The sequence below is a fragment of the Pinus tabuliformis genome, chromosome Q (assembly GCF_031772625.1).
Source record: "Pinus tabuliformis cultivar Carrire ecotype Pingquan chromosome Q, CPIR1, whole genome shotgun sequence".
In the NCBI taxonomy this organism is placed as follows: domain Eukaryota; kingdom Viridiplantae; phylum Streptophyta; class Pinopsida; order Pinales; family Pinaceae; genus Pinus; species Pinus tabuliformis.
This window is the reverse complement of record NC_142296.1, coordinates 404,324,984-404,397,072: the sequence shown is the minus strand read 5'-3', so window position 1 is coordinate 404,397,072 and position 72,089 is coordinate 404,324,984. Positions and strand designations below refer to the sequence as shown.

Genomic DNA, 72,089 nt, shown 5'->3' with positions numbered 1-72,089 from the left:
GAGAACTATGAGGTAATGTGTTTTAACCATTGTTCAAGACTCAAGTTTATCGAATTGAATGAAAATTAGGGAAGGTTGACCTAAATTCTTATCAACCAAGCTTATGCTTGGAAGTAAATTTTAAATAATGCAAACTAGATCTAAAATGCAAATTAGGAATGAGATATAAAACAAACGCTTCAATGAGATTAACATTTAGAGTGATATGCTTCAAAAGTGAAGTGTATTAAAATATGCCAATAGTAAATGCCACTTCCTTATATGATCAAATTAACAATTAGCACATTATGACCAATTTATTATATTGTGATAACATTAGCCTATGCCAATGACTAAAGAAGCAAGTGAAATTTACTTAATAGACCAATGTGAATTGGATCTACGATAAGATAGAAAAATTTCAATGGAGATACTAATTAGCAAATTAGATAAAATTATTGAAGTGCAAATTAAACTAAATAGCTAGTGAAATTACCAAATAGTTAGATCAAGGCAAAAGATAAGTGATTCAAAAGCTATTAGCCAATAAACACAAGATATGAGATCTAAATCTAATAATTAGATGCTATGAACTAATAAGTGCAAAATGAACAAGTTAACAATGAGATCTAATTATTAAGTTAGTAATTTAGTGATCAAATAGATACCCTCCTACCCAAACATGTGGTGGGATACTATGGGAATAAATCCCAAACTCCCTCTGGGAAAAACTTATTTTATTAAAATTACAAAGGTAACCTCTTAGACAAGAGAAAGGAATTTAAACCTCTATAGGAGGGTTTACAAATAGAGTTTTAGTACCCTTTTCTCAAGATATCAATGAGGGAGAAGTTTAATAATAATTTTACAAAAAATTAAAATGAGGAAATTCTCCCTCAAGACAGAAATCGAATTTCCTCAAAAGCCCTCTAATGTTTGCGGCTAATAGATAGAAGCCTCCAAATATTTAAAACTTTAAATTGTTGAGCTTTAAAAAAATTAAATCTTCAAATTCCCGAGCATTAGAAACACTTTTCTCTTTCGAGACAATTTCACTTAAATAAATTTTGATGTCTAAGAAGAGAAGCTTCTCATATGCTTGTGCCTAGGATAGAAAGGTTTTAAAGAATCAATACGGCTCCAAAATAAAATTCAATCTAAATTATTCCAAGCTTTAAAGAAAAATCTCTTCAGATCCGCTTGGAAACCCTAGCCATCCTCAAGACTGCGTAGAGAGTAAAAAAATAGAGGGGTTTTATTCACAAACCAAGGGAGATTTAGCTTGCAATAATTTTATCTCTTTAAACCTCAAGAATCAAGTTGCAAAAAAAAAAAAAAAAATCAACCTCGAAGCCCTTTTCCTTGCTTTCAGATCTGTGCAAACACAAAGGAGAACCAAATATACAGGTAAAAGAAATAAATTTTACATACAAGAAGGATTAGTAACATATACAAAAAATTATTTATAAAATTTACAAATTTGTTAACCCAAAGAGTATGTGTATAACTCAGCTCCTGGGTAACAAAATATAGCTCTAAATTAACCATATTATTCAACTAAATCATAATGATAAAAAGAAATAGATTGAGATAAATAATATTTTTGAGCTATAGCTAAAAACCCCTGCAAAAAATTAAGATTTTTTATTAATAAGCCTTTGGAAGAGATTAATGTGAGTTCTTCCAATCCTATGCTTGAGAGCTGGTTGGTTCAACCGAAAATGTCCTTAAATGCTCAAGATCTAGTTCACAAAAATAATTTCTACACACTTCCAAAAAATATATTGTTAGATCCAAATGGGATTGGATAGTACAATGAAAAGGAAGACTAGGGGTTCAACCAAAAACCCACTAACACTTCCAGATCACCCTCGCGCCATATTCTAAGCATAAATGTGGGATCTCGTGAAACAAATCAAACAACAACAAACTAAGGATTCCATAAGCCAAACCACCTCAACCCTCAACCAGTGATTCCACCTCACAGTCAGACATCACTAACCATCACCGGATCGATCTCTGCCCAAGTTGTCCAAGGCTCTAGAGCATTTGTTCCAACCAAGGCTTCCAGGGCTAGTAACTCAACCCACAATTGTTGCCATGCTCTAGAGTGTTTGTCCAACCAGGGCTTCCAGGACTATTAACTCAACCCACCAAGGGCTCTAGAGCATTTTTCCAACCAAGGCTTTCAAGACTAGTAACTCAACCCAAGTTGTTACAGGGCTTCCGGAGCGTTTGTCCAACCAAGGCTCTAGGAACTAGTAACTCAACCCACAACCATAAGGAGCACAAGAGCTAACTCGAAAACAAAAGGAAAGAAACCCACAACACCATAGTTATCCAGAAAATGGCAAGGCTAAGCAAAACCATCGTCAATCCAGGCAAACCTCCATGCCAATGACAAACGATGACCAATAAACCACATCCATGTGCCATGCATGCCAAAACTAGCAAGGAAATCAATACATGCAACTCGGTATGTGCAAGCAAAACTCGTTGTCGTTGTTGATCATAATGTCCTCTTACGATTTCCTGCTCTTCTTTTGCCTTCTTGCTCCAAATCCCAACTATGCCACACTCCTCCAAGAGTGCTCCAAGAAAACTCTAAGTGTGCAAGAGTATGAGAGAGAGAATAGAGAGAGAGATCCCAAAATTGATCTGACAAAAGCTAACACTGAAAAAAACTGTGAATTGATCCTCAAAAGCCTTTTAATCATTAAGGCCTCTATTTTCTTCAATTTTCCATTATTTTCCTTCATCTTCCTCCTCACATGCAACCTGTGACCTTTCACCTTCCTTTTCTCCTATTTTCCATCATTTTTCATAAATAAAATGCCAATAAATGCCTCATGCATTTCCAAAACCTTTGTCATTGCCTTTGTCAATTTCCATAGCCATTAATTAATCACAAGTGATCCCCATCACTATGTTTTTCCCAACATTCTACTTGGAATACATGTCCCATGACCTTGGTTATTATTTTTCCTTTATCAACTTTATTACATGGATTCTTGACTAGGGTTGTTACAAAACCCTCCCTATTGGGGGAACACCATCCTCGGTGTTCAATGATACCTACAACTAGGAAGACTGCTGAAAAGCAAAACATATTGCCCATGGAGATTTATAGCTTATATATATATATATATATAGCTTCATCAGGCCCAAAGTGCTTCCATTGCACTTTAACCTGCTTGATTCCTTAGTTATGGAGCATGAACATCTTCCTTTGCAAAATGCATTGACGTCTCGACTGGAATTCTCCTTCTGGATCCACTTGCAATATAGACCAATTAATCACATGGTCAACATCTTTAGCACACTTATTAAGCAATGACACATGGAAAACATCATGGACTTTCACTGTCGAAAGCAGTGCAAGTCGATAGACTACTGGTCCAATCCTCTCAAGAATCTTGAAAGGCCCACAAAACCGAGGTGCCAACTTGGCACATTATCCAATCCTCAAGGAGCTCTTCTTGGGCTCGATGCACAAGTACACATGTTCCCCAACCTATAAATCCTTAAACATATTGTTTTGATCTGCACTCTTCAATATATCTTGTGTCGCCTTTAGGTTCTTCTTGATTGCCTGCATTTCTTGTTCCATCTATGCCAACATGTTCGGTCCTATCAACACCTTGTTTGTTGGATCACTCCAACTAATGGGAGTGTTACAACTCCGCACATAGAGTGCCTCAAACGGACTCATCCTCAGTGCCTCATGATATTCATTGTTGTAAGCAAACTCTACTAGTGGAAGATACTCTTCCCACTTTCGTTGTTGATGCATGACGTACATTCTCTTAGGTCCTCCAAAATTTTGTTGACCCTCTCTGTCTGTCCACCTTCCTGCAGATGATAAGTTGTATTGAAGACCAACTTTGTACCCAAACCTACAAATAACTCTTTCCATAACCTAGAAGTGAACTTGGCATCCCTGTCTAACACAATCTTCTTCGGAACATCGTGCCACCTCACTATCTCTCTGATGAAAACTTGTGCTACATTAGTAGCTGAATAAGTAGACTTCACTAGAATGAAGTGAGCTACCTTTATCAACTTGTCAACCACAACCATGATGGAATCATGTTGTCTAGATGTCCTCAACAAACAAGTAATGAAATCCATGGAAATGACCTCCCATTTCCACTCTAGAATCATAATCAATTGTAGTAATCCACCTGGGTGCTTACATTCTACCTTTGCCTGTTGACAATCCAAGCATCTAGCCACAAACTCTACCACTTCCTTCTTCAAATTAGGCCAATAATAGGGTTTATTCACCACTGTCAATGTCTTCTAATATCCTGGCTGACTTGAATATGGCTTAGCATGAAATTCTCTCAAGATAAGCTTCTTGAGCTCATTGTTGTTCGACACATATATCTTGTCCTTAAATTTGACCAAACCCTCTGTACTGATGGTAGTCCATATCCCGATCACCTATACCCTGTTGTAACCTATGCATAAGCTCCCTATACCTGTCATCCTGTAGTCCTTCCTCTAATATCCGATCTTATAAATTTGTCCCATAAGAACTCATAATTGCAATGTGATTTACTTGTACTCTCATGATAAGAGCATCTGCAACCCTGTTCTCTTTACCTTTAATATACTTGATCTCAGAGTCAAACTCACTAATCGTGTCCAACCATCTGGCTTGTCTAGCATTCAGATTCGGTTGGTCAAATAGATATCTCAATCCACTGTGGTCACTCATCAATACAAACCTCCTACCAAGAAGGTAGTGCCTCCACATCTTCAATGCATGAACAATCGTTGCCAACTCAAGGTCATGCATAACATAATTATGCTTGTGCTCATTCAGTTTCCTTGATTCATAGCATACTACATGTGCTTCCTACATTAGAACTCCACCAAGTACTCTCTTGCAAGCATATGTACATATCACAAACTCTTTGTCTGGATTTGCAATCTTTAAAATTGGAGCATTTGTCAACAACTGCTTCAATTGCTCAAAATTGGTTGCATATTCCTCTATCCATTCAAATTTCTTACCTTTCCTCTGCAATGATGTAATGGGATAGGCAATCCAAGATAAGTTCTTGATGAACCTCCTATAATAACCTACTAACCCCATGAATGATCTTACCTCATCCACATTTCTAGGAGTTGCCCATTCCATGATAGCTCTTATCTTTTCTGGATCCACTGCTATGCCTTCCTTGGAAACCACATGTCCCAATTAATGTACCTTTGTCTGGAAGAGACTACATTTATTGAGCTTAGCATACAACTGATGCTCTTTCAACAATCTCAACATTGCTGCTAAGTGTTCAATATGCTCTTCCTGATGCTTAGAATATACCAATATATCATCAATGAATACAATAACAAACTTGTCCATATAAGGACGCAACACACTATTAATCAACATATAAAAGTAGCTAGTGCATTAGTCAAACCAAATGGAGCTACAACAAACTCATTGTTGGCATTATGTTGCATGTGTTGTACTTGATGGCAACCCACTCATAGAAGAACAACTCTTTTATATATAACTAGATGAATCTACAGAAGAGATATCAAATGTGACATAATACATGAGATGCAGGATAGCTCAAGGAATCAGATGATAGTTCTCAGTACGACAAGTTAGCGTTGCCATCAAGTCCAAAGGGGGAGATTGTTGGCATTATGGCACAGGTTTGGCTCGATGACATAAGTGTTGTCCTTGATGGCAACTCACTCAAATAGCAGATCACAAGTTCAGGCTCTCAAAATAGTAGAAAATGAGATACCCGCAGGTTCCCGTTCACAAAGCCGCGGACATACGCAGGTGCGCCGAACAAAAGGTGCGGACATATACGCAGGTGCTCCGAACAAAAAGTGCATACGTAAAGTACACGCACTTTCATGCAGAGAAAAACGTGCTCACGTGGGAAATCTTATGGTTGGTCCATGGTATTTAGTCCGGCTTTTTTGATCCTATGGTTTTGGTCCATGGTTTGGCATCTAAAGTATTGAACCCAAGTTTTGGGTCCCTAGTATTGGATCTCTATGGTTTTGGACCATGGTTTGAGTAAGGCTTAGACTATAAAAAGGAAAGGAGATCATTTGGCTTCAAGTGACGGATGGGTTGAATATCTTGAGAAGAGCAAGATCTGAAATACTGGTGATTGGTTGGGGAGTTATAGCTGGACCTGAATCAAGGAGAAACCTAAGCATTACAAGACGGATCTACTGATGGGTCGATATCTCTTTAGCACATGATCATATCTGTAAATTTGATAATCTGGGGTATAATTGAGTTCTGATAAATTATCTATACCCGCAGGTTTGACACAGCGCAGGCGCGGATACCTGCAGGCTCGACACAGCACAGGCGTAGATATACGTAGGTTTGGCACAGCGCAGGCGCGGATACCCGTAGGCTCGACACAACGCAGGCGCGGATATATGCAGGTTTGACACAGCGCAGGTGCGGATACCCGCAGGCTCGACACAGCGGAGGCGCGGATACCCGCAGGTTAAGGAAGTGAATACTGCGTACGTACGCAGGTTTCTATTGGTGAAGTTGCAGACTTTTCTTGAAATATGTTTTAGCTGCTTTTGTCTATTACTGCAGTGTTTAGGGTTCTGAATTGGTGTCTGGTTACTGGTACTGTGTTCTGAGAAGTTATTGATTCAGTATTTGTACAAGGAAGTTGGTCGATTACAAATCTATTTGATGTTTGATTGATATTCATGGATCCAGTTTGAAAATTTATGAAACGTGGTCCCTCAAAGGAAAGAGAAGGTTGTAGTCTTATGTAGGACGACACCTACAAGAGCAAAGGGGGTGGTAGCTCCCTTCTAGTAGCAGCTGGAAAATGAGTGAAGGTTGGAGCATTCAGTAGGTCGGCACCTACGTACTAGTAAATGGATCGGCTAGTACAAGAGCTAAGGGGGTTGTAGCTCCCATCCAGCAGAGTCTAGAGAACGAGAGAAGGTTGTAGCCTTCTGCAGATAGCAGCCTGTGTACTAGTATAAGACTACACCAGTACAAAACTATTGTAAAAAGAAGTTTCTTATTAAAAGAAGATTGAGATGACTTGCAGCAGGTGGTTTTCACCCACATTGGGTTTCCACCTTACATCTTGGTGTTCATGTGTGCTTCTTGTGTGTGATGATTTGTTCTATTTTACTGCTCTTGTTTACTGTTCATATGATTAGTCATGTTCAGATGCACTCATTAAGGATCAACTAAATGAATCATAAGTTTACTGGATATACGCTTGTTGCTTTATACACAGTTGCATATACATGCGGTTTGCCTTAACTGAAGTAACGTATATGAATCTTAATATGGAAAAGGAAAAGTTTTGTTGATTTGATAATACTGATTCACCCCCCCTCTCAGTATTATTTCCAACACTCATAATGCCCATACCTCGTCCGGAAATCAGTCTTGTAGATGTCTTCTTCCTTAATGCATGCTTTATGGTATCTTGATCTCAAATCAATATTCAAGAACACTGTTGCTCCCTTCAACTGATTAAACAAATCATCAATCCTCAACAATGGATACCTGTTCTTAAAGGTCATTTTGTTCAACTGCCTGTAATCAATGTATAACTTGAGAGTACCATCCTTCTTCTTCGCAAACAACATTTTTCCACCCCAAGGCGATACACTTGGCCTGATGTATCCTTTGTCAAACATTTTCTTCAATTGCAACTTTAATTCCACTAAATTTATTGTGCTCATCCTGTATGGAGCCTTTGATGTTGGTGTTGCCCTTGGTACCAACTCAATAGAAAAGGCCACTTCCCTGTGAGGTGGAAATTATAAAATATTTGTTGGGAACACATCCTAAAACTATTATAAAATTGATTACCTCCTCAAGACATCCACATCCTCAACTTCCTTACTTTTGTCACTAGAAATATGCACTACAAATAACACACACCCTTTTTTGCGACTATGCTTGGCCTGCATAGCTGTCACCATTCTAACTGATGTTGCCTTCTTCTTACCCTGCAAGATTTTTTGTTCCCCGTTGTCATCCAATCACTCAATAGCCTTGTCATAACAATCCACCTTGGTCCTATGAAGATACAACCAGTCCATACCCAACATCATATTGTATGATCCCAACGAAAGCACATTCAAATGCGTCGATGTAGACATACCATGCGCTGATGTAGACATACCATTCAACTCAAATGCATAAGATCTTACCCAGTGATGAACTCTCTTCTTAGTACCTGTAGCCAACTACACTAACCAAGACTCTGCATGCACTTCTTTATTCAAACCACACTTATCCACCAAGTCAGGATTAACATAACTATAATTAGGTCTAGGGTCAATCAAACTAGAAACAACTTGATCACAAAGACTATCGTCCATCTCGATAATAAACGCTTAGTGATTTGCCTGCCTGTTATCCAAAGCTACATAAATCTATGGAATACTTTGTCCAACATCCCCCACTATTTGTGCCTCCTTAGCATTGTAGATCTACGGGTTGCCACCCTAATGTTGTGGACAATCTCTTATGCGATGCTCTCCTCCATGAGTCCAACACTATAAGGGCTTCCTACCATCACCCTTGTTCTTCTCCTTAGACTGGAATCCCTATCCTCTATTAGATGCATTGAAATTCTTAGGCAGTGTTGCATTCTCTTTGTTACCTGTGCCTTGAGGTCTTATTCACTTCTTATCTCATTTTCCTTTATTCTTCTCTTCGGTCATAGATCCCATCTTCAGCTCATAGAACTCCTTTACCCTATCATCATAGTATCTCTCTGATAGATACTTCTTCCTGAAAAGTCTCTTAAACTCACTCCAAGTCAAATCCTCTTCATGAATACCTTTAACATTCTTTACATCTTCCCACTAGATGTCTGTGTTACCTTTAAGACTGAATGTAGCTATTTTGGCCTTCATGTTTTTTGAGTAATCGTGCAATCTGAAGAAATTATTCATCCCAAGCAACCATGCTTCTACATCCCATGAATTCTTCATTTCCGCATCAAATGTAGGTGGCTTTGCTTTCTTGAACTCATCCAACAAATATCTCCTGTCACTCCTCCTGTAAGGATGATAATGATGACGATCATGATACATGTTTGGAAAAAAACTAGAGTAAAGCCCATGTCCACTGCCTCGTCTATCAGGTGTATCCAAGAATCTGCCATCTCTAACCGTGTCATCCCTATCCAACCTGTGCCCACCATGTGACTTGATACCATATGCTCCATTCGTCTTATCCTCATGCCCATGACGAATTCTAAGCGGTCCTTGTCTCTGCAAGGCTGATAAGCTATGAAGAATCACTGCATTGACCTCTGATTGTTTCTCCTGTTCCCTGGCAAGTCTCTCTTGTGATTGAATGATTAAGTCATTATCATCTTTGCAACTCCTTATTTCTACCTTCAAACTTCTCAAAGTGTTTGCAATGTCAGGAGAATATCCCTCACCATGCTGCTCATTTGATTTATAGGGGGAATCTTATGAGATGTAGTCTACCATCTTGCTAGTCATCTTTGATCTTCTCTTCCTGCAAGGTATATCATGTTAGCTAAACCAAACTATAAACAAACCAATGTACCTCGATGTAGTTCAGGGGGGGATCTCTCACCTGCAAGATCAATCAGATTAGCACAATACATGTATAATCATAATCATCACAATATATATACATTATCTTAATCGTCATCTAGTTACCATGCATAATGCCACAATTATAACACTGAATAGGTACTATGCATAACAAACATATGGATGACACACATGCATGACAATACATACATTCATGACAACACATTTTAACAATAACATTATCATCTTCTGCATGACATCACAATGACAACAATGACCAATACCATGCATACATAACAAACACATATACCACAAGCATAATGAACATATATGCAACTGACATGTACGCATGACAACGCATTCATCCAAAGAGAAAGGAGAACCAAAAATCACCCAAGGAGAACAGAACCATGCTGTGATACTACTCTGTAAGACCATCCTCCCACATTTACCCAAGCTAACCGCCCAACCAGGGTAAACATGTGACGAAGAGTTACTATGATATGATTCAAATCCCCATATATAATTAAGGAAGTGGAACCGACAAGACAAGATCGATTTGACCTTCCGTATTAGCTACAAAACCTTAAGGAGCCAACCAACACCTTCATGTGTCCAACCCTTGAGAGAACTTGATGTTTTGCTGAACTAGACCCCCATTTGCTCCCATGACAAGGCATGTATGCGACTGAGACCCTCCAGTCGCTCCCACAACAAGGCATCCATGTGACTCTAGCCCTTTTCAGGCAGTTTTGGGCCAGCGACCCTGGATTCTGAGCCACTTTCGTTAAACACATCATGAACATGTCATAATAATAGATCTGAACATAGGGATCTCATACCTATCTGAGAATCATCAAGGAGGACTGATGTCTCCTTCTAATAGCTGCACTGTTATCTATCAGATCATTCATTCACTAACATTTCATATGCTAACCAAGACATGATGAGAGAAATACATCAATATTATCATAAAACATGCTCATAACCAACAAATAACCAGAGATATATCAATGATGAAACAACTATTAAAGCGACATATTGACAAGCACATTTACTCATGAAAGTACCAAAGGAAAAGGAGCTCTTATTAACATATGAAAATCCAACCAAGTTAGGTACTTCCACTTACCACCAGACCGTAGATTGGATTGAGCCAAATCTCTCTTTCATTCAATCACCCTCACGCCATATTCCAAGCATGAATGTGGGATCTCGTGATATAAATCAAACAACACCAAACCAGGGCTTCCAGAGGCCAAACCACCTCAACCTTCAACCAATTATTCCACCTCACGGTTAGACATCACTAACCATCACTAGATCGATCTCTACCCAAGCTTTCTAGGGCTCCAGAGCGTTTGTTCCAACCAAGGCTTCCATGACTAGTAACTCAACCCACAACTGCTAGCAGGCTCCTGAGCGTTTTTCCAGCCAAAGCTTCCAGGACTAGTAACTCAACACACCAAGGGCTCCAAAGTTTTTGTCCAACCAAGGCTTCCAAGACTAGTAACTCAACCCAAGTCGTTACAGGGCTTCTACAATGTTTGTCCAACCAAGGCTCCAGGAACTAGTAACTCAACCCACAACCATAAGGAACATGAGAACCAACCAGAAAACAAAAGGAAAGAAACCCGCAACACCATGGTTATCCAGGAAATGGCAAGGCTAGGAAAAAACACCGTCAATCCAGGGAAACCTTCATGCTAATGACATATCATGACCAAGAAACCACATGCATGTGCCATGCATGCCAAAACTAGCAAGGAAATCATACATACAACTCGGAAACTACAAGAAAAATCGATGTCGCTGCTGATCCTAATGTCCTCTTGCACTTTCATGCTCTTCTTTTGCCTTATTACTCCAAATCCCAAGTATGCCACACTCCTCCAAGAGTGCTCCAATAAAACTTTAAGTGCGCAAGAATATGAGAGAGAGAATAGAGAGAGAGCTCCCAAAATTGAACTGATAAAATCTAACACTAACAAAGGCTATGAACTAATCCTCATAAGCCTTTTTATCATCGAGACCTCTATTTTTTTCAATTTTCCATTATTTTCCTTCATTTTCCTCCTCACGTGCAACCTGTGACCTTTCACCTTCATTTTCTCCTATTTTCCATTATTTTTCATAAATAAAATGCCAATAAATACCTCATGCCTTTCCAAAACCTTTGCCATTGCCTTTGCCAATTTCCATAGCCATTAATTAATCACAAGTGATCCCCATCACTATGTTTTGCCCAACATTCAACTTGGAATACGTGTCCCATGATATTGGTTATTATTTTGCCTTTATTAACTTTATTACATTGATTCTTGACCAAGGTTGTTACAAATAACACCACAAAAATTTTACCCCCAAAGACTTCATTTATTATTCATAAAATATCCAATACATAGTCCAGTAGAGATTCCAGAGCCAAGAGTTCGATTACATGATCTTAGATGTTTCAATGAGGACCCAGGTTCAATTTATAAAAAATGAGAGTGTGGATCCTCTCCAAATGCAAACGGCTAGTTCCCTTGAGCAAATGGCTAGTTCCCTTGAGTAAACGGCTAGATCCAAGGCTTGATCCATGTTGAAATTTTTTGATCCCTTCATGAGTTGCGCAGATCTCTAGGAGGGAATTTGTTTGCCTTGAAGAACGAGTTGAATTGACCAAGAATTTGATGCTAGAGTGGTTTGGACCACTAAAATATTTTTCTTCATTTTTCTTCATTTTTCTCATCGAGAATCTCACATTCAAAATAATAATCTTGGACCATTCTTTTAAAAATTTGATTTTGCTGGGACATGGGTTTCTTTTCTTGACCATCACATTTTTCCTTGGGTCATTTCTTCTTGGTAAGTGGAATTCCCACACATCTTTGACTTAACTTTAAGATTTGGGAATTTCCATCTCGTTTTTTATCATTTTCACTTCGAGAGGATTTTTATTTTTCTCTCATTTTATTTTTTGGCTAATTATTTGCCAAAAATTAGACCATTGTGTTTTCAAGGGGTAAAGACATATTTTTCCACCCTCAAAGTGTCTCTAGATAGAAATTCGAGGTGTGTAGGCCTAATTTTGATTACTCATACCCCCTATAACTTCTATAGACATCACTTGTTGCATTTTACATCAAATATTACATAAAAATCTTGTTCAATGGGGGAATTTTGACAGTTAAAAACTGACCCCTAGACACAACCAAATTCTGCAAGATTTTAGAGATGATCTAGCATGACAATTTACATCGAATCTAGATACTAGGACTCACCTAAGACTTTACCATCAAGGCTCACTCCAACTTTGGGGGATATTTGGGAGAAAAACTTAACTAATTATTCAATGTTGAGAAACATAAATAATTAGCTAAGGAAAAAACTCCCTAGAGTGAAAACTCTCTAGCAAAATCCTAAGCTACCTAGGTGTGTTACATGACTCCATTTTCATCATACTATAATCATTTTTACATAATCCCCACAGGGCAATAGAATTCAACATACAATATGATGACTAGAAGCTGAATGATGATGATGAATTCTGAAATTTTGGTTGTTCTCACAATGCTGAGATGCTTTGAAACGTGCTTTGATCATGGAATGGTTGACCAAACTTCAAATGCAATTTGAGTGGTCAATATGCCTGAAGATATAAATGCTTGGTGTAGACAGAACAACCAGCATAGGAACATATTTGATTTACAAATATATTCTTTCACAAGCTTTCAGAGTATGTCTAATTATACATCATGAATATAACCATGGACAACATAGTCCAAATAGACATCATACTCATGAATGCACATAATATTATTCCAATCACGAGCATAACAGTGAGCCTCACTACTCAAGCATTCATTTATGTTAATAAACACATGAAGTATTGAACCACTCACATATAACAAGAATCAACACAATCCATAAGACAATATACAAAACCAATTTACACTTATTTTTGCATTTAAATATGGATGGAAACTGAAGGAGAGACTTCAAATCTCCACCCAACCATAGACCAGTTGCACTGTAATCTTTCTTGGAGTTGACCACCCCCAATCCAGATCCAAAGTTTAAGGGCATGCTTGTTCAGGGAAATTTACACCCAACATTTAGTCACATACCTAAGAGAAGGACTTTGTTTTCTTGGTGGTTTAACAATTTCACTAGCAGTAAACACCATAGTGGCTTACTCACTCCTTGAGTAAAAAACATAGGGCTACACCCAAGATTTAGATGGTCATTTCTCAATTCCAGGAGGATGAACCTATTATATAGGTAGTTTCCTAGTTTTTCTTTCTTAGCAAGCACTATAGGAGTTTGCAGTCCACTAAATAGGTGGTTTACAACTATTTAAGAAAGCATTGCATTGATTAGATTGCCCTATCAAGTGTTGTGTCAACCAATAACAAACACCAAGTAGTTCAAGCATCCAGAGCTTCCCTCTAACAATTCAAGCTTAGACTCATCGTCTAATGGCCTTAGTACAAGTTAGACATTCCAATCCTGCTAAGTTTTTTGACTTAGCTTCAATGACACCTTGTCTCTCTTTCTACAAGGTTTCCCTCGCATGCACTATGTTCAATGATATATATATATATATATTATTATTATTATTATTATTTTTTTTTTCTATTCTATAGGACATGTCTTTTTTGATACTCCTCTTATTCTTTTCTATTTTTTCCTTCTCGAGGCAACCGTTCCACTGTCTCGATCCCCTAGGATGGCATAGGGATGGGCGCCATCCCCCACCCATGCTATCCCATTCGAAGTTCTTCAATGATTGTCAGTGCTGGTTGGTCATCTACCAGGATGAGGTTAAGGAAATTCAATGTGGTTGTACGAGCTTGCTATGCCACGAGCAACTAACAAACATGCCACAAACACCCCAATAGGCACACTGTGACCCTCCCCTTAGAGCTTTGGATTCGTGTGTCCCTTCCTTCAGCCAATCTTTAGTTTATTTCAATGTAGATTTATATACTACATCTATAATTTACATGGTTGGGTTTACATACATGGGGTGTTATTAAAAACGGGTTGTTACATGGGAATCTTGATGGGGCTTAGATTAGAACAAAAGGCAATAGAGTTTATGAAGGATTCAAGAGAAGAGATTTTCTTGGGTACTACCCACTCCATCAAAGGGATTAGGGGAGGGTGCTTAGTCATGTTTATCCTCGAGAGATTAGGTAGAAAATCACATGGTTGGTTTTCATCATGTTTTTTTCATCCCATCTAAAGAGCCGGAAAAAAAATTGCTTAGAATTTTGAATAGGGATAGAGGTAGGAATCAAAATGATGCTTACTCATGGAATTTGAGTTATCTTATTCATAGTTGGGATGCTCAAGGTGCTCTTTTTTCTAGGCCACAAGGCCGTTGACTAGAGGAATCAATTAGGGAATGATCTTTTGGGGACTTGAGAGATTGTTGGCATTCTGAACCTTTTTCAAAGTAGACTAAGAATATCCTTCACCCTCCTTCTATTCTTTACGATCCTAGATTTTTCTTTTGTAAGGAGCAGACATTCCTTCATAAGGTGCCCATAAACGTGGCATTGACCACACTTAAATGTGATTCCTTCACAATGTAGATATTGATAGAAAATCATGGTCCCCTTCTTAATCATTATTGAGTTTTCCATACCCTCTGAAAACTCCATACAAACCATAATTATAGTCATTCCCATGTATCTAGTGTCCCTATAATAGTTGTCTACAACATAGAACTATCCCAAAGCACGTCCATTTTCCTTGAAATTTTTGTTAGACCACACAATCAACAAGAGGCCTAGGAGCATAACCCATATCTGAACAAAATCCACGTGGGTTGTTTTTTAATCAAATTCTACATGCCACTTCTTTAGAAAGAGGGCTTAAGGACCCCATTTCTAATGAGATTTGATAATTTTATTTCATTTTATTCAGAATGAAGTATCCATACCAACTACCCCTTGACCAAAACCATATGGCACAGAGAGTAGCCTAATAGTCTTACAAAATTCCCTTCTTCCAAAACTTTAGGGTTTCACTATTCATTTGCTTGCTCAAGAATCATCTCACAATGGTCAAGTCATCAAGATCCATAATTTCAATGAGCTTTACATTTTCTCCTAACTCCAAATTAACCACCTTTGCTTTCATGTTTACACACTTACATTTTTTACTAGATTTCCCCAAGTGTCTCAATCCTAGCTCCTCTTGTTAAGAGGTCAAGGATTTATAGGAGACAAAACCACTCATTAATTCACTAAACAATGTCCTTCTAATGAGACCCCTGTTTTTGAAACTTCTCTTTATTTCTAAAACACTAAGATTCGAGGAGCCCATCAAACTTGTTAATAGGTCTAAGGGCACTTCATTAGAGGTGATTAATGATGGAAATAATTTCCCTCAAGATAGATGTACCAAGATATTTGAGCTGGAGCTTAGGGAGTAAAATGCTCATTCCCAAAAATATTCCCACGTATTGATCCGTAAACTATCGTGAATATTCCACTAGACAGTTCGTCACAACAGATTTGATAAAATTATTCTTAAAAATCTAAAATCTATACTATGAGGGTTTATTTCTCTTAGATTTCTAGATCTATAAATCGTTGTTTATTGCGAATGCATGAAAATTATAAATATGCAAAAAATAGAGAATAATGAAATAAAATCTCACAAACCATAATTGACATAAGATATATACCAAGAAACCCAAATGGGAGGAAACCCAACTGGAAGGCGAAGTTGCTATGCTCTTTTTCTCTAAATAGAAAATGTATGCGAGTAGAAAGAAGTAAGGCTTGTGGTCCATGGGAAACTACAATGCATAAATACTCTCCGTGTTCTTTCTCCCTATCCCTCTTGGCTACTCTACTCGTATATGGAAAAAAATGCACTCGAACGAATGAAACTTGTTTTCCTCCTAGTGGCTCGGTTATAACACAGCCCAGTAGCCTATTGGTGGTTTGGTTTGACTCCTTCAACTCTTAACTAGAGTTACAATATGGACTCTTCTAGTGTCTTCTTCATCACAATCAAGTTGTTAGCGCCTTTTCCATGAATAATGGGAGTTGACGTGGCATCCTCTCTAATTATGGTGGTCAAAACAAGAAGGTCAACTTCCGAGTGGCATAACTTTTGCATACATACTCTGATTGAGGTGATTCTTGTGTTGTTGGAAATGTTTTCGTGTGTAGAATAAGAGAAAAACTTGTGCTAAAGCAACAAAGTTTTAACCCAAAAAAAATCATTTGATGCCTCAAACTATTCTTGGAAGGTTTCATACCCCAATTTGCCAAATTAGGTCCTACTGGTATAAATGGTCCTATGAGCTAATTCCTCCACTTTTTCTACTATGAAAATATCAATATGGATGACAAACAATATAATGATCCAATTTGGATCACTTATGCTTCATCTGCTTCATTCCCACCATGGATTGATGGCTTAACAACATGGATGCAACAAACTTTGATGTTCTCGTACTAAATCTCCTAGGACAACTAAAATTTTCCTCTTCTAGTGGATTGGTTTTGTGATGGGATAATTGTTGTCAAGGAGAAGCAAAGCCATAGAGTAATTCCACCAAAACAAACCAAATTTGTTGGCCTTCCAGGGGGTCATTTGTGTAGTCAAAAACCTCTCTATTTGTTCTGACAATCTTCCATGAACAATCTCTTCATCCATTTCGATAATCTTGTAGTAGTCCTCATATTTATCAATCACTACATTTACTTATATACTTGTGTAAATCTATTTTAACTCTCAAACCTATTAAACATCGAGAAGGATCAAAAGGAAATTAAAATACAAATATTTGGATATCTAAAAAATACAAATATAGAATGGATCTACATTGGGGGGTGTGTGTATCCTAGTGTTTTTTATAGTATAGATTTTACAACTTGAGTGGGCCCAATGCTTAAGAGCATGTGTTTCCTCCTAAGAGGTCACAAGTTCAAATCTAGAGGGGGTAGAGTATATATGCCTTCGTAGACATTAGTAGTCGAATTGGTGCGCGATGGTGGGTCCCTTGTCCCACAAACAAAGGGGTCTCATACACCAATTTGGTGTCTTGCTTGACCATGACCTTAAAATTGGATTATTATTATTATTATTCCATTTTGATTTATAAATATAGAAATTATACTTCTCATTCATATCAAAATAAAGAATATATTGAACATATATATTTGACTTCGAAATAAGAAGAAACTCCTCCTCTTTGAGGCCCTTGTCGCTCTTGTTGTTTTATATGACTCAGAAATTTGGGGTTGCAATATCTCTAGAGAAATGTAGACAAAGATAAAGCAAAATTGAAAAAAGTTCTATAACTTATAATCTTAAAATTGAAGGCAATAGACCTTATATTATCATAAAAGTCATTCTTTCCCCCTCTGAAAACATGGTTTTGATTAGGTACCTAATGTACAAGAACAAAGTAAACAACATAGAAAACAAGAGGCTTCCTAGGATTGCTTCAAAGGCTTGTCAAAACTATTTGCAACTCAAGTGGGGTTGGCAAAGAGATGACATGTCTTAGCTAAGTCATTTGGGAATCAAGGAAGAGACTGCTCTATAGAATAATAATAATATTAAAAATATTACTACTTCAAAATTTAAGGAGAATTTGTGATGCAATTAAAGCACTGGAGGATAAGAGAAATTTACAATACTATAAGATGTGATTGATCCCAATCTATCAAAAATACTTATTTGTTTGAACTAGATTAAAGAAAAAATCAATAATGAACAAACTTCTATAAACTCCATTGTAAAACAAAACTTTACACGATTACTAAAACATTATAGATTTAATAAAATTGTTAACATCTAAAAAAATTGAAAATAAAAAATACTCTTTTAAAATAATTTGATTATAATATAAACCTTAAATCAAAATCAATTTTAATAGACTAATAACAACCACCACTATGTATATTATTGAAATATATTTTATTTATTTAATAAATCACACAATATATCTAATTTATAAAATTCAACAGCAAAAACACCCATGATAATAATCAAAATATTGAATACATGGTAAGAAACAATTAAACTATTTATTGCTCAGAAACAAGTATGTCCTTTTCTAGAGCCATGTACTAAACACCTGCACACCTCCACATGCGAAGAGGTCACGCCCTAAACTTAGGGTGACGCAAGCGTAACGTCTTTTGGAAATATTAATAATAGTCAGGACGGATTCACTTGCTTTTAGGATTCCTGGACCATTTTACCATTATTTTATGCATTTAATTATTATCGTTGGGTTTCACTCTTGCTGTGACAGAATGAGGGTTTCTTCATAAATAGAGCCTGAGGTTTGGTCCATTAAGCTTCAAACGAACGATAAGGTTCAGATCGATTCTCTTTTGAAGGGCTTTCTTTCATCTACCCTGCAGCTATGTCGAACAGTAATTTGCCTCGCAGAATCATAAAGGTTACGCTCACTTCCTTTATATTATTTATGTTTTGAGTGTTTTTGGAAACTGAATGTCTTTTTGTGGATTCGAACGCCAAACCCTTCAAAGAAATCCTATGTAGGAGCCCTAGGCTTCGCTTGTATTGTTTATGATCTTCCGTGGCGTGAAATGCATGCAATTTTATGTTTAGTGTGATTTGAACTGTTGACTGACCGCTGAGAAATTTCTGAGCCAAGGACCAGATCGATACCCTGGTTACGGTTTTGTGTGCTTTTACGATACTATTTACTTGGAACCGAATCCCGCCGGAGGTTATTCAAGTATTTTTCTAATAAATTTGTCTGTTTGTCTTCGTGTCATCGGGGTTAAATGGGAATGTAATTGTTTCGCCGAAAGTTGAAATTTTGACATGAGGTTTGTAAAACATGGTTTTACTTTGAGGATATTATCAGCCGAAAAAAGGAAATTGATGGTGGAATTATTGCTTGTAAAAATTATCTAGGTCAGTCACTGATGGGGTGTTCACCAGATTAAATTTACCTAGACAGAGACGTACATTAAAGTTATAAAATGGTATTCAAGGTTAAATTAAAATGATCTAGATTTACGAGTTTGTAATTTTTTTTTTTTTTACACAGATCGTAATCATAATTTTACAGTTATGTTTCATAAAAACAAAAATTTCCAATACGAAAACGAAGTTTCTTTAAGCTAGTCTAAACAGGCCACATTTTCACTCGGAAAATAATAGAAATGCCAAATAATAGAAATTCTGGCGGAAATTTTTGAAAACCTGGGTTACAGCTTTCAAGCTTCAGGGCTTCAGGATTTTGGGTGCCCAATAGTTCTTGATAATGCTGAATCCATTTCTGCCATAAAAAAAATTAAACACAACAGTTGGATTCTTGAAGAATTTCTTGCAGGCCAGAAATTCACCCTCCGGGCGAAATTGAAATTGTGGCCTTGCCAGCAAACGCTGTTTCTTTGATTTATAATAATAACGTCTAAATTAAACCTCTCCCGAGGGAGAGTAACCAGCACATTCAGTATGACTAAGTTCTTGCTGCCATAACAAAAAAGACACCACAAGTGTGAAAACTGCATATCATTTTCATCACTGAGATTCTGGGCATACAAAACTGCATATCATTTTCATCACTGAGATTCCGGCATACAATATTTTCTATTAGCAGAATACCACGAGTTCTGTTCAACTTAATAATACTCACTTTAGATAGAGAAGAATATCCAAATGACCTACATATATTTTTGAGTACAGATTAAACAGTAGAGCACGAAATCCAATTTTTTCACACAAGTAAAACAACAGTTGATTCTTTGGAGGATCATAGGCGATTGTTATGTCGTCCGTCTAGTGGACTGTTCAGAGAGTTGATTACCCTCTTGATTTCCTTGACCATTATTTCATGAATGGTCTGTGTCGAATTCTTTCGAATGACTTGACATCATACCCCAAGGATTGTTTCTTGAAGGAGGGTGTAAAAGCTAGCAGATACCAGATTATTCCAGGCACACAGGTGGCAGACATCCAGCCTTTGGATATGAAGGTTGGGCCGTATTCCCCTTACCTGATGTGCATCTCTGTTGGTATGATTTTACCGCCAAACCACTTGGAGATTGCCCTTCCCAAATTCCTCGCTTATGAAATAAATTGGTAAGTGTATAGAATCAATGGGAATGAGATGAATGTTGCATTTCATGATTAGATTCAATCAAAGTGTGCGAGGTTGCTGTTAGTGAGGGATTTCATTTAGACTTAGTGAAAACCCTATCTTTTCCTTCTAATTGTACGGTTCAATGGAGGTGGGGGATCTTTAGGAGAATTTTATCCTCCCTATTACAGGGAGCTTTGGTTGCCAACTAGTTGGCGATCTTTTGAAATGATCAAACTTGGCAGATTCATTGTTTTCACTGGCATATTCGATCCACTTCATTTGACTAGCAGTTTCCCACGATGGCTTACTTACCTTCCCATTGAGTCGATCAACTTTTATTCTCTTTCAAAGAGTATCTTTTGAAATCCCCTTATTAGAGATTCAAATATGGACAAGTCTTTTAATTTTAGCTTTGCTTGTTTGTTGGTTGTTAAAATTGGCAACTAGAGCCAAACTCCATGTGGGTCATTTTATTTATGGCAGCTGATAGTTTTCCTTGATTCCTCTAGTCGAGAGATGTAGGATTGATCTAACGATCATCCAATTCCAACAAGTATTTATGGAGATATGAATTTATTTGTATTTACTCGACAAATTGTCAAGGTCGGCCAGCAGCTAAATATGTGGCACACATGTTCAGCATATCATATAAATACAAGTGAGGGTGAATCATTTTTCACTCATCTCATCTCTCACACATCTTTCTCTCCTTGGCTGATTGGGTTTACACAGAAGGAAGAGAAGCTCACACGTGGGAAGAAGGAAGACACAAAAGGGCAAGGAAGGAGGACGCAGACGCTGCAGCAAGACGTTTTGGACAGCATTGACCAAGCACCAACTTTTCAGGAGTGCAGTTTTGGTGTGGCAGCCTCTCTTAGGCAGGCCGCAATTTTTGGCACACAAACCGAGGCAATCTGACCTCTGGTTTGACCAGCGTTGACTGCCCTAGTTTGGGGCAGCAGGTTGACTTCAGTTGACTGCAGTTTGACTGTGTTTTTGGGGCTGTTTATGGGCTGCTTCTTCTTGCTGTTGGAGGACTAGATGATCGGGAAATTGACCAAACATATTGAAGGTCAATTTCATCTTGTTTGACCAGATTTGACTTTGCTGGTTAGGGTTTGCTGCTGCTGTCATAAAATTACAGATTTATGAATTTGTACTATTTCTCTCTGCTGAACTATTGAAGATTAAAAAAGACTTGATCAAGGGGTTTCCCCACATTGGGGTTTGTCCTAGCTAGTTTCCACATCTGGTGTCTCTTGTCTTGGCTTGTTTTTTGTCAATCTATTAATGTTCTATCTGCACTTTATGTTTATGTGATTGCTAAACAGTGGCTAATAAGAATAAATTGAAGTAAACTGCATTAAGCATAAAACATACCATAAATTAACATGGTATCAGAGCTGAGGTGAAGACAAAGCCCAAGCAAGAGCAAGAGCAATTACCAAAGGCTGTTGAAGCAATCTTAAAAGCTTGATGGGGTCCTCATCACACTTTCCCGCTAAAGACAAGCTCCGTGAGAAGTTTGACTATCACGGATGGAAGATGTCTCTCGTTCTAACATTGGAAGAGCAAGAAGTGTTGGACCATGTGAGAGGCAGAATTGTTGAGCCTCCATCAAATGCATTCGTTGTTGCTAGGAACAAGTGGACCAGGGGAGAAGTCAAAGCAAAGAAGATCATTCGGGACTCTATCGACAAGTGCCTGGTGGCCTACATTTCCGAACTGACCACTTCCAAGGAAATCTACGATAGACTGGTAAGCCTATTTAAAGTTAGTGATGCAAATCAAGTTTTGTTCCTTAGAAATAAGCTGAAGGAAATTAAAAGGGGCAAGGATGAGAGTATGCAAGCCTACTTCTTAAGGATCACCGAGATCAAGAATGATCTTCTATCGATTGGGGAAGTCGTTCCTGACATGGAACTGACCATCACAACTCTCGGAGGGCTCCCATCTGAATGGTATATATTCAAAATGACTCTTTTTCAACAATAATGTATCCCAGGATTTGAGGAACTGATGGCAAGATGCATTCAAGAAGGATAAATAATTCAGGGGCAAAATACAAGGGAAAAGCCAGACCAAAAGGTGGAAGGAAAGGTAGATGTTACATTTGCAACAAAATTGGTCACTATGCGAGGGAGTGCCCTGATAGAAAGGACACATCTCATGACGATGATCAAAATCACTCCCGAGGCAATTCCAACAACAATCAAAGGAAGGGCAGGTTCAATGGCAAAGGAAAAAGGAATGACTGAAATCAAGGAAATGGTCAACCCTCTAAGAAGGCAAGAAACTCTAGGTATGAATCTAACGTTGTTAACAATAAACAAGATGAATATTATCTACCAGCGACCTTCTCTACTACTGCTCCCCTAGACTCGCTGGGAAATTCGCTTATTGGTAGTAGTGCCTCAAGGCACTTCACTGGTTACAAAGAAGCTCTCTCTAATCTGATAGAGAAGGAGACCAACCTGGAAATTGTTCTTGGGGACAACTCCAAGTATCTCGTGAAAGGCGTAGGGAATGTCTCTCTACAATTGAATCAAGGTAATACAATTCATTTGCAAGAACTCCTATATGTACCTAATCTCAAAAATAACTTGGTGTGACGGTGTCCCTTTCGGCAATGGAGGACAAAGGCTACAAGGTGGCCTTCATCAATGGCAAGGTACGTGTATGGAAAAAGAATTTCAAAGATGCTTTCACTGTTGGTTTTCAGGTTGACTCTTTATATCATGTTGGAGGAAGTCCATTGGGTGTCATGACTTGTGACACATCTCTTCAGTTCGAACTATGGCACCAGAGGTTTGCCCACCTTCATTATAAAGCTCTACTCAATGTAAGACAAATGGTGACCGGGATGCCCCAGTTCAAATTAGAGCAAGAAGGTGTATGTCCTAGATGTGCTGAAGGAAAGCTCAAAAGGGGACCATTCCCCTCAAGCCATAGCAAGACCTTCGATATATTGTAGTTGGTTCACTTCGACATATCTGGTATGATGCCTGTGAATTCCTTGGGAGGATATTTATATTACCTCACTTTTACAGATGATTATTCTCGCAAGACTTCGATATACTTCTTGAAAAAGAAGGATGAAGTGTTCTCCTGGTTTTGTCACTTCAAAGCCTTGATCGAGAATCAAACCGAAAAGAAGATCAAGATCTTAAGGACTGATAATGGCACTGAGTATGAATCCAATGAGTTCCATGACTTTCGCAAAGAGGTTGGCATTAAGAGGGAGACTACAACACCATATACTCTTGAGCAGAATGGTGTGGCGGAAAGGAAGAATGGTACGATTGTGGAAGCCGTTCGTGCTATGCTCCATGATGAAAGGCTTTCGAAGTTTCTATGGGCCAAAGCTGCGAATACCGCCGTATATGTTCAAAACCGCTGCCCTCGTCAAGCAGTGGGTTCCAAGGCTCCCGAAGAAATGTTCACTGGTAAGAAACTTGACGTATCTCATTTTAGAATTTTTGGAGGTCCTGTATATTTTCATGTGCCGAAAGAGAAGAGGAATAAATTGAGTGCATTTGGAAAGAAAGGAATCTCCGTGGGCTATAGCAAAAATACTAAGAGATATAGAATCTATGTGGCTGGTCAAAGGGATGTCAAGATTAGCCATGATGTCACCTTTGATGAAGATATGGCTCTTGGCAAAGTTGACAATCTTCTTATACTAAGGAAATTTGGATAAGCTGACACCAGTAAACCAGAGGAAAAGGAAGATGCGACGATGCCCGATGTAGAAGAACCTATGGATCCTATTGATCCCCCTTCGCAAGAACCTTCCTCTTCTAGGAAGAGGCCTTCATGGCTCAGGGGGACACTTGATGATGCCGAAGGACACATTGCACCTAGAGGGACTTTTCGTGAAAGTAAGAAGCCGACCAGGTATCAGGGATACTTGACCATCATGAGCACGATCATTCAAAATGAACCTTCATCGTTCGCAGAAGCTGTCAAGCATCAAGTATGGAAGGATTCTATGACTAAGGAATATGAGTCCATCGTGAAGAACGATGTCTGGGATGTGGTCCCGTCACTTCGAAATGGCTTTACAAGATAAAGCATGGAGTTGATTGAAGTGCTGAAAAGTATAAGGCTCGTTTTGTCGTTCGTGGCTTATCTCAGAAGGAAGGTATAGACTATGATGAGATATTTGCACCCATTGCCCGATATACCACCGTCGGCTTGATCATAGCCCTTGCTGCTTCGCAAGGATGGAACCTACATTAGATGGTTGTCAAGACTGTGATCTTGCATGGTTCGATCAAAGAGGGAGTTTGTGTGGAACAACTCGAAGGATTTGAGATTCATGATCGGGAATCTCATGTGTGTAGGTTGAAGAAAGCCCTCTATGGGCTGAAGCAAGAACCCCGAGCGTGGTATGAGAGGATCGATAGCTACTTGATGAAGTTGGGATTCACTAGGAGTGAAGCCGACCCTAACCTTTACTTTAAGGTTGAAGATGACAAACCTCTCATACTGGTGTTGTACGTTGATGACCTCTTTCTAATAGGTGCAGACCCTCTCATTCACAAATGTAAGAGGGAGTTGGCTTCTGAGTTTGAGATGAAGGACTTGGGACTGATGCACTATTTCCTAGGACTAGAAGTCTGGCGAAAGCCAGGGGAGATTTTCCTATCTCAAGGAAAATATGTGGTGAAGATATTGGAGAGATTCGATATGGTGGACTGCAAGCCTGTGACTACCTCGATGGAGCTTGACTTCAAGAAGTTAAGCGATAGTGCTGTCGGACCTGTTTTACAAAATGCTAGCGAGTATTGTCAACACATCGGAGCATTGATGTTCTTGGTGAACTCCTGTCCGGATATATGTTTTGCAGTCAACACATTGAGTCAACATATGGTTGAGCCTCACCACACACATTGGATTGGTGCCAAGAATCTGTTGAGATACCTTTGTGGCACATTCACTTGTGGGTTGAGATACACTACCGAAGATGTGAGACTACATGGATATACCGAAGTTGATTGGGTTGGCAGTGTGGTGGACCGAAAGAGCACTTCTTTGTGTTGTTTCTCTTTGGGATCTACCTCGATATCCTAGATGAGTAGGAAGCAGAAGTCGGTGGCTTTGAGCACTGCTGAGGCAGAGTACATTGCTGCGAGTATGGCCTCTTGTGAGGCGGTCTGGTTGCGAAAGCTCTTCAGTGAGCTGTTTGGATTTACATTGGATACTACCGTGATCCCGTGTGACAACCAGAGCGAGATTCGTTTATTAAAGAATCCCATATTTCATGATCGCTCCAAGCATATCGATATCAGGTACCACTATATTCGGGATATGGTGCAGAGGGGAGCAATAAGGCTCCAACATATTGGTACAGATGAGCAGGTCGCCGACATTTTGACGAAGCCCCTGGGAAAGGTCAAATTCTTGACTTTCCGAGAATGACTTGGTGTCATTGAGAGACCCTCTTATGAGGGTCGTGTATGATGCATACATTGAGCTCTGGGAGCTCCGGGGGGCTTGGGGTACTTCTTGGAGCGACATGTGACCACAAGGTGACTCACCCTCCCCTAGTGGTGCGCTATGTACAAGGTGAAAGGTTCAACCTTCCCCTGTGATACCCCATGGTGACTTAGGGACCAGATGATTGGTTTCTTATGTCGAGGCATCCTACCCATGTAGTCTGGGACTCATGGGAAGTACCTCTCATTTGATCAATGAGCAAGGAAATGGGGTTAGGGACCATAGTAGTACTATCGATGGACGCATCGTTGTATCTACTGTACTCCCTATGCTAGGATGACCTCCATTGATTTGGGATCAACGAGAGTGGTATGACACACTCTTTGGGACTGACTTCGGGTCAGTGGAGGATGGTATGATACATCCTCTACCATTTATTCTTCTTCATAGTTCAGCAGAGCAGAGCAAAGCCAAGCAATGCAGGGCAAATGCATTTGATGGCAGAGATAGTACCGACGGTCAAACGAATTAGCAGATGGAGTTCTCACTAGTTGAGAGGGAGTGTTAAAATTGGCAACTAGGGCCAAACTCCATGTGGGTCATCTTATTTATGGAAACTGATATTTTTCCTTGATTCCTCTCGTCGAGAGGTGTAGGATTGATCTAATGATCATCCGATTCCGACAAGTATTTATGGAGATATGACTTTATTTGTATTTACTTGACAACTTGTCAAGGTCGGCCAGCAGCGAAATGTGTGGCACACATGTCCAGCGTATCATATAAATACATGTGAGGTTGAGTCATTATTCACTCATCTCATATCTCACACATCTCTTCTCTCCTTGGCTGATTGGGTTTACACACAAGGAAGAGAAGCTCACATGTGGGAAGGAGGACGCAAACACTGTAGCAAGACGTTTTGGACTGCGTTGACCAAGTGTTGACTTTTCAGGAGTGCTGTTTTGGTGTGGCAGCCTTTCCTATGCAGGCCGCAGTTTTTGACACACAAACCAAGGCAATCTGACCTTTGGTTTGACCAGCATTGACTGCCCTAGTTTGGGGCAGCAGGTTGACTTCAGTTGACTACAGTTTGACTGTGTTTTTGGGGCTGTTTATGGGCTGCTTCTTCTTGCTGTTGGAGGACTAGATGACCGGGAAATTGACCAAACATATTGAAGGTCAATTTCATCTTGTTTGACCAGATTTGACTTTGCTGGTTAGGGTTTGCTGCTGCTGTCATAAAATTACAGATTTATGAATTTGTACTATTTCTCTCTGCTGAACTATTGAAGATTAAAGAAGACTTGATCAAAGAGTTTCCCCACATTGGGGTTTGTCCCTGGCTAGTCGCCACATCTGGTGTCTCTTGTCTTGGCTTGTTTTCTGTCGATCTATTAATGTTCTATCTGCCCTCTATTTTATGTTTATGTGATTGCTAAACAGTGGCTAATAAGAATAAATTGAAGTAAACTGCACAAAGCATAGAACATACCATAAATTAACATTGGTTTTCCTACTTAATTATTTGAATAGCATGACCATGACCATTCCTTGATGATTTTTGCAAAGGTTAAGCACACACTTACACTGAGAATGGGGGGAGGAGGATGAATCAGTATAAGACAAATTTTATTTATTTAAGCATTCATGAACCAAAAGAAAACAATCACATATTAGATATATCAATGGCAAAAATTTATGTGGAAATCCTTTTGGGAGAACCACAAAACTTCTTTGTATAATTCTTTGCAGGTATCAACCTACTGTTACAAATATTTGTAGGCATGAACCTGTAGGAAACACCAATATCCAGTGCGACAAACCTTGGCAAGCACCAACCTACTCTACCAAATCGTCTGAGACACCAATCTGTTGGAGACTCCAATCCCCACTGCTAAGCACCAGCTTAATAAGAGACACCAATTTCTTTGTGCGGTATATTTGCCAAAACTTGCTGAGTTTTGGCCTCTTCTCAAGATCAAACTGGTATAGCATGCCATGTCTAATTCGTTATATTTGATTTTGAAATTTTTACTTGAGCCACTTTTGCCTATCTCCTTCGTTCTCTGAAAATTTCACAGTTTAAAGTGTCCCAGAAAAATAATTATAGCAAAAAAGCCATGTTCAATCTTTTGAAACTGATTTCAGGACCATTCATAAATTCTAACTTCCAGAGGATATATCTTTGAAATTATAGTGAACTAGAAAATTAAATTTTTACTAGACATATTTTGAGCTGTTATGCCCAAAATTTCACGGTCTGATTTTTCACTGAGTGAATTATAGCAAAAGTTCCAAGTTCACTCATTTAAATTGATTTCAAGACCGTTTACAAACCCTAACTTCCACAGGGCATATCTCCAAAATTATAGTAAACCAGAATTTAGTTTTTTTACTAGTACCTTGTGATGTTTTATTGATCTGCTCCAAATTTCATGGTTTGAAATGTATTTGAAAATAAATTATAATGAAAATCTTTAGATGACTTGTTTGAAATAGATTTCAGGACCAATCACAAACCTTAACATCCACAGGGTATATCTTTGAAATTATAGTGAACCAATATCTGAAATTTTTGCTAGATGTTCCCTTTGATCTCTTCTCCATATGCTCAAATTTTCCCCTCTTGCTCTTTTCCATATGCTCAAATTTTCACCTCTTGCTTCTCTTCGACAATACATGCATAACCTTCATTTTCTATCTAAGTGCCTTTACCTTTGAGTATTCTATTAAAGTACAATGTCACTGTCTTTTGTTTTGATCCTCTGTTTGAGTAGTTCTTTTTTAACAAGGCTATGCTCCTTTTCCTTTGAATGAATCGACCACTCTTCTAATTACTTCCATGAACCAAATTTCATACCATGAGCTCCTCCTGGAGGAGATTTTTGCTTGTAATTTCATTTCTTGATTGAGTGTAGCATGTCTAAGTTCTCTAGTAATGGGCCATTTTATGCATCATTCCATAAATGTGGTGCAACCCCTCCATGAATATTCCAAAACAAAGGATTGTTCTATTATTGCTTTTCCCTTTCTCTATGTTGTTTTATATACGAAATCCTTTTAAAATGTTGATTTTTAATATTATTTTCCAAATCTTTGTTCCTTTGATAAGTGTTGGGTTATTTAAGTAATCTCCAATATAATTTAGCATTCAAAGCTTTGTAGATCAATTAAATTTGTCATATACCAACTCCACCAATACATTTCTGTGGAGTAACCTTTTCCCAATACAATAGTTGCAACGTTTTGGCACTTTTTGCATCCCTAGAATAAGTTTTTAGAATACAATCAATGACAATTACCTTTAGAATTGTAGAGGGGCTCAATATGATCAAGCTTTGGTCCAAGGGCATAACTTGGAGTACTTATTGTATGAGGTTGATTCCCCCATCAAAGGAGAGAAATCTCTACTTCCATGATCCTACTTGAGCTTATTTAGGATTGAAGCCTGATATATTGGTTTGTGATTTGACTCAAAGAGTGGAAAACCTCAAATGCATTGGCAGAGAGTGGATTTGGTACATAACATCTCTCCCTATTCCTATTTGAAGATGAGGATTAATATTAATGAAATAAAATTTGGACTTCTCCTTGTATGGAGCCCTCTTTTAAGATGTTGATTTTTAGAAAAAAGATTGGCTTCTCTCACTAGTCGCGTATCAATTTACAAATTGAATCTGAGCAATGCCCCTACATTAGAGGAGTCCCTTATTAGCCTAATCTCCAGATTACTTGGATGTGTCCAAATTGATAATCTCCCGGCTTTTTCAGTAGTCTTTGTTAACTCCTCCTTCCTGATGCCAAGTTTGGTTTCTAACTCTTTCCATGCTTTTAGCTGATACATTCTTTCTTGAATAATAAGTATATTGTATATTGATTTTTCTGTGAAGTATTTTTTTTTGATTTGGGGTCTATGCCCCTAATTTTCATGGGTCTAGCTACATAGTGGAAGTGGAGAATCAAGCCTTCTATGGAGGACATAAAAATAAGTTAAAACAGAGGAACAGATAAGTTCTTCCATTTGAAGGGAAGGATTCAATGGTTCCAAGATAATCCCTTGTGCAATTTTTTTGAGAAATATCATTGTCTTGAGCATGTGTAGGCCTTTAATTTAATGACACCTTGTAAAAATCATTTAGTAGTTTTTGAGAGTCATTAAATTGGCTTTCCTGCTGATGTTTTTCAGCATTTGATAATTGCTTTTTTTTCCCATAGTGAGAATGTCCCACATGTGGTTTTCCTGACCTATTCTAGGTTAAGATGGAGCTCAAATCATTTGACATTCTTGTGAAACACAGTGGACAAGATAAACCAAAGTTTCAATATCAAACAACAGAACAAATTGGAAGAAAGCAACCCCAGCAAAAGGATTCAAATCTCAAATTGGCGTCGTACTACCATTTTATGCTTGGCAAACAGTAGTATATGAAGGAAAGTTAAACCTGCATTACCTTGACAATCCATGTACATTTCAAAATTTGAAAGATGAAAGATCTTATTGATGACATGCCAAATCAAATCGTTCAAGTGTCCAAATCCAGCTGGAACGCAATATCCTTGATGTTCAAACCTCTATCAGTAGGTTCTTTGGAAAATAAAGAGCCTGTACTAAATACAAACTGACAACCTGACAACTTGACAGTGTTGTCTTGTATTGATCTGGGATTATCGTTTTGAACAGGAAGCCTTCAAACACTACATTTTGGTCTTGGTGACATGAATCTCGCTAGATGAACACTAGCATTTGTATGTTGTGGGGGGGGGGGGACCATCTGTTTCAAAACAGCAAGGCAAAGTTTTGACTAAAATTTTAGTAGATTGTTTTTATAATAATGTGAATAATTTAGAGAAGCTTAAGTTTTTGTGCTTAGTTCTATCATGGTTTTAACGATAATAGTGGATTGTCGCTTAATATTTGACAGGAAACTCAACGCTTGCTTACTGAACCAGGTATGTATTATGTTTCAAGTATTTTTATTTAAATAGTGTTGTTGAAAATGCCATAGAGTCTGTGATGTTTGCAAAGAGCCAGAGATGAACAATATGAGTTTCTGGCACTCTGGAGTCTGGAGTTCCTTATAACGGCAATATTTTCTGTGTACTAGCACCTGGTATAAGTGCTTCTCCATCTGAGGACAATTTACGGTATTTTAATGTGATGATTCTTGGTCCATCTCAGTCTCCATATGAAGGTATTTCCCCTTATTCTTCCCAGTACATTTGATTCAACTGGTAAAACTCTGTTACTCTTCAAATGAACATTTATCCTTGTGCTCTGTGATTTTCTGTTTGAATGTAGCTTTATTGAAACCATTTCATCTAAGAACACTGTAATGAAGAAATTTCTGCTGTTGCACTGAATTTTGACTCTGTTTGGATACCATGTTAACATCTTAAACTCAGTGTGTATGATGTTTTCCAAAGCTTTCATCATATATAACAGGTTGTTAATTGGATTTAAACCAGCACTGAATCAGAAATGGGCCACTAGATACTATATCTTTTTTAGTCATTTCTATGCTGCATGTTCTTATGAACCAAATATGATACATATTGACAACCATTGTCAACTTTGTTTCCTCTTGCTGAGCCTGTGCATCTGGAAGCTGTATTAATAGTATTCGATCAATCATACGAGGGAATGTGTTATTATGCTAATAGTATGAATACTTTTTAAGTTTTTAATAAGAAATTGTTTACTGAGAAGAAAATATTTTCAAATTGATTGTTGTGTGTTGGTTACGGCTGTCTTTTTTCACAGTTCAAACTTCAACTTCTTTCTCAATGATCTTTGGTTGCAATTTATATTGCATTTAACTTTTGCACTTGTATACATGGCATATATGTATCTGACATTTGAAACTTTTCCTTTTTTTTGGATTTTCACCCTACAAATGTCGTCAGCCTAGTAATATCCTTGTACCAAATAAACCATTAAATGGATTGGCTGGAAGTACTAGCATAATACATTTTTATTGGATTTGGAGATTGTTGGCATTTGGTGTTTGTGCTTCAGAGAGTACTTTTAAATGTTTCAGTTTTATCATGAGTGGAAAAAGGAGGCCTATTAGCCTTCTTTCTGATTTATGTTCCTTTATATTTTCAGCATAGATGCCCATTGGTCTTTTTTCTCCATCCATATGAATTCTCTATTTTCTAATCAAGCATAATGAGTTCCCAGGTGTAAGTGTTTAACCTTGTCACTTACTGGGAGATATTGAATCCACAATAAAATTATTGTGTTCTTTTTGCTGTAAAAGAAAGGCACATTGGAGAGGTTGGCTGCTGCTGTTATTTTGGTATGTAATTTGTTATCAACTCCATCTTCTAATGATCTATGAAGTAGGAATCTCCTTAGTGGGATTGTTCAGAGGTTGCACAGATCATTGGGGAAACTGCTATTTAACATTTTTAGTTCAATGTTTAAATTGCTTGCTCAAGTATCATGGTGCCATAGACATGAAAGTGAATATTATTATATTACTGTATTTTTCTCAAATGCATCACATAACTCTCAAAGAAGTTTAGCTTTTTAAAATTTTCCAAGAAACAAAGCTGTGATGATGTACAAATGACAAAAGGAGTACAAAAAATTGTGAGCATGGTGTATACATAGCTTCAGAATGTGCTCAAATCTAGGATATTATAATCAATGTTCCACCAAGAATCTAAGACGGGGATTGTTGGCATTGTGACAAATGTGTTGTCCTTGATGACAACCTACTTAATAAAGATACCAACATGATGGTCGCAGGATGAGTATTAAGGCGAATACAGATGTGACAGAAAGATTGGGCAAAGGAATATCAATTCAAAGACAGAGGAATGATAAAGATGAAGTTTGAAGAAGTATATGTAGGTTCTGTGAAGCAAAGCCGCGTACATACGTAGGTATGGTGAAACAAAGTCGTGTATACGTAGGTTTTGTGAAGCAAAGGCGTGTACATACGCAAGTATGGTGAAGCAAAGTCGCGTACAGTTCCCGCACCATAGTATTCTCAATACCAGGGGTCGTTACCATTAATAATGAGCGCGACAATGGATATTTGATTCCATCAATGAATACCATCGACATAACTACAAAATTGACATAAGGTATTGGCTAAGACTTAAGCTATATAAGGAGATGGAGATCAAAGTGCTAAGGGTGTATGATTTGGTTTATTGATGAATTGTTTGATCTGAAATAAGTGTGCACTCGGGAATGTGATGATGGATCAGATCTTATAGATCTGAAATGACTACACATTGAATAATTTGCTTATGGGTTGATAGATTTGTGATGATGATGTTATGATGTGTGTCTTTTACAATATGTGCCAAGATTTGGGTTTAATTGATGATTTGTTGTGCAGCGAAGGTATTATTCAGTAGTTACAGATCTATACACAATTTTTCTTTAGAAAGATCGCGTACATACGTGGATCGGCTTTTGGGTAGTCATATATCAATTTTGCAGTATGGATAGATTTGTACACGGGTATACTTCTTGAAAGGCGTGTACATACACGAAAGTGTCTTATAAGGGTCGCACACATATGCTAGGGTTTTGCTATATATGATGTCTCGTTAGTCTTGTTGTGTTTGCTGCTGTTCATCGATGAAGTCTTTCATGATGATCTTTGTTTGACAGTGCTGGTTGAGGTTGAACTGATTATGTTATGAAATGTTGAATAGTAATGATGTTGCTATGAGAAGATTTGTATTTGGTTCAGAGATCTATGACAAGGTCAATTTGTGTTTCAGTGATTGATTCCAATAGTGCAGTGATTTAGTTATCCGAAGAGAAAGCGCGTATGTATGCGAGTATGTCTCATAGTAGGAGCGTATATATTCTGATATGAGATTGACCAGGGTTTGTAATGACAAGATTTGGATTCTATAATGAACAGTAAGTGGTCTGACATTCTAATGAAGAGTATACAGTGAATTGAGATGATCTAGCTGCTTTGGTTGCTTGAGATTCAATAATTGGTTTATTCAATAATTTGGTAATTAAGTTGGTTCAATGATTTGATACAATGATTGGTTTCAATTTGTTATTTGATATTGGGCTTAAATGATGGTAGTAGGTCCAGTCTAAAAATATGATGAAAGGTGTCCTGCAGGTTGTGATGTTTTGAGTCAGGTGGATCCAGTATGAAAATTATGAAACACGGTCCACAAAAGTGCTGAGAGTTGGAGCCTTCAGTAAGGGAATCAGAGCTTCCTTTTAGTGATAGTGGGTACCTGTAAACGAGATCATGGGATTGGAGCTCCCTTCCAGTGGGTGTTGGAGAACGAGAGAAGGTTGTAGCCTTCTGTAGGTGGGTGTTTGCGTGTTGGTATGAGTCTGTGCCAGTACAAGATTGTAAGAAGTTTTTCATTATAATAAAAGATGAAGACAAAGACAACAACAACGGTGGTTTTCTTCCACATTGGTTTCCACCTAAAAATCCTGGTGTTCATGTGTGTTGATGTGTTGCTTATGTGTGATGGTTTATTCTGTTCTTACTGCACATGGTTACTGTTTAATTAATGCCTAATGAAATACTGATATACTAGTTAAAATTAAACATATGATGAATTAAATGAAAAGTTAGTTAACTGGATATATGCTAGTTTTCTGCATAACAATCGCGTACATATGCAAGTTTACTTCATTATAGTCGTGTACTGAAATTTGAATAAGAAAAGAAAACAATCGCGTACATAAGAAATTTTACTTCATTATAGTTGTGTACAAAAATCTGAATAAGTAAAGAAAAGTTTAAGTGAGTTTTTAAAATATTGATTCACCCCCCCCTCAGTATTTTTTCCCAACAATATGGGTGCAGGGAGACGCACAGGTGGTCTGTGTGGGAGTATCATCAAATTTCAAGGAAATTTAGGGGGGGACGGTGGAACGTCGGGGTATATATATATATATATATTCTGTTACACGGGAACCGCTCCCGAGAGGTGGGAAACCCGTTCCAATGGTTCTCGCGCTCCTGGGAGCTTTGGAACTATATGGGAACATTCCCTTTTTAGCGGGAGCTTTGAAGACTGTTTTTTTTGGAGTTCCGACATTCCCTAGGGTTGGGGAATACAAAGCTTGTAGAGAAATATGTTGAACTGCCCACAAAACATGAGCCTATGTTGAAACCTTCACAGGAAGAAAGGCCAAAGACATCCTTAACACTAATATCCTTAATTGAGAAACTGGAGCAATATCTTGATGGGTTAAGGAAGCGTGTGGCACTTCGATGTAAGGGAGATATCTGGGATGTCATGTTGATGAGTATTTCTTTCTGTTTATGTATATATATTGCAGAAGATTGTGTGTGCATATTGTATGTGGAAATCAATGCTTAAACATTATAGTTGCTTTACTTTTTCTCTTAAGAATAACTAAAGAAACATATGTAAAACTGTTCCTTTGTATTTTTAAGCTAGATTGTTTCAAAGACTCGTCATGTGTTAGAGAAGAGAACTGATAATGAACTTGACATGTTAATATTTTATATATATAAAAGGGAAAGACTCAAGGAGAGAGACACCCAGAGAATATATTTATATATAAGAGAGATTATATATTTATTATTTAAATTGATTTTAATATTTGAATAATTTGATTCAATATTAATTTTAATTATTATATAAATTATATAATTAATTTTTTAATTTTTATTTATTTTTTATTTCTAGTTTGTTTATTATATAATTTTACCGCTCCCAATTAGCTGTTTCCTGTAAATTTTGGGGAAACCTCTAGTCGTTCCCGACACCCGTACCCAAGTTCCCAACATTCCCACGTTCCACAAACTCATGCAACATAGTATATATAATCCAAAGTGATATTCAGTAATGAAAGCATAAATAGTAATACATTGATCCACACATAATGGAATTAAATAATGAAATACATCATTCACACTCATCATTCATCCATACATTATGAAATTCAATAATGAAATACATTGATCCATATTCACCATTCATCATTCATCATTCTAGAATCTACATTAATTTAAAAATTAAATACGTCATTCATCATTCTAGAATCTAAATTGAAAGCAAAATAGACTATAGTAGATACTAAACTCTGAAGACTGGAATAGTAAATTGATATAACTCAGTCTCAAATTCAAAAATAGTAAAGAGTGACGAGTCAAGAATCAGTTCGAGGTCATCAGTATCTAGAGTCAAGATTGAAAAGTTAAAATTGGAAATTAAAAATGGACAATGAACATTGAAAATAAAATCAACATCAAGGAGTCACTATCAGAGTCAGGGTCACTCTCTTGAGTAATCAGTTGAACACCAATCAAACCATGTTGTAGCTCATATGGTCCATCCTCATCTATTTGTGCACCATCCTTTGGATCCACATCCCTTCGTGTTACTGGTCCCCCCTTTGATGCTCTGGTGTTGTTAATTATAGTTAACAATGGTATGTTCTATGCTTAGCACGATTACTTCAATGTCCTTTTAGCAGCCCAATGACAATTTCCAATTTAGTTTTCCAATAAAAACCATATTAACCATAAATCACATTGACAGTAACTGTAGATAGAACATGAACAACAAAATGCAGAGGACAAGCCAAGATAAGAGAACACCAGATTTGGTGAATGTCAGGGAAAACCCGAAGATGGGGAAAACCCTTTGATCAATTCTTCTTATTATAAATATCAAATGGTTTGCAAAGAAGAGAGTACAACAAAGTTAAAATTGACTTGCCAAATGATGATTAAAGCAACCTTGTCAAATTTGTAGTCAACAACAAACTCTGCCCTAACCAAAAAGTCAATGTTGGTCAACATAGCAACAAACAATCCACATTGTAGTTTGGTCAAACCTAGTCAAACTCGACCTTCCTTGTTGGTCAAAGTCAACCCAAACAATGAATAAAACAATGGTCAAGCTTGGTCAAAATTTGAACTTTTGCCTTGCGGTCAACCCAGTCAACATGCTCAGAAAACCTTGGTTCTTGTGCCAATTAATGCAGCCTTCAAAAACCCAAATTTTGGCACAAAAAACGCAGTTAAAGGAGGTCAAAAAACCCCTAGTCACCGTTGGTCAAACCCTACAATAGATCCTGAAATTTGGCCCTGTAATTTGTCCTCCTTCAGCGACACCTGTGAGAGAAGAAGAGTTGCTCATGTAATTTGTACGACCCAATCAGATGAGGAGAGAAATGATTTTGTGTTATGTTGCCAAATGAGGTTTGAGGTCTCTCTTATTTACACGAGTCTTTGAAGGTCAAGAGACATGTCCATGGGCTTCATGAGCCTACATGATGATGTGGCCGACCTTGACAATTTGCACATGTGTGGGCTTGGTCCTCTCAAAAAGAAGAATTCAATGCAATAATCATCTCCATCAAATGAGTTGTCCAAAGTGGAATTTTGCCCTAGTTGCGAATTTTAACACTCCCTCTCAACTAGGGAGAATTCCACCTACCAATCCATTCATCATCATGCCATCCTGTCATCATGTACCATCTCTTCATCTCGTCTCTACTTTGTTGGACACTGATATAGATAATGAAGAAGAATTGATCGAGAGTGAGTCACAAAACCTTACCACTCTCCACTGATAAAAATCAGTCCAAGGGTAGAACCCCAATCAGACTTGATTCTAGATCAAGTTGTTGAACACCATGGATTCTAGACATAAGGTAGTACATGATGCATCCATCTGTAGTGTTATGGCCCTATCCTCCTTTTTCAACTCATTGGCCAAATGAGTTGTACTTCCCATGAGTCTTAGACTACATGGGTAGGATGTATGTCGGAGCATCTGCAGGAGAAGGTGAACCACTCATCCTATGCATATATCATCAATCATAGGGTAAGGTGAACCACTCACCCTACACACACGTGTCATCAATTGTAGTGGAAGGTGAACCACTCACTTTACACATATGTCAACCATCATGGGGTATCATTGGGGAAGGTGAACCACTCACTTTGTACACAACGTACCTATAGGGGAAGGTGGACCACTCACCTTAGGGTTGCTCATAGCTCCAAGAAGTACCCCAAGCCCCCAGGAGCTCCCAGAGCTCAATGTCCAACTCATGCGGGACCCCCATGGGAGGGTCCTTCCACGACTCCAAGTATCTCTCGAAAAGCTAAAAATTTGACCTTCCCCAAGGGCTTTGTGAGGATGTCTGCAGCGTGCTCATCAGTCTTGACTCCTAATGTGTTGGAGCCTTATTGCTCCTTGTTGTACCATATCCCAGATAAAGTTGTACCTAATATCAATATGCTTGGAGCGGTCGTGGAACACAGGATTCTTTGGAAGGTGAATCCCACTCTAGTTGTCGCAATAGATCACGGTGGTATCCAACACGTGCTCAAATAGCTCACTGAAGAGCTTCCTCAACCAAACAGCTTCACAATAGGCCATACTAACAACAATATATTTAGCCTCGGTGGTGCTTAGAGCAACCGATTTCTGCTTCTTGCTCATCCAAGAAATCAAAGCAGATCCCAATGAGAAGCAACATCTTGACGTGCTCTTTCTATTCACCACATTGCCAACCCAATCAGCATCAAAATATCCATGTAGCCTCAAATTCCCGATAATGTATCTTAGCTCATAGCTGACTGTGCCATGGAGATATCTTAAGAGATTCTTAGCAACAATCCAATGTATGTGATGAGGCTCAACCATAAATTGACTCAAAGTATTCACAACGAAGCATATGTTTGGTCAAGAGTTACCAAGAACATCAGGGCCCCCACAAGTTGTCGATACTTGGAAGGGTCTGCCAATTTGGTCCCAACAACACTTCCACATAGCTTCTTGAAGTTGAGTTCCATCAGAGTAGACACAGACTTACATTCCACCATCCCACATCTCTTAAGCGAGCCATGCAAGAAAGTGGTTTTGACGTCCATTTGGTGTAGGCTCCATCCTTGATTGACAACAAGAGCAATAATGGATCGAATAGTGGTATAATGGGCAACCAGTGCAAATATTTCGTCATAGTCCACTCCTTCCTTTTGAGAGAAGCCACGAGCAACGAACTTGGCCTCATATTTTTCAACACTCCCATCAGCTCCATGTTTAATTTTGTAAAGCCATTTAGAAGTGACCACAGACTTGTGCTTGGGTCTAGGCACCACGTCCCAGAAATCATTCTTCATGATTGACTCATACTACTCATTCATCGCATCTTTCAAAACATGGTGCTTTACGACTTCTTCAAACGTGCAACGTTCAACTTAATAAAAATACTCATAGCAGCCAAATAACCTTGATACTTGTTCGATTTCTTACTTTCACAAAATGTCCTTCTTGGAGCAATATGTCTTTCAACATCTTTGAGATTATCTTTGACCCATAGTGGATGTTTCCTTGAGGTAGAGGGATCACTAAAGGTGGATCAATAGGATCCATCAGGCCTTCAACATCGGGCATAGGATCTGTCGGAGGTTCATCATATTTTTCGACAACATTATCGTCCTTCTTTGGGATAGGGAGATCTCTAGCTTTCCCAAGGGCAGTATCTTCATCAGAGGTGACATCATGACTTACTTCCACATCTCTTTGACCAGGCACATAGATTCTATATGCCTTTGAATTTTCACTATAGTCGACGAATATACCTTTCTTCCCATAAGTTGCAAACTTATTTCTTTTCTCTTTAGGCACATGAAAATATACTAAACAACCAAAGATTCTAAAATGAGAAACATCAGGTTTCTTACCAGGGAAGACGTCTTTGGGTGCTTTGAAACCCAATGCTTGATGAGGGCTCCTATTTTGAACATATATGACAGAGTTGGTAGCTTCTCCCCACAAGAATTTTAATAGACCTTGATCATGGAGGATGGCATGGGTGGCTTCCATGATTGTTCGATTCTTCCTTTCAGCAATTCCATTTTGCTCAGGAGTGTATGGAACAATTGTCTCCCTCTTAATGCCAACCTCTCTGCAAAAGTCATTGAATTCATTTGATTCATATTCGGTCCTCAATATCTTGATTTTCTTCCTTGTTTGATTCTCCAGCAATGCTTTGAAAGAAAGAAACCATTTAAACACTTCATCCTTCCTCTTCAAAAAATAGATCCATGTTTTGCATGAGAAGTCATCCACAAAGATTGCATAATGTGTATCCTCCCAATGAGGTAATGGACAAGGCACCATATAGGTCGGAATGGACCGATTGAAGAATATCGGTTGTCTGGCTTTCATTAGAAGGGAATGGTCCCTTTATATGTTTCCCAATTGCACATCCTTGACAAACTCTTTCACGGTTCATAGTAAATTCAGACATCCTTGTGACCATCTTAAATGGGCAAATCTCTGGTGCCATAGCTCAGATTGAAGTGAAGTATCACTTGCCAAAGCTTCCAAAGGACTTCCACCAACTTGATAGAGACCATTAATCCTAAATCCAAGAGTAAATGCACCTTTAGGATTTCTTTGCCAAATACGTACCTTTCCATCAATGAATGCTACCATGAAGCCTTTATCTTCCATCGCAGAAATAGACACCAAGTTATTCTTCAAATCGGGCACATACAATACTTCTTGTAGGTGAATGATTTGACCTTGATTCAAGTGAAAAAAGACAATACCTATCCCTTTCACGTGGTAGGTGGCATTATCTCCAAGTAGGATCTTTAGATTAGTCTCCTTTTCAACCAAATTTGAGAGGGTCTCTTTGTATCCAGTGAAGTTCCTTTAGGCTCCACTATTAATCAACCAATGATCCAATGTATTCGAAGGAGAGGCAGTGGATAGAGCGGAAATAAGATAAAACTCATCTTGTTTTTCTACAACATTACTTTCATCATACCTGGCATTTCTTGTCCTCTTGGGAGGTCGACCATTTCCATTTCAAGCAGCGAGAACATTCCTCTTTCCTTTGTTGTTGAACCTGTTGTTCCTTTGATTGCCATTGCCTTTGAAATTGTTGTGGTTGTTGTTGTCATCATCCCTTGGAGAATTCTTCTTGTGAGGGCACTCTTTAGCATAGTGGCCGAACCTGTTGCAATTGTAGCACCTTCCTTTTCTTCCTTCTTTGAATCCTTTCTTGGATCCTTGACCTTGTCTCCTTGGACCAACATTATTCTTCCTTTTTGCATGAGCGGAGAAGGCAGTAGGTTCATTTCCATTGGAGGGCTTATCTCTCTCCATCATCCTTGTCTCCTCTTGAGTGCATCTAGCCAATAACTCATCAAAACCAGGTATCTTGTCATTGTTGAGAATAGTGGTGACAAATACATCCCAAGGTCTTGAAAGACGTCCAAGGGCAATGAGAGTGAGCTCCCTGTCAGAAATAACTTCTCCAATAGATAGCAAGTCATTTTTGATTTGTGTTATTCTCATGAAATAAGATTGAATAGACTCTCCTTTATTCATTTCGATATCCTTCAACTTGTTCTTGAGAAAGAGGCTTTGATTTGCATTATTCACTTTGAACATCCCAACCAAATTATCATATATCTCTTTAGAAGTTCCCAAATCAGAAATATAGGCAGCCAAATGCTTTTGAATAGTGTCAATCAAAATTTTCTTTGCTTTGACCTCACCTTTTCTATACTGTCTTAGCAACAGTTGGTGCATTTGAAGGAGGCTCCACCACTTTTCCTTGTACATAGTCGAATACTTCATGCTCCTCCAAAGTCAGGTCCAACGTCATCTTCCATGCATGATAGTCATATTTGTCATTGAGCTTATCCTCAGTCTTGAAGAAATATGTAGAAGCCATTGACCAACATATCTCTCTTAGTGATTGCTTTTCTCTCTTGCTTGGGTTTTGTCTTCATCTGGGCTCTGATACCATGTTAATTTTAGTTAACAATGGTATGTTCTATGCTTAGCACAATTACTTAATTGTTCTTTTAGCAACCCAATGACAAATTCCAATTTAGTTTTACAATAGCAATCACATTAACCATAAATCACATTGATAGTAATTATAGATAGAACATGAACAACAAAATGTAGAAGACAAGCCAAGACAAGAGAACTCCAGATTTGGCGAATGCTAGGTAAAAGCCCCAACTTGGGGAAAACCCTTTGATCAATTCTTCTTATTATAAATATCAAATGTTCAACAGAGAGAGTACAATAAAGTCAAAATTGACCCGCCAAATGATGATCAAAGCAGCGTTATCAAATATGTAGTCAACAACAATCAAATTCTGCGCTAACCAGAAAGTCAACGCTAGTCAACTCAACAACAAATAGTCCACAATGTAGCTCGGTCAAACCTAGTCAAACTCGGCCTTCTTTCTTGGTCAAAGTCACCCCAAAACAGTGAATAAAACAATGGTCAAACTTGGTCAAAATTTGAACTTTTGTCCTGTTGTCAACCTTGTGGTCAACACAATCAACATCCTAGAAAGTCTTGGTTCCTGTGCCAATTAATGCAACCTTCCAAAACCAAAATTTGGCACAAAAAATGAAGTCAAAGAAGGTAAAAAATGCCTAGGTCAATGCTGGTCAAACCCTACAACAGATCTTGAAATTCGTCCTCTTTCAACCACACGTGTGAGAAAAGAAGAGTTGCTCCTGTAATTTGTATGACCCAATCAGATGAGGAGAGAGAAATGATGTTGTGTGATGATGCCAGATGAGGTTTGAGGTCTCTCTTATTTATATAAGTCGTTGAGGGTTATGTCCATTGGGCTTCATGAGCCTACATGATGATATCACCGACCTTGACAATGTGCATGTGTGGGCTTGACCTCAAAAACATATTTACCCTTGTCCAAATTTGATGATCTTTAGGTCGATTTTGGTCCTCTCGAAAAGAGGAATTCAATGCAATAATCATCTTGATCAAATGAGCTGTCCAAAGTGGAATTTGACCCTAGTTTCCAATTTTAACAGGTGTCTTCCTATGTGCAAGACATAGGGAATTGTGCATTGCAACTAGCTTCTCTGCTCTCCTATAGTCCAGTCTATTCCTCTTGATAGAGTCTATTCCTCTTGATAGAGGGGATGAAGATATGTGGACCAATTCCTCTCTGCTGTAGATGAACTAGCAATTTGAGACAATAAGCGAATAGCAAGTTGTTGGATCTTTGGAGCATCATCCCATGCATGGTCCACCAACCAATGGCCTCATCTTGGCCTAAATCATCTAGTCTTTCCTCGCATCAGGCTTATTGAAGGGATCATCGAGACTTGCAAATTGCATCCACTATCTCCTAATTGTTCTCTCTTCTTTTGAACTATATATCTTTGTAATGGTAGCTCAAAATCACTTTTTGACCTCTGGATCTTCAATGGGAAGAATTCTACCAGTTCTTGCCACATAGCATTTTTGGTTGAGTGCATATGCTACCATGTGCAAAGGTGTATTCATTCAATCTCACCTATGCTAAATAACGGGTCAAATTTGGGTTGTATAGAACTCTGAGGGATCTTTCTCACAAATGGCCACCTTAACTTGACCAAATCTGTCAGTGTAACGAAAATGACCTTAACTATAGGATGTAAGAGTGACACTAAATAACCATAGTTTGTCCACCAATTATTATCCAATTTTTGAACCCTAATTTTCTTTCACTCCTCTGTCTTGGATTCTGCCCACTAGCTCCAATATAGAGACACAACCATGGCCTGCAATGCTGATTGCACCTCCAACATCCTCTCTAATAAAAGAAAATAATTGGCATATTTGGTGTTTATAGGCTAGAGGAATTCTTTCCTCGCGTAAGACCTCCACATGGTTAAGGAGATGTGGTGATTGCAAATAAACAACAACACATTTCTTGCAGCTGTCACCAAGTTAGATACCCACTCAATTTTGCCAATGTTTTTTAATGCATTGTTGAGTGCATGCACACAACAAGGGGTCTAGAAAATATGCCTTTATTTACTTTGAATTATTAATCCAATCAATCTACACACTGTTGTTGCATTTGTCATAACTTGTACAACATTTGGAGGCCCAACCTTTTCTATAACATAACGAAGAAGCTCAAATTGGAAAGGTGCATCTTTGTGCTTTCTAGAACAATCAATAACTCTAAGAAAGAAAATCTTCTCTTGGCAAGTAACTATGATGTTGTTAAATGGATGTTTGACAATGTTTATGTGCCCATCCATAACAATAAAACAACTTTCTCTCACCCATGTTTGCCTCATTTTTTCCTTTTGCACATTAATATTGGCCACTTTCCTTTCTAAGACCACTATCCTCAACTTATGTTCACTTGGGGGCACATGTGAGGGTCCTGCTGCTGCAATTGCCTTGACCATCTCTTTGTAACAAGGAGAGCGACTAACATGGAAATAAATGCCTTTGGAAAAAAGAAATTTGCCAATGGTATCATCTACATCATCACGGTTCAACTTACCATACATCCCTGCAAGAGTTGGTCCCACTGCAGAAGAACAAGAACCCTTATGTTTGGATGAAGGTACCCCATTGCCAACAGGAGATGGTGGAGGCATATGACCCATGATTTTCTTTATTTTTGATTTTTCTTTTGGAGCTTGTAGCTTCTTCCACATTTTGATAAGCTTGGGCCATAACATTTTGGCTTGAGAAGGTGCCCTTTGCATCCTCAAATGCTTTGTCTTTGTAGTAATGTTAATTTTATTCATACATTAACCACTTTGCCACCTGCACCCCAAAGATGCATCATTGACCAGACTATAACTCCCAACCCAAGGATGGTGACAAATATTGCATGTCCCAACTCTTTTGCTCCCTGGTTTTGGGTTAGTTGATGAGCCAACCACTTTGGTAACATATAACAAATGTGGTTTGCTTGCATTAAATTTCCCTTTTGCATATTGTGCCAATGCCTTTGATGGGAATGGACTAAGAGTAGCACTACTACCCTGGGTTTCATTCACTGTTGACGGGATGTTCCCAATTGCATTTCCAAGTTGACTTCCTGTGTAGGGATCATATTGACTATCACTATCGATGGCATTGTTGCTGCTGTTGTGATCACCCATATTGCTGGGTTTAATTTTATGTGCAGATTGTTATTTTTGGTGACCTGCACGAAGGGTTTTTGATTAAATTTTAAATTTTTCATGTTTTAAAATAGCAAATGCTGAGTTTTAGGCTTTGGCATTGAAATTTCGAAAATGAGAGAATTAGAAAACACTGAAACAAGTAGCAATAAAATTAAAAAAAATAATTCTGACCTCCCCACTAAAATTTGTGCTACTGTGCTTGGGTTGGCTGAGTGTGGAGTTTGAACTTGAAGTCTCAATTGTGTAGTCACTAGTGTGTCGACATGTTTCAACTCCCAATGTTGACGTGGCTGATGGGTCTTCACTCTTGGTCAGCCTAAAGGAAAATGCATGACACGGTGATTGATTGAGCCGATACTGTACACCTTGGTCACTTTTGAGGGTTGATAAAGACTCAAGAACAGGACCGTAGGTGGCTTAGATCTTGACAACCATGGATAGGGTAGTGAACACCAATGACAACTCGAACGAAGTGTGAAGTTTGAACTTTGAACTAGTAAGTCAAAAGGGCAAGGTGCTGGGTCAAGTTTGAACAATGGTCCCACTGTAGGGAGGAGGGGTTCAGGTAAGTTGTAACGTTCACTAGTGAGTTGTACCGCAGGGAGTAAACTGGTCAGTGCTGATCCTTGACTGGTGAGTGAACTGGTTGCGCATGCGGAGTGAACTAGTCACACCCCTTGTAATGCTGACTGCTAACTCTGCTGGCTGTGGGGGAGGAGAGGTAAGACCCAAGAGTGAATTGGTCAGCGGTAACTCGTGGCGTAGGGAGGAGAGGTAAGAGGGAACTCGTCAGTGGTAAGTTGTGCCAAGCAGATTTAAATGAACTGAGCAGTGTTGAATGAGTTGGTAAATGTACAGGTAAGTCGAATAAGTTAGCCTGTTAGGGATACTTTAGGTTTTTATATTTGTTATTTTTTTAAATTTAAATTTTATCGTTTTTAATTTTTCTTTTTGTATCTTCTTTTAAATTTTAAGGGTTATTAGACAAATTTGAGGTGGATCCATCCCCCTTATGCCCAAAAGCACCCTTTTTGGGGAAATGCGTCTCCCACACTGGGGGAATGTTTCCCCCCTGCATCTCCTTGTGTTGGCCATCTAGGCTTTTCCAATTGTGCCTAGGGGTGCTGGCTTCTGCTTCAGACTTCTTTCCCGTCTTTAAATTTGTACTGTCATTTCTTGTTTGGCTTTCCAAACAAAGAAAGATATCTAACAATTTTCTTTCTGCATGAAGCTTTGCCATTCTGAGGCTAGCTTGGTTTTAGCTTCTTGTGGAGTATTAAACTGGACTGATTTAGGGTGAGTGTACAAATCCCAATTTATCATTTTCTTCATCCAATTTGGATCTACTTGCCATTTCTTGGCTCCCTTCATGAGTGAGAAGAACTTATGCATCTCTGGGATTGAAGGTCTCCTTATATCTTTCGGGATTGGATCCCTGAATCTACATTTAGGGATAACAGAGTCAGCTTGTTCTATGTAGCCTAGTCCATATCTTGGGGTGCCTGGGGGTCTGCAGTAACTGAATATTTCTTGTAGTCTTGGATCCAAAGTTTCCAAAGATGGCATGTGATGTATCATTAATACATAATCATCATGTGGAAAACGAATGTCTGCACACTTAGGAATCAGGATGTGGACAGGGATCAATAGAGGTAGATGCAGGTGGTGGAACATTAGTTCTGGGATTGTGATTTTGATGCTCAAATTGGACTGTTTGTGGGGATTCACCACGCTGGGCTGTCAGACTCTGTAGAGAAATAAGTTGAGTACAGTTGGGACATTTAATAGAATACGGAACTGGGCCTAAAGATTGGGCTAATTGCTGTAATGGAGTATGTACACATGGTGGTTGAGGTGTTTTAGATGAGAATGAAATGATTGCAGAAGAGCTTGACTCTAGAATATTTGCTGAGGCGATGGCTTTTTGCTAGGCAATTTGGGTACATCTATCACCCAATGTTCTGGAAATGAAAGGTTCTCCCATTTAATCATCTGATGCTCCATTTTTTGATTCAGTGGATCAGTTAGGATTAAGGTACTGGATTGGGATTCTTTACTGGGGGTATGCAGAATAGCTGGATACATAGTATTGGTATGGCGGAAACAACCACGAGTTTGAATAGCAATGTTTGTTCTTTGATCTCTTAGATCAAAACCAGTAGTTTTAATCTGTAGTTTAAGAATGTCACCCAAGTGTTCATCAAATGCATATACAGAGAAGTTTGGAAAGCAGTCAAACCATACAAGACCATTAGATAATGGAGCAACAATTCCACCTATGAGAGAATCAGAGAACCTATTATGAGTGAGATCTCTAACTGTACAAAGCACGTAAGCATCTATTCCCCTATGGACAAGGGTTGAATTTCCTACTCTGATACATCAAAGATGTAGATATTGGGTTTTGTGTTTCTTTGCCTCGGCCTGTATCTGTTTTGGATCTAAAAGAGGAATAGTTTGGGTTGTGTCACAATTTTGTTGTACTTGTGAAACAAATTCTTTTATGATAACACGACTTATAGTCTTGATCTGAAACATATTCAGATCAGCATAGACACTGCTTGCAGAAATAGGAGGTAGTTTCCATCCAGCTTGAGGCTGGGTTTCTACTATTTCTATATCAGCTTCATTTACAGAAGAAAATTGACAAGACTCAAACATGGAATTTAATGCAGATGTAGAACTTTCTTCAGCCCTTTTAATATCTTTAAAAGAAACAGATCTCTGGCTAGGATCCATTACAAATATAGAGATTGACTATAAGAGCGTTTATCAGTCAGACAGAAAACTAAGGCTGTTCTGAGACTGAAGGCTGCCTGGTTCATTGTAGACTCTACTTATTGTAATAGAATTTAGTATGCAATCTTAAGGAAAGATATGTACCAGGAAATATTGAAGAACTCTCACTTTGATACCAATTTTCTTCAGAGGCTCCCTCAAAGAGGAAATGAGCTTGAACTTTAACAATCTTCTACACTTTTATGAACTCCCGAAAACCTTTACACGAACCTTCATGCAAGCCCAACACCTTTGCAACTTCCCTTCTCTCGGCCTCTTGCCTATACGGGAGTCAGTGCTATGAGTGATCCAGGACTCTAAGTGAACCTCAAGCAAATTCAGGATGAACTTTGTGCAGAATTAAAATATGGAACAATATACCTGAGTCACAATCTCATAAAATTCTTTTATTAACAGAGCCGAATGGTTGAATAGTACAAACCAAAGCAGATTTACAGACTCAAGTCTCAGACTCCCTAAAAATCCCGCCACTTGAGGTTCACACATGCATCTGCATGCACATGCGCAGGCTTGTCGAATTTACTCTAGACTTGTCTTTGAGGTTGGTCAAGATGCATACATGATCGCACTAAGTGCAGTTGCAGGGCAAGAACCAACTCAAAAACAGACTTTCAACTGACTCTTCACAGACTCTCTCCAACTCCGAATGCTAAGCTCTATGACAAAGGATACACCATCACGTTAGTGGATGGAGGGCAAAAATACTCCCTACTAATAGCCTAGAAGACAAATTAAAAGCTGCTCCTTTTGTATAAACCAAATTTTGACACTGGGCAAGTTATGGACTGTCTCCCCATGTGATACATTATATGTTGGCAACTTGGCATTCTCCTTCCTTGCTGTTCATATCTGGTTATGTAAGATAAGTGATGGCTTGTCATGATCTCTTTTTGCCAAAGGGGGGATGTTTAGTTTGTACTATTGACTTGGGTTTTATTATCATTAACATATTAATAATAATAACAATACTATATTATAATTATTATTATCACTGTATGCTTAGGCTGTGAGTGATTAGTCACAGCCCTTTGCGTATTGCACTATATAATTGAGTTATTTCTCATTAAATTGGATATTAATTATGAAATCTTGTATTGTCGAATGATACTTTTCAATATTTGGTTTTAATCGTCAATAATCAATATCCAATGGACAAGAAGTTTACCAGTACATATTACAATATCTAGGTAAGTTTTATTACAATATCTTTTCTGGATGGTTATTAGTACATCATCTAGATTTACAAATTTTTGTACCTTCTCCTTTGCAAAAGATCCAGCATACGCTGATAAAGTGACATATCACGTTGTCAATCTTGACTGCTGCATTATTTTACATGGATCTTTCACTACTACTAGTGAATGCTATAAAAAATTAAAATGCTCCTAAATATACCATCAATCCCAACAGACATTCTGTTCAGGAGATTCCAACTTAGTGTTCTTTGTTCTTTCTTCTAGATGATCCAATCTCTTCTTCTGCAATTTAAAATATGTTTATCCCAGACCTAAAAGGCCACTGTATGTTTCCGTTATGTTCGTCTGAAGATAAAATTGATGAAGATACAGTGCCCAAAGTCATGGTGTAGGGCTTCTTTTGAAACCTATTTGTTGAGGCCCCCTGAAGAAGCTGTTGATCAGAATCTCAAGGTGTCCAGCAGTACACACCATTTTGGCCGTATGCCTATAATTCCTTTTGGTCTTACTTTTCAGATATTGAAGACCTGCTTTGAAGCTGTGCACTGGTTTCCATTTGTCATAGATTCACTATTTTATACAGGTGCTACATCACATGTCAGCAGTTCATCTCTGACAGCTTATCCCAATCGGCTTATGATGAAGCCAAAAAGGAAAATATAGTTGCAGAAGAAGAATACCAACTTTTGCAGGGAAAATTGTACTGGAATCCATTTCTTCTATTGATGGAAAGAGTTGATTACAAATAATGATTTTGCAAGGCCTTTACAAAAGTTTTATAAGTTTGTAAACTGAAGTCCTTATGTAAGAAAGTCTTTTGTCCTTGATTAGTCTTTAGGATTCTTCATTATTTCTTGAAGTACCTCATGTTATGTGCTGAAAGAATGAAATGGAAGAATGTGGAATAGAGAATAGGTATTAGGTTGTTAGGAAAATATATTTTCAGTTATAGGTAATAAGTTATAACTATGTCATTGATTCAGTTCCCTAATCCCCTGGATGTGTTTGGATCTGTCCTGGATTCGGCTTGGATATCCGATACAGAATTTAGCCATGTGGCCAGATATGCCAGATATGCAATATGGCCGTATCCAAGATTACGAAGGCAAATAAACTCAAGAAAATTAAGTCTAGCAGAATAAATCCTATCTATTAGTCAACTAAATAACAGTTCTTATGCAGATTTGGCATGATGAGCTACACCATTCTCAATTCTGACCTTTCAAATTGACAAGATTTTAAAAGGAAATGCAACTACCCAGGCTAAGTTCAGATGATTGATAAGCAAGAGGAGACCTTTTCCAGTAGGAGATTATCTATCAAGAACTGGCAGAAAAATGGGACCAAATTCAAAGTAGATTATAGAACGTATTCACAAGTCATGTCCTTTGGAGGCAAGAAAGGCTGGAGCTTCACAACTTGTTGAAATATGTCTCCTAGCCAAACCTTACGAGGAACATTTGAGGCAAAGTCAATATAAGCTACAGGTTAGAGGTTTCTCTTTGTATACAATGGAACACTCTATTCTGAATGTATATTTTACCTATGATTGATATTCATGATGTCTTAATAGCAATCAAAATCCAAGATACCAGTGTATACTTTGGAAACTATGACTGGTTTTCAGCTTCTATATGTTTTATTATATTTTTTACATATCTGCTTATATTCTCTTCCAAGGAAAATTGCATGGGGAATCTGAAGGGATGCTTCCCTGCAATTGTGTATGGCATGATGGCATCCCTAGTAAACTGTCACACCTCATCAAGTGGGGTTCGAACAGGGAATCTTGCCCTCATGGAACTAGCCACACAAATGTCCAGCGATATTGACAACAGCCAGTTGAGCTAGTCCCTTGGCTCCATATATCTTATGTATTTTGTATGCAATGATATGGAAAATATCGAGATCAGCTCCTGTATTTGTATCTTAGTAATTTATGGTATTAAATGTTATTGTTGGTGCTTTTCTCATAGAAGGGTGCCTGCACCACTCTGTTCGTGCAAAGCAGGCACTGTTCGTGCAAAGCAGGCATTGGGGTTTTTGTCCATTGAAAAGCTTCCATTTACTTCCTCAGAGAGATTCTTATCAGATTACAGAATTTCCTCTCATCTTGTGTTAAATCTCAGCATCCTTTGGTTTTGTTAAGCTCCTCGTTTAATCTGTTCTTTCTCCATAGTTCAGTTGCATAATTTGTGATTAAGCTTCATGAACTATGTAGCTATTTCTTTTGTTGCTTGCTCTCATTCTCAGAATTCTCAGATATTGTCGGGCTCCTTGTTCAATCTTCTCCTCCATATGGCAGTTTCATATTTTGTGATTAAGCTTGCTGAATTGCTTTGCTATTTCTTGGTACTTGTTCTTATATTATTGTATGTGGTTCTGTGGGAGTGAAGGATTGAACATCATGGTTAACACATTGATACTGATAGCTATTGGATAATATTGTGATCTTTTTGATCTCCCTTATAAATTGTTTTATGCCTGAGGGCACCAATATCTTTTGTATTCTTTTGTGATTGAGATTTCTCAATTCTATAAGCTCTTGTGTAGTACACTTGTGCTTGGGTATTTCTCTCTCTCTAACACACTAGGGTTCTCTCTCTCTCGTGCAGTCATGATCTGCTTATTGTAGGATTTGGGTGTCTTTGTTTCCATTTGATTTCCTTTTTAATTTGTAAGTTGGGAATTTCAACGTATACAATAAGTATAAACCCATTCTTCAGATACGCCCTTAAATCTGCAGGATGCATTTCTTAAATTTTGTCTCATTGAACCAAATGAGCCTTTCGAACCCTTTCGGTTGATTTTTGTCGTGTTCTTGTCAACTGAGGGTGCATTGCATGGCTACCTGGCTGTAACATCAATCAAATGAGATCTTCAGCATGACAATTGGAAGCAACCAATGCAAGTTTAGGAATATGTGCAGCTTCATCGATAGAGAGAGTGCATTTTATGTCCCCTCCGGATGAGTCCATTAAAGGCATTCCAAGAATGATAGTTGGAAATGAGGCCTGCTATTGATTAAGAGGCATACAATATATCCATTTATATTATAATTTTTAAGAATTCACTGATTTGAATTTGTAACTGTTTGCTGAGTAACTTAAGTAGTAAATTGTAATCATTGATTTTTTAATATTTTAAACTTGTAAAATGCAGCTAGTGTGCGATGATGCTTGCTAGTTACCATGATTGATTTGAAAAATTCAAGTCTATATTTCAAATAAATTTGCATTTATGATTTGCCACTGTTTGTGTGCATTATTGGTTGCGTTCATCTTCAGATGACAAATGTATACTTTGTGGGACTTAATCCACATTATAAGTGGATGACCAAGGAAGCTTGTTAACTTATAACACAGATTTTTGACCTTTATAAATGTATCCTTTTGAAATAGATTTTTGATACTTGGAGTGCCCCATTTTCAAAGTGTTTCAAGGAGGCATCCATATAATAAAAATCAAATGGATATTTGATTCTTGCAGAGTCTTAACATAAAGCAGAGTATTTAATAAGCCAATTTATTAGCTTTAAATGATTCTTTTTGCTACCAAAATTAAAATGAAAAATGAGTTTCAAGCCTAATTTGAAACAAAATTATAAATTATTCTATTCGGCGTATCAAGAATTGATCTGTTAATGACTCATGCAGGGGGTGTTTTCAAGTTGGAGTTATTTCTGCCTGAGGAGTATCCAATGGCAGCACCAAAGGTAACATTTTCAAAAGGCTGATTTTTGTTTTGTTTTGTTTGAAGGACAACTACTATGCAGTTTCAATAGAAATTTGTTAATATTGATTCTCGAGAATTAACCTTAACCACTTGATGTGTATGGGATTCGAGATGCAGTTTCTTCAATAGAAATTTGTTAGCCTAGAGAATTTAACTTTAACTATTTGGTGTGCTCTGAGATTCAAAAATAGCATTACCATACATTTTCTCCAATAGAAATTTGTGAACGTAGAGTATTTAACTTAACTCTTTGATCTGCACTTTGACGCAAGATAAGTTTGTATCACTGCTAAATATTTATGCCATTAACAGGTTCGTTTTTTGACAAAGATTTACCACCCAAATATTGATAAGGTTAGCAATTGTTTAACCCTTCTAATTGCTTTTTCTCTTTCATGTTTAGGGTTTCATGTGTTTATTTTTATTTTAACAAAAGTATCATTGACAGCTTGGACGCATATGCCTTGATATTCTCAAGGACAAGTGGAGTCCAGCATTGCAAATTCGAACAGTTTTACTGAGGTTTGTGTTATTTATAATGATACATGCCCTTAGTATCAGTTGGTCATTTGTGATTCTGCTTTTGGCAAAGCATTTAGATTAGTTCTCATAATTTGTGGATTTCGTTTGTCACTTTTTTCAGTATACAAGCACTGTTAAGTGCACCAAATCCAGATGACCCTCTTTCTGAAAACATTGCAAAACACTGGAAGACAAATGAAATTGAGGCTGTGGAAACAGGTGATAGTGTGCACTTTTGGTTACAAATTACACATTTTCGATGAATAATTTGTCTATGATATCAAGTTCTCATTACTCTCAAATTTCTGCATACTTGAATAGGATTATGCTTGTTCATAAATTGGCTTTTAATACTCTGGAAAGTTTTCTCACTAATGTGTATAATAATTGATAGATTAATTAATAATATTTCTAAATCACGTTGAGTAATCCTTTTCTTCTACAGCAAAAGAATGGACAAGGCTGTATGCAAGTGGGGCCTGACATTCTACATCGATTCATTCGATAGTACTGTTCTAATGTGTAAGTTACAAGTGATTCAAATTTTCTGTCTAACCTAGCAAGCTCAATCTATAGACATGTAAGGGTTTTGAATTCCATGCTGTTTTGTATGCTTGTTTACTTCATTAAAAAATCATAGCGAACCAAAGTGTTGACATTGCAGAAGCTCAAATATTTATAACATGATATGAGGGAATAAAAATCAACTTTCTAAGTTATTTCTATTCTTATGGGGAAAGGGACACGTTGATGAGAGTTTATTAGCTTATTGCTCAGTGGGCTTATTTTATATGTTAAATGCTTGTCAACGTTATACAGTAACCATTTTAATCATTGCTCACTTCAGGGCATTTGTGGGAATTAACAGGCCTTGTATGAGTGGGCCATCTTGCAGATGACCCACTTACATGAAGCCACAGAGACGTACTTATTCCAGTTTATTCCAGTGTGAGAGTGCTTTCTAGTCCAGATCAAGCTTCCGATATTACATCTTTCTCTTTGATCTCGGATGTGAGGAGAGCTTTTGTGCATTGGGGCATTCACAACTATCGATGATGACATCAATAGCTGTTCTTCCATCTCTACGTCTTATTTCTACCTCTAGTGCTGAGTAGTTCTTTTCTCTTTGCTATGGTTTATTCTCTTGCTTTACACCTTCCTACTTTCTACTTCATTTTCATTTGCATTTGTTTATTTTTGGCACTTAGGAGTTGCCTTGGTACTGCTACATTATGATTGTGAATTGTTTGTACTTTTTAGTCCCATTGATCTCTTTTGGTCACTTTATCTCATCTTCTCTCTTTTACTGAAAATCAGAGGTAGTTTTTGTGCAAGCTTTTTTGACTTTTACTTTTCTCACATTATAAGGGGAGAAGATATAGCACTTGTCTTGCTTTTTAAAAGACTCTTCTCATTGCACTATTTTGGTTTCTCGTGAACATTAATAGAATTTCAATTATCTCATCTTCTCTCTTTTACTGAAAATCACAGCTCGTTTTTGTGCAAGGTTTTTGACACTTATTTTTCTCACATTATATGGGGAGGAGATACAGCACTTGTCTTGCTTTTTGGAAGACTGTATGTAGAGATTAAAACTTCATTTTGCTTTTAGGAAGACTGTATGTAGAGATCAAGACTTGTCATTTCATTTCAGATATTCTGCTGCAAGAGGAAGCTAGATGGCCTCATTATTGTCTGTGTGTTTTCTTTAGCTTTTATCCCTTTGCAGGAATTGTGAGAACCAGAGTTTGTAAGGCATTTTTTATATTTGATGTATATTGATGATTTTATCTAGGTATTGCTTCTGTTCTTATTTCAGTGTTGATGTCTGTGGTCTGTGTTGACAAAATCTCCAAGTATTCTCTTTAGCCTTTCCCTCCAATATGATACAATAAACTGTAAAGTTTCTTTTGATTGAAGGTATTACTCTTGTAGTTTCTTCAGCTTTGGTATGTGAGAACTATCTCCTCTTTCCACAATTTTATTAAATGCTAGATGTTGATAAATAGAGAACCTATTGACAGATAGCCTGGATTAATCAATCAGAACATGTTTTAGCTGCCATTTAAAAATAGTCTTCTCGACAAATATTGAGTAATATTTGGAGAAGATTTTGGATGGAACATCATTGGGAGTCTTAGAGGGGATGTTATACTCCCAAACGGGAATACTGGTGCCTCATTAAATAGTGTTTAGAGGTAATTTCGTTAATGGCTTTTAGCTTTGTATTTAAATTTTACAGAGTCATTAATATGTGGTGATACCTGAGTTGTATCTAGGCTGAATGTCGGATGCAATGGCCCTGTAAATCAGGTGGAATGTTGCAGATTGAATTTTAAACTTGCTGGACAGATTTTAAATCTTCTATGAGCAGTTGTTGCCCTATAATATTCATCTTCTAGTACATATTTTCTTTTGTGTGATGGGTGCTATTTTTGAAGTAATAATAAATATATATCAGTTTTCCTGATGATAATGAGCCTTGGAACTAGCTTTTGGAAAATTACAAAGACTCCCATGCAAAAAAAATTTCCACTTAGAGGTGAACAAAAAACGATGATCAATATTTTTGATCTGCTTTCAGTGACTAATCAAACACAAGAAGTGATGTTACATGGAAAGGCTAGGCAAAAGTTGAAGATATATGCTCTAAGCAGCTTACGGGAAACTGTTCATCGAACATTGACTTTTATCAGCCAAATATGCAAGAGGAGGACATCTAGGTATTAAAAGTCATTGTAATATGTGAAAGTTGTGGAAACCAGGGGGTGTGGTTAGAATTCACCTTTTACCGAAGGAAAGTAAGTAGACTAGCAGTTCATGAAGAACGAAATCTGTCAATTGATCAAAGCTCTTGTGTTGCACCCGTTAGCTAGAAGCTATTGTATACTTCTATTTGTTGTCTTAACTTCTACACAGATTGTGATTTAATTTCTGTTTTTTACTGCGTGAAATATTTTTGAGCTGAAACCACCTCAGTCATCATCAGAGTTAACAGTAGAAGAGTAGAGAATAATGTTGCAAATAAATAATAAAATCGTAGGCATGAAATCTATTTACGTATAAAATATCAAAGTCTTTGAAAGAAAAGTCAAACCCAACAAAGTAAAAATAAATTACAAATAAACTGGTTAAGTGGAAAAACAAAGACAAAGTGGGGGAAGTTTCTCTTACATGGATTTTGAAATTTCTTTCTCCCAATTTATTCTAGCTGCGCCATCTTTGTAAATTATCTTTAGTCGTTTTGGAACTTGCAGATTAGATGAACAAACATCAATTTCATATAACTAAGCATCAGTTTTTCAGGTCTTTCTGGGGCCACTTCTATATCAACTAGTCCATTGAATTTACACAAAAATTCTGAAGGTTTTGGTGTAGCTTCTTTTACACAGGAATCAGTGATATTCATAGGTTGACACCATGGATGATGTTTATTATAGCAATTTCTTTTCATGGGTTGACTTTTTGAATTGATATCAACTAACATCCTATTTAAATATTGGTAAGATAGTCACATTACCTTTTTGTATCATTATACATGTTCTGACTTTAAAACTTCACAGCCAGGTCTTTGCATGTGTGTTCCAATTGGCGGGCACTGAAATGACGCCGTCTCAAGTCCAGGTGCAGATACCTGAATGTGTTCAGGGAAAAATCTGATTGTTCTGAGGAATCTGTTAATTTAGTGTTTCGTTGGGGCTGCAGCCTTTCGATATACATATGGGTTTTTTTTCCCATGTATCTTATATGTTTTATGGTACATCTATTAAGGCTCTGATGTGAATTTTGAATTCTTGCCTAAACAATCTTATCTTTCACATTAAGTTAGTAACATGTCAATATAATATAATTTCAAAAATAAACAACGCTGACTTGGATAAATCGTATATTTCAGGTTGTACCTGCAAAGGCTTAGGCTTTTGAATTGCAGTTGTGTGATTGATTGGAATTTCATAAGAAGACACTGTTTTGAGATTATAAAAGGCATTTTCTGGGCTCTAATGTGGCACTGATTGTGATTTTCTGCCTTTTAAGGGTATTAGCACGTTGCATTTCAATTTGGTTCTGTCATTCATGTAGGTTTGGATTGCAATATGTATATGTTCATTGCGCTATTTTGGTACTTTGGCTATGTTCATTGTGTTGTATTTTTTTACTTTCGCTATGTTCATTGTGTTGTATTTGTGGATTTTGACCTTGTGTTTCATTTCTACGCTCTTTGTATATTTTCGGCTTATAACCTGTTCACTTTTAAGCCTTTGGGAAGTAAATTATATATTCTGGTCACGTGTTTCATCTCTACGCACACACATATATATATATGTTTGGAAGGCATTTGGGATATAAATTATAACCATCTAATTATCACATGCAGTTTGTAGTGTTCATTTTGGGTCTTTGGGATATAAACTACACCCATATAAAACATTTTTATAAGTTTTTGTTGCATATGAAATCAGGTATTAATTCAAAATGGGTAACTACTTTGGAAGATGCTGATTAGAATATGTTGCCTGCTATGTGCGTGGGCTCTTTTATGTTTTCCTTTCGTCAGGCATTCATCTTTATAATGTAATTATCGAAAGCCTTTATCTTTATAATGTAATTATTGATACTTAATGTATTTATTAATAGTATTAAGTGTTAAGTGTGAAGGGTTAGTTCAATTAGTTGAGTTCTTGTCGTTAAAACATCTTTGCTATTGAGAGGTCACAGGTTTAATTTTCAACACTTTCTCTCTAGGTAGTTCTACCTTATAAATATTCTGTGGATATAGAAGTCATCGATCTTGGGGTCCATGAACCACATGAAAAAAAATATTAACAGTATTTTTGGATAAGATTTTTTTTGTATTATAATATACAAATGAAGCTGAATATCATTTTGTTGAAAAAAACTGAAGTCATTTTAAATGTAATTATTACCAATATTTTTTTTGGAGAATATCTTCTTTTTGGTTTCACAAAATATCACTGAAGTTACATGTAACTAATCAATATATTAGATACCAATCCTTGTTGTATAGGGTACCCACTCAGAAAACATATGGGATAAACCTGATCTTTCAAACAATTTCATTTTGTTGAAACATTTCATATTCAACATATTAGACAAATCTGATCTTTCAAAGAATTTAATTTTGTTGAAACACTTCATCTTCCCATTGTAAATTGTAAATATTTGTTTTTGGCATAATGATGGGTATCCTTGTATTGAAAGAATTTATAGCCCGACTCTACAACTTTATAATACAAATTACAAAATAAGACCTTTAGATGATGGACATTTTATTTGTTTAACCAAATTTCTAATTGAAAACAATGATAGGTATATTGTGAAATATATTTACATATAGGAAGATTGTTTCGGTAATACATTAAAGCCATGAAGATACTTCGGGCATTTTGGTTTCTTGCATAGATTCGTCTAGAATTCATAATTGAAAAACATTGTAGGTACTTTGGTTTCTTGCATAGATTCGTCTAGAATTCATAATTGAAAAACATTGTAGGTACGTTTTCAAACATATTTTCTATGGTAGGTACATTGTCAAACATATTTACTTAAGAAGAAATCTGATTTGAAATATTACATAAGAGTAAAGATGTTAGATGGAATTTCATGAAAGGTACTTCTAGGCACTCGAGCTTCTTGCATAGAGTACTAAGTATTTATGTTCGTGACAAGTTGAGCTTAAAGCAAATATCTACTCTAGTAACTATTGGTGCTAGTGTCGGACAATGCTGAGCATCCAAACTCTCATTCCTTGAATCCATGCTCCGAGATGTCTATATCAAGGGAGGAGATTGAATTGCATAACTTGGAAGATTGAGTAACAAGAGATTCATGTCACTTAGTGAGACCACTGAATCCAATTTCAAGTGGAGTTCTAGGAATTTATGAACTTGGGCAAAACCTTGTATTTCCTCTACCATGTCTTGAAGTGATATCAATTGAACAATAATGTTAATGGCAAAGTAGACTCACTTTTGAAGTTCCATAGAGAAGTTCCCCTCCAAGTTATCATGACAATGACACCATTGTAGGTCAAGAAGTTACCATGCACTCTCACCGTTTGACACTACCCCAAAACTCAGATAGCAAACATTTAAGATGTAGTGTCAAGTATTTGACCCAGTGTGTTTGTTTATCAGATGTAAACCAACGAATGTATCCTTTTAAACATTCATTCACAATCTTAGATTTCCCATAAGATTGAGAATGGTAAGACGAGATGAGTCAATTGAATACCCAAACAATAAAATAATTTAGTCCAAATATTTATAGTTAAAAATTAATCTTTGTCACTTGCAATAACCTTTGGGATTCCATGTATCTTCTAAACTATTTCCATTGCTTTGGCCACTACTTGCTTTAAAGGACGAGAAAGGAGCAAAAATGGGTATACTTAGTGGATTTACTATTGTCATATTAACATTCTTTCCTTCAGATTTGGGTAAACCTATAATAAAATCCATTGAAACTTCTTTCCAATGTCGGCATGGTATGACTAATGGTTGTGGGATGAAAAATTAATCTTTGTCACTTTCAATAACCTTTGGGATTCCATGTATCTTCTGAACTATTTCCATTGCTTTGGCCACTACTTGCTTTGAAGGACGAGAAAGGAGCAAAAATGGGTATACCTTAGTGGATTTACTATTATCATATTAACATTCTTTCTTTTAGATTTGGGTAAACCTATAATAAAATCCATTGAAACTTCTTGCCAATGTCGGCTTGGTATGACTAATGGTTGTGGGAGCCCTAGCGCCAATATTCTATCCCTAATTCTATTTGTAGACCACACATTCAACCACAAAAAATCTTTCATAATCCTATGGTTTGTTTTTAAGAATCATGAAATTCCTCTTGTAGGAGAATTGTGTAATTCCAAAAGGGCTGTATGTTTGAGTTGAGAATTCTTACATAAATATAAGCAATTTTGATACCACAATGAATCATTCTTCCACATGAATTTTTTTATTGCATGGGGGGTCCTCCTATAGTCATTGAATGATCTTGCATAATTTCTCATCTTGCTTCCATTCTATCTTTTCTTTTTTCCCCTGTTCATTTTGTAGAATGGAAATAGCGCATGGTAAGCCCTCTGTGTCTTCCTCTTTCCTTTAAAGTGCATTTGTCATGATATTTTTTTTCCTTTTTTTTTGTAGCTAATTTCAAAGTCATCACTGAACATCTTTATAACCCATTATTGTTGTAACCCATCCAAGAAGTACTTCCAATAATCGTGATCTATTTTTACTTTGAAGTGTCTTCTTATTAGGTATGGATGTTATCTCTTGATTGCATGTAGTATGCCAACATTTATTTTTCATAAATGGGTCTAAGTTCTTTTGTTTAAGCTGGTTACTTTCAAAGGCAAGGGGCCTTCCTACTTGCATAGAAACTACACCAATGCAATGGGCTAAGGTGTTACACTCTACAATGAATGTTTTTGTCAAGTAAGGTGTTACCAGGGTGGAGTTGTGCACATAGTGATGTAGGAGCATTAGCTTGAAACTATCATTGTATTGTAATAGATATAGGGGGTTTTGTATTTCCAAGGAAGTTGGTTTCCTAAATGTGAATTAATGTAACTATTTAGGCAAGAAGATCAAGTTAGGATTAGTTAGGAACTAGTTTGAAGAAATTGTTTAGCAACTGAAAAGTAACTGAGGAACAGTTCTTCAACTGTAAAGAAACTGCTTCTAATGTATTGAAAAGAAAAAAAGAGAGAGGTTGGATAGGTTAGTTAGCCAGCGAGCGAGCCAGCGAGCTAGCCAGGGAGAGTGCGATTGTAAGCCTACGGGCAAGAGAGGAAGATGCCACTAATATTGAAGATCAGGCCTGAGAGATAGAGTCTTAATATGTAATCATTTGTTTTATATTTAGATACAGAGAATTCGATCTTGAGTGAGTGTGTGTTTTTGAGTATTGAATGATGTAATCAGAGATATGCATAGTTTATGTATGCAGGTAGAGTCGAGGCGGAGCACAGTGGAGAAGAACGAGATAGAGGATTGAAATGGATCTTTGAATCCATTCAAAGGACCAAAGTAAAGTCCTGGAATGATAGTGGTTAAAGAAACCCACAGAGGAAAGCTCAGGAGGGAGTCGTGCAGCAGGAGAGTCGAATGACGAAAACCCTGAAGAAACCTGAAGATCACAGAAGAAATGAAGAAATGGTGTAAAAAAACCCAAGGAAGGAGTGAAACAATGATACTTAGGGACTGTTGGATCTGACATATCAACGGTTAAGATCTGATCACGTGAATGGAGTTATATCACTTCGGAGGAAAGCAAAGGAATGCTTCGTGAGTAATGAACCCTGACCCAAGTGATATGCGATTGCGACTTGTGATATGCGATGGAACACTAACCGTTAGATTGTATGTTTGATTAATGGTGGAGGGGGCTTTAATAAATATCGCATCAAAACATTGAAATGTGAAGTTGAATAACCTTTGGGCCTTTGGAAGTGTGACATGTGATAGTCGATGCGATCAGAGGTTTTGATCGCATCGCAAATAGTCAATGGAGCAGTATCGGCCAATGGATAATGTAACATGCGACGTATGGCGGACCCGATAACGTTATAGGCAAAATTTTATATGATTTGAGTTCCGGAAGGCTATCGCATTTCGGATGCGAAGGAGTCATATGTTAAAGAGACCGACGGGGATGCCAATTGCGATCAGCGATAAAGGGTTCGTTGGGAAAAATGCCAACCCGTATTAAAGCGGAAAAAGGTATGAATCATATGTTTTATGTGTATTTCCCGTATAAAGGGTTTATAATGAATTAAGCGTTGATAGGAGGTTTTTGCAAGTCAAGTCCAAAAGAAAGTGTGGAGATTTAATTATATATGTGGCATAAAGATTTGGGTTAATAAAAGATTAAACGAAGGTTTATGAGGGTAAATGAGTCTCGATAGAAAGGACGGGTCTAGTAAAGACTGGGCTATTGTAAGAAATCGTTCCGCATATGAGATATGGATAAAGGGGGCCTTAATCATTAATCTTAATGAAGATATGATTCGACAGAGAGTCTAAAATTCCTAGGGCAAATATATATGTGCATAGTTATATGCATACTGTGAGTATATGCGGGGTAGCCCATGCGTCAATTGGTATCAGAGCAAGTTAAAGCTCTTTGAAGAAACTTAGAACAGAGTTATGTGTTAAGACGTTTGTGCAGGCAAGAGGAGATCAGATTTTAATTTGATAAATAGCAAACACATAGAGGTGAAGTGCAACAGAACTTGCAGATGCAAGGAGGCAGAGAACAATCCATTTAAAGTGCAGAAGAATGGTGGAACAAGATCATGCAGAGATCTTGAAAGTTGAGATGATATGTTTTGTTTTGATTTGATTTGAAGATTGGAGAATGTGTGGTCTTTATATTGATATACAGGTGATAGCAAAGGAAAATGAAAGGATTGCAACAATCTAGAGCAAGGAGTGTTCAAATTGGTTTCAACGAAAAGAACCAAAGAAACGCTGATAGACTAAGCTCAGAGGAAAGAAACTTAGTGAGGATTATGTAGCAAGAAGGAGACTTGTTACTGCAAAGGTAGTGTTGCAACTCACAAGGGAAATTCCACAAAAGATGTGGGTAGAATTGCTAAAGGATGAAGGAAGTTGGTAAGACTTTCTGAGTGAAAGAAGAGGCGGTCAGAACCTAGTATTTCAATTTTGATTGAAATACAAAAGGACAGTTGTGTTCTTAAAAGGTGCAGATGAGTTGAAGCCTAGGAGTAGAGAGAAGTGCTCAAAGAGGTTCTAGAGAAAGAGAACCAGTGCTTGCCAAAAGGCCAAGTTCAGAGGAAAGCTTGGTGAGGAGAGTGGCAACAAGGAGGACTTCTTGTTGCAGATGCTTAGTGCAGCGCATAGTGAGTGTGAGGAACTCAGAGATAAAGAGGATGATGACTAGTGACAGTGATAACGAAGGTTATGAGGAAGACCACAACAAAAGAAAAGTGAAGAAAGAAGATGCCAAGGCAAATGGCATATGGAAGCAGTTGACCGATGAAGAATATGAGAGGGAGAAGGTTGAGAAAATAGTCCATATTGAAGTACTGATGGAATTGTTACAGAGGAAAAAGGAAGACCACAACAGAAGAAAGATGAAGAAAGAGGTTGCTAAGGCAAATGGCAAGAGGATGAGTCAAGAGGAGATTGACAAGGAAATTGTTGAGTTAAAAGAACAACTCAATATACTAAGGATGATACTAGAGGAAAGCCAAAGACAAGGTTGGGCCTTGAGGAAAAAGGCAGTGAAGTGGTCTAAGCTACATAGAAGACTACAACAGAGGCAAGTGAAGAGCTTGGTGGAAGAACTCAGAGAGGCTGAGTTGGAAATGGAAGAATCCATTTGTGAACTAGAACAAGGTGAACTTTTGGGTGAAGTTGAAGACTGGAGATTTGTGGAAGATCTTATGAATCACATGAAGGATTCAGAACAACAAAGAGACATGATGACTAAAGCATCAAGTGAGACCATAAGGTCTTATGTTTTTAAAACTGATAGTTTGTGTATGATGGCAGGTATTGTAGGAGAAAAGCAACCTTTTGAAGATATCTTCAGAATAGATGAAGATCTAGAAGTAAAAGGTGACAAAGAAAACTTCTCAGAAGAAGAAGAATTTGATTGGATACAGAAGGAAGAGTCTATGGAAGTTGTCATAGAGATGGGGGATCATGATCTTATTCTGATGAAGAATGAAGGAATATTGTCTGAGAAAGGTAATCAAATGAATTTGATTAATGTTATTGAGGAAGAACAAATGCAGGAGAATATTACTGCAGATGATGAGACAAGGATAGCTCTGGAAGAAGAGTTACAGAGGGACAACAAGGCAAAATATATTGAGGAAGAAGGACTAAACTCTCATCAAAGGATCAGTGAATGGGAGACAGAATTGGAACTACTGGAGAAATGGCTGAAAGCACCAGTGAGGAGGAAAGAGCAAGTGATGAATGCTCGACTGAAGGAAGAATTACTCAAAATAAGTGAGTATCAGGAGGAAGACTTGAAGACCGAAACTTCAAGTGAGGCCAAGAGGTCTTATGGTGTTAAATTTGATAACTTGTGTATGTTTGCAGGTGGAACATGTGAGGAAGGACAATTTGCTAAAATTGTCGTAAATGAGGAAGAAGACATGCAGAGTCTAAACTTTGTTCCGAAAGAAGTTGCGATAGCTAGGTCTCATATAAATGTCCATACACAGTTGGGGAAAAGTATTGCTTTTCAACATATTGTAAGGGGTAAGAGTAAAGAAATTTTGGCTTATGATGATGGCCAAAAGAAAGAAGAAGTGGAGAAGGATATGAAGTAGCAAGTGGAAATTGCAGAAGAAGTTCACTATTGTGAACCAGAGCGAGGAGACATCCTTGGAACGAATGATGTGGAGGAGAGACTAACTGATAGTCTCATGAATTCTTTTGAGAATTCAAATCAACAGACTGATATGTTGATAGAGGAGGAGAAAATAGAGCAACATACTGATGTGTTTCCAAAGGAAGAAGAGGCACTGAGGCCTTATGTTTTCTATTTTAATAATTATTTTGTGAGTGCAGGTATAGTTGCAGATGCTGGAGGAAATTTGGCACAGATGAGTAGCCAAATAAAAATGAAAGAAGAAGATTCTATGGAAGAATTTAATCCATGGAACAGAGAGGTTCAATTGCTGGAGAGAATGTTGGAAAGTCATGATTCGATGCAGAAAGAGATAATCATGAAAGAGGGTAAGGATGTAAGGGCGACAGTAAGGAACCAACAACTACATGGTGGAAGTAACCAACAACAATTTGAAGAGTTAGTGGACAACAACAACAACCTGAAACAGAGAGAAAGAGGTAACAATGAATGGAAGAATATGGACCAGCCCAAAGATATGCTAGAGATGGAGATTGAAGAGTTATGGCAGTTAATGATGAAGCAATCCATATGGAGGAGGTTGACAACAACAAGAAGAATGATCAATCAGAACTTGAAACTGATTGACAAGGAGAGGAAGATGAAATAGAAGATGTGACATACAACAACAACAAAGGTACAAAGCATTTAGACAACTACAAACCAAAGTTTGGGACCCTGGAGGTGTCCTATCAACACATGAAGACACATGATCAGGAGATCATGAATGTTTTCTACTTTGGGAGTCTGATGCAGGAGCATTAGCTCGAAACTATCATTGTATTGTAATAGATATAGGGGGTCTTGTATTTCCAAGGAAGTTGGTTTCCTAAATGTGAATTAATGTAATTATTTAGGCAAGCAGATCAAGTTAGGATTAGTTAGGAACTAGTTTGAAGAAACTGTTGAGCAACTGAAAAGTAACTGAGGAACAGTTCCTCAACTGTAAAGAAACTGCTTCTAATGTATTGAAAAGAAAAAAAGAGAGAGGTTGGATAGGTTATCCAACCAGCCAGGGAGAGTGCGATTGTAAGCCTACGGGCAAGAGAGGAAGAGGCCACTGATATTGAAGATCAGGCTTGAGAGACAGAGTCTCAATATGTAATCATTTGTTTTATATTTAGATACAGAGAATTCGATCCCGAGTGTAAGTGTGTGTTTTTGAGTATTGAATGATGTATTTAGAGATATGCATAGCTTATGTATGCAGGCATAGTTGAGGCGGAGCACAGTGGAGAAGAATGAGACAAAGGATTGAAATGGATATTTGAATCCATTCGAAGGACCAAAGTAAAGTCTTGGAATGATAGTGGTTAAAGAAACCCATAGAGGAAAGCTCAGGAGGGAGTCGCGCAGCAGGAGAGCGGAAGGACGAAAACCCTGAAGAAACCCGAAGATCGCAAAAGAAATGGTGTAAAAAAAACCCAAGTAAGGAGACAAACGAAGGAGTGAAACAATGATACTCAGGGACCGTTGGATCTGATAGATCAACGGTTGAGATCTGATCACATGAATGGAGTTATATCACATCAGAGGAAAGCAAAGGAATGCTTCGTGAGCAATGAACCCCGGCCCAAGCGATTAGCGATTGCGACTTGTGATATGCGAAGGAACATTGACCGTTAGATCGTAGGTCTGATCAACGGTGGAGGGGGCTTTAATAAATATTGCATCGGAACATTGAAATGCGAAGTTGAATAACCTTGGGCCTTTGGAAGTGTGACATGCGATAGCCGATGCGATCGGAGGTTTTGATCGCATCGCAAATAGTCAATGGAGCAGTATCGGCCGATGGATAATGTAACATGCGATGTATGGCAGACCCGATAATGTTATAGGCACAATTTTATATGATTTGAGTTCCGGAAGGCTATCGCATTTAGGATGTGAAGGAGTCATATGTTAAAGAGACCCGCGGGGATGCCGATTGCGATCAATGATAAAGGGTGCATCGGGAAAAGTGCAAACCCGTACTAAAGCGGAAAAAGGTATGAATCATATGTTTTATGTGTATTTCCCTTATAAAGGGTTTATAATGAATTAAGCGCCGATAGGAGGTTTTGCGAGTTAAGTCCAAAGGAAAGTGTGGAGGTTTAATTATATATGTGGCATAAAGATTTGGGTTAATAAAAGATTAAACAAAGGTTTATGAGGGTAAATGAGTCCCGATAGAAAGGATGGGTCTAGTAAAGACTGGGCTATTGTAAGAAATCGTTCCGCATATGAGATATGGATAAAGGGGGCCTTAACCATTAATCTTAATGAAGTTTTGACTCGACAGAGAGTCTAAAATTCCTAGGGCAAATATATATATATATGCATAGCTATATGCATACTGTGGGTATACGTGGGGTAGCCCTTGCGTCACATATCCTCTTTAAATTTTTCAAAAGCTTTAGTCTCTTCAAAGAAAATGCTTCTTTCTTTAATAATGTTGTTAGAAGTGCTGGTATTTCACTATAATTCTTGATAAAATTGCTATAATAGCCCTTAAATTCTAAAAATCCTTCTGAGTTTCTTCAAGATTTTGGGGATTGTCCATTCCATCATAGCTTCAATTTTGTTAATGTTCACTTTGACACTCTCATGAGATATAATATGACCCAAACATTCCAGTTCTTGAACTTGAAGGGTATGGTTAGAAGGTTTTGAATATAGTTGTTGCTCTTCCAATAGTGTTAAGACCTCATCAATATGTTGTCCATGCTCTTCCCAATATTTGTTGTAGATTAGTATGTCATCAAAAAGTACAAAGAGAAATTTCTTAATGAAGGGTTTGAAAATAGAATTCATCGACTTTGAAATGTCGAAGGTGCATCAGTAAGGTCAATTGCCATAACCGAAAACTCATAGTGACCTTCATGTGTTCTCATAGTTTTTAATAGTTTTTTTGGAAATGTCTTATTTGATGGGCTCATTGCCACACCTGTGGGAATTGATCACGGGGACTAATTACCATTGTGGATGATAGATTTGTGCAAACCTAAAACTTGACACATAATTCTTTGCGGAAAATTGATCCACTAATTTAAATGCATAACTAAGTTCCTAACACGAAATTCAGTGGGAGCAAATATGCCAATCTCAATCACAATGACAAACAAATTATTTCCAATCATAGTTCTTCATTAAAATAACATCGGAACTTGCTTGGCCTTAGCAGATCTGGATCTTTAGGCTACCTCATGTACTTCCATGGACTCGACACTCAGGAGTATCACACTCCTCCTGAGGCTAGTGCCACTGTATGGTGTGTCTTCTCTCTATTTTCGCCTTTCTCTTATAACTTTGCATTGAGCTAAATCCCTAACCCTAATCTCCAAAGTGATTGATGGTCGAGATTAGATCTTTCCTCACTTGAGATCGATGGTTGAGATTAAAGCAAAATAATTAAAGTAAGTTACTTTAATTTTCTTAAGTTTCTTTTTGCCCAATAAGCCAACATTCTACTTATGTGTTTTTCCTATGTTACAAAGGAACTTGCTTAACATAGAGCAATTATCCTAATGATATCTTGTGGGTGACTTCTACACGCATGGACACTTAGGTGTGTGCAGAAGTACTCGCTTGAGCTACAAACATCAACACTCCCTCTAAGCGAAGGAGGTGCTTCTGGTCCAGTAAGTAACCTGCTTATGTAGAACCTTGTGCAATCTGTGGCACTTGTTTCAACATTCCTTTTTGTCAATTTTGCATAGATTAGAAAGTTAGAACTAAATCCTAGGATATTTACACTTCACAAGCGTACCAACTTTGATTGATGAATTAAATGTAACAAAATTTTAGCCCAATTGAATTTGCTAACAACGAAACCCCCCACATTGATCTTGAAAAGACTTTTGCAATGACACAATCTAGGAGTAAGAAATTTCAAGTAAACATGGCTCGCAACATTTTGAGGGATTGATAGACATTATTGATATGGAAGTTGATAGTGTTGTTGTGCCAGATTGGGGGGCACTATGAATTGCTAAAAGCTAAAAATCCATAGAGGAGTTGGTTTAGGAAGAACCAACAATTTTTGAAGAATAATATTTGCCAATGCATAATCCTCAACAACTAGGTAACAAAAAAACTACGTATAGAAAAAGTCCATGTCAAAATTAAGAAAACAATTTGAAAATAGCTCAAAGGTAGATGTTTCAAGAGTTGGACCTAAGACTCCTCAAATTAAATACGACAAATGACGATGCTCTTGCTTATTTTATTTCAAAGCAAGGGTTGGAAAATATTAAACTGAAAGGAAAATAAGTGAATTAGATGACACTTCAAGTCCTGAACCTATGTTTATGCCACCATTAGCCTCGAGATCAAACACCGTGGAATACGACTAGAACATCAAGTAAGATAAAGAAGAATGCTAAATTACTTAGAGTCGTCAAATTATGTCGCAAATAACATAATAAGTGAATAACTATAATTGTAAAGGCTTGGGATGTCAATTTGGATTTGAGGAATTTCTCACAATGAATTTCCTCCTTTATAGAGTATTTACAATAGGATCTTGAGCATGATCAACATTTTTGAGAAAATTAGAAAAACACTTTCATTGCATGTGCCTCAAGTAGAAATCAACAAGGGTTTCCTTCAAGTTGAAGAATAAAGTAGGTTAAAATAGAATGGTTCAGCAAAATACAAGTGTTGCAAGACTCCATTGCAAATTATACAAAAGTAATGATTTCTTTAAAGCAATCAAAGTTGTTTAAGATCGTGAGGGATCCCACTTAATAAGAGACTATGCTAGTACGAAGGATCAATTAGAGATGGAGTTGAGCATAATTGGAGCTTCATGGGCTAGTGGGTTTTATATTCTCATTGATTATATAGAGGAAGATATTAAATGGTGGTTGGTTACTATTGTAAATGGTAACGAAGAACACTTGGCAACAATTGAACAATTATCCCTGTAATTTAAAGAAAATGAAGAGGAAATATTCTCACCCAAGGTAAAGCAAAACATTACAGTTCCATCCATGGAATATATTAAATATTGGCTTAAAATATATTTAACGTAAGTTTTTAATCCAAAATAACCATCAAAGGTGGTTACATCAAGAAAATTTAAAACCCACATATATATACTCCAAGACTTGAACGCTTATAAGAGAGTATTAAGGGAATTTTGAGGTAAAAAATGGGCCTGCAAACAAAAAATGTACTAGCAAAATTAACTTTATAAGAATCAATAGGATTCAAGATGATGTCATATCGAAGGGAAAAAATTTTGGAGGGAAAAGAAAACTATTTTTTTTAATTGTATTTTTGACTTATCTTGTAACACACCCCCTTATTATTCTAATAAGGAAAGTTGGTTACTGTGAAGAATCAATTCCCAATGTACTACTTTGGGAATGGGATCTAAAGGTTTAATATTTTTTTTAAAATGTGGGTGCATGTGTGGAACAATAAAATCCCCAAGTTCAAAGACCTTGACCTAGTCTATCTATATAAAATGCTAAATCTCAAATTAATTAACAAACCAAGCAAACATTGTTGACTTATAAGCGACGCACAACCAAATGCATCCAGTCAACAGACACTAAGACAACAGTGACAACACTCAAGGTGAGGTGTTATGAATTCATCTCTCATCTAGCTCCATGCAACTTCTCTAGATTGTCAAGCCATCGTGACTATATTACCATCATTGGAAAGGCAGTCCAAGACATCTTCTTTTTTATTTTTTTTATTATTTATTTATTTTTATTATTATTATTATTATATATATTTTTTTAAATTAGAAAGGCACCAAATACCATGTCCTAGTATCTATCAAACACCATTAATACAATTGCCATCTAAAATTTTATTTTAGTTAAATAGTATCACCATGCTTCATAAATAAACTTTTCAGGTCGTCTGGCCTATTAGAACAAAATATTAGGAGACACTACATAATTGTAGTTTAATGTTGATCACTTTTAGTTGTAGAAATTCCTTGTAGATTCAAACTGCTTTGATTTTCTAAAAACAAAAGACTTGAATCTACTCTACTCATTCGCTGGAACAATTAATCGATCAAGAAATTATGAAGCATACAAGAGAAAAAATTCAATCAACACATTACACAATGATTTCCTAGGGAAATCCACAACTAAAAACCCCTGCTATTAGTATATTGCAAAATATGAGAAGATTACAATGCTTTGCTCAAGCTTGAGCAACCTCTGCACTATCTCTATCTGTCTCTTTGCTTCCTAGACAAGCCTAGGCCCCAAAATTTGGCTTTCCCAAGTCCCTATTTCCTTGCATTGTTTCCTAAGGAATGAGCCCCCTATTAAATAGGGAAATTACTCAATATGAATTGCACAATCCTCATAGGCCTTCCTTTGGCTGCATGCACCACCTGTACAATTCAAATGATTATACAATTGATAGTGCACTATCCTTGAACTCCAATCTCAATTGGGTAACTCTTAAATATAATATGCATGAGTTTTTTTATGAGTGAATCATCAGTGCACTGGTTGAACACATGAAGCAACACCTCACTGTCTAACTTCCTACTAGTTCCTCCATCAGTGGGAACTAGTTTAATTGACTTTAACTCAGTTAAACTAAATTAATTAATTACAACTCAAAATAAACTCAACTATGGTTCTTATAAAGTATGAACACTCTATGTGACTCTAGTTAGACCCTCAATAAGAATTAACTAAGCCAACTAAGTCAAATTAACTTAGTTAACTCGTACAAGTTCTCTTATGATGTGGAATTACAATTCTATTTTTAATTTAATTCAATGACAAAATTAAATTAGGATTTTCTTGTTGCATTTTCAACATTAGTTTTAATTGTAATCTTACTAGATTTGATGATATTATAGTAACAACTACCAATCTAAAGAGGTTTTTGAATTTATTTGTACTACTTGTCGCAAGAAGAAAGAGATCAGAATCAACCCTGGTAAGCTAAGTCTATGGCTTTCAAAATGCTCCACCTAATTTTAAAACAAAAGATCCAAAATACTATATACTAAACATCTTTAGGACTCCATTTTACCTACTTGCTAAATACCACAAGATCCACTTCTCAACTCTACTGTTGTCTCTCTCAATATCTAGGAAGCGTATCCTTCAGAGTTTATTTTAGAAAATCAAATTCACAAAAACCTTTTGTGTTGTTCTTGACCATATTTTATTGATATATTCACGTTTCATGACCTGCCCCCCTCTTACACACTGAGGCCTCACAAGGAAGCATACTAAACTGTCATGTCTGCGAACCAAAGTAGTGCACTGTCCAAATTGAATTGGAGGCATATCCTCTTATAACCATTTGCCTAATAAGCTATGTTCAATGTTGCATGACCTGTATAACTAATGAGGGGGATAAACCTATTTGCCCCTTTTTCCAGCTAGGTTCACTTACAATGGTGTTAGTTTCTTCATCATCCAATAAGTATTTTTGATAATGGACTGCCC

At 37.4% G+C, this 72,089-nt stretch overlaps 1 protein-coding gene across 6 annotated transcripts; it reads left to right on the top strand.

Moving 5' to 3' along the window:
- The first annotated feature begins 18,603 nt into the window (after nt 1-18,603).
- LOC149219888 (ubiquitin-conjugating enzyme E2 35-like) lies at nt 18,604-57,369 on the top strand. Of its 6 annotated transcripts, none has more exons than XR_016249256.1 (9): nt 18,604-18,958; nt 30,985-31,012; nt 31,168-31,254; nt 52,644-52,702; nt 53,035-53,076; nt 53,171-53,244; nt 53,366-53,463; nt 53,690-53,824; nt 56,812-57,131. XR_016249256.1 is itself a non-coding variant. In XM_089384519.1 (9 exons), the coding sequence occupies exons 1-8, from the start codon at nt 18,923-18,925 to the stop codon at nt 53,725-53,727; spliced, it is 462 nt and encodes a 153-aa protein (XP_089240645.1). In that variant the 5' UTR covers nt 18,604-18,922; the 3' UTR covers nt 53,728-53,766; nt 57,140-57,369. The 6 variants fall into 6 exon arrangements, 5 of the variants coding, with proteins under 5 accessions (XP_089240645.1, XP_089240646.1, XP_089240644.1 ...); XM_089384519.1 differs by lacking the exon at nt 56,812-57,131 and adding an exon at nt 57,140-57,369 and having other exon boundaries at nt 53,690-53,766; XM_089384520.1 differs by having other exon boundaries at nt 53,690-53,766; nt 55,829-56,899.
- Nucleotides 57,370-72,089: the final 14,720 nt, after the last annotated feature.

Excerpts from the sequence above, each read along its gene's own strand:
- LOC149219888 (XM_089384519.1), top strand. The coding sequence starts at position 18,923 with ATGTCGAACAGTAATTTGCCTCGCAGAATCATAAAG. Across the intron at positions 31,013-31,167 it reads ACGCTTGCTTACTGAACCAG|CACCTGGTATAAGTGCTTCT; the intron begins GTATGTATTATG and ends TCTGTGTACTAG. Across the intron at positions 31,255-52,643 it reads ATCTCAGTCTCCATATGAAG|GGGGTGTTTTCAAGTTGGAG; the intron begins GTATTTCCCCTT and ends TGACTCATGCAG.